Source organism: Helianthus annuus, chromosome 15 (assembly GCF_002127325.2).
Source record: "Helianthus annuus cultivar XRQ/B chromosome 15, HanXRQr2.0-SUNRISE, whole genome shotgun sequence".
Lineage (NCBI taxonomy): Eukaryota > Viridiplantae > Streptophyta > Magnoliopsida > Asterales > Asteraceae > Helianthus > Helianthus annuus.
The window spans coordinates 149,496,073-149,568,161 of record NC_035447.2 but is presented as its reverse complement, the minus strand read 5'-3'; the positions used below and the strand labels follow the sequence as shown (position 1 = coordinate 149,568,161).

General features: G+C 37.7%; 1 protein-coding gene and 1 non-coding gene across 2 annotated transcripts; both read right to left on the bottom strand.

The window, feature by feature from the left end:
• Positions 1-34,891: 34,891 nt before the first annotated feature.
• Positions 34,892-35,272, bottom strand: LOC110914376 (pectinesterase inhibitor 10-like). Its single transcript, XM_022159173.1, has one exon. The coding sequence runs from the start codon at positions 35,270-35,272 to the stop codon at positions 34,892-34,894; it is 381 nt and encodes a 126-aa protein (XP_022014865.1).
• Positions 35,273-45,733: 10,461 nt separating this feature from the next.
• LOC118487927 lies at positions 45,734-45,839 on the bottom strand. The gene has a single exon (XR_004882860.1). It is a non-coding gene; the product is annotated as a small nucleolar RNA R71 (small nucleolar RNA).
• Between the last annotated feature and the right edge of the window lie 26,250 nt (positions 45,840-72,089).

The following is a 72,089-nucleotide window of genomic DNA, read 5'->3' as shown; positions in this document are numbered from 1 at the left end:
TATGCTTTTAGATGAAAACAATCTTTTGTTAGATGATTCTTCTTCTCACAGAATTCACAAAACAAGTTTTTAACCTTTTCTCTTTTCTTCCTTTTCTCAGATTCCTTTGCAACAGAGTTTTGTGTAACATTTGTGCTCGAAATCATTATGAACAGTTCAATTATCAATAAAACAATGTTATTTGATCCCAATGTTTGTTTGGTTATGTTTTACATTTTTCATGTTTTGACTTTTGTTCAATTTTAAACTCTACATCGCTTTCTGGAGAATTATACGCAAACTGGTGCATAAACGTACTCAGTTTAATCCGAAAAATACTCCGGAACATCAACATATACTTAACATACCTTAAATAACCTTTACATAACTTAGAAATAAGTTTTGAAGGCTTTGGTATGGCAAAAACAAGTTAATTCGCTTACAGGAACTAAACCTGACAAACTGCGAAAGTATGATGATTCGTACTAAAACAGACATTCCGGAACATGTCCATAAGTTAAACATACCATAAATATCCTTTACAAAGCTTAGAAATAGGCTTTGAGGTGTTCGGCGTGCCAAAATAAACTTTTGGATCATTCAGGGACTAAAAGTGTCAAAAAGTGCTTAAGTTTGCACTTTCGCGCATAACTTACGTTCTGAATACATCCGGACATTCAAAAATTTATGTAAGCATCCTTATATTATGCCTTAGTGTTTGGCATGAGAAAAATCCATTCGTGCGCATTCCGTCGTAATTAGCGAACATCGCAACCGTACGGCCAAACGAACCGACATCCGGGATATTTCCAAGCATATTTCATGTTCCCTATGTCTTAACATCATTGTGGAGCTTGAAATTAGGTTTGACGGGTGTTAGAAGTGCCGTTACGCAACGAAACATGTGCAGGGACCATTTCTGCAAATTATGCAGAAATAAGGGCTAGGCGTGACGCGACGGGTCTAGGCGTCACGCGAGGCCCCTTCTGGACCAGATTCAATGTTTAAACATCTTGTAAGAGCCCTTCAACTCTCCAAAGGCCAATGCCACTTGTCAAAACCCTATGGTGGGGGCAAAATAAGCCACCACAACTTTGCGACAAGTGTACGGATTAGATCGTGGCACGATATTCAAGAAACGATCCTAACGGTCTTGCTTTTCCTATAAATACCCCCCCCCCTCATTTTGGTTAAAACCCACAAAAATCTGATCTAAAGCTCTAAGTTGAGGCCTTTGCTTCATACCTGAACTCCTGGATCGAGATTAGCTTTCGGGGACCCTTCGTAAGTGTTCTTTCGTTCTTTTATCGCTTTATAGTCCTAAAAGTCAAACTATGTTTGACTTTCTGCTTTGACCAGCCTATGGTCAACACGAAGTTCGTTCGAACTTCATAACGTGAGCGTAATCACGATGGTTATGGTCCGTAGTGACTATACCTACTGATTACTACGTTATCTAGGCTCAGTGACGAGTCGTAGTTTCGGCCAAAATGCGCATTCTTGCGTATTTTGTAACCAAACTACTCGTGAGTATCAAAACCGTTTGTTTTGATACCAAACCTGTTTTCTAAACTTAGTTAAGCATGTTCTAACATGCTTAGCTCGTCACTTTTAGTTTAGTGCTTATTTAGGGTCGTAAGGTAAGCGATCTAAACAATCGCTTATACTTTCGGACCCGACTTATATGGTCGATCATTAGGATCCGACCAAACACATTAGGTGACCATAGTTGTATAGGGAATAACCTTCCGAGGTTATACCTTATGGTCACGACGTTAGGCGTTCCAAACGCGTTTTACGCGAACGACGCGTTAAGGTAGCATAAGCTACCTAAACGGGTCGTAATGGGTCGTAAGCACTTAGGTTAGGTTTCATTTTAGTATGAAGGCCTTGTTAAACCATATTACACGAGTCTCCATACTCGTTTGGTTTACAAACCCTCATTCTATCCAAATCCTCCTATTTAGGTCCGGTATATTAACATAGTTACCTATATTAGGTGCCGTTTGATATCCGTGATCTCTAGCATTATTTGGTTGTTATACAAGAACTTCAAAGCAATCTCAGGTGAGTACATAGAACCCCATCTTTCAAATGCTTTCAAGGTGTCTATGTGAGTACATAGACCCCTCTTTTACTGTTTTCCAAACATTTTGGGGTGAAACACATGTGCCTACTTGTTACTTTCATGCTTTCCATGTTTTCACATCATATACCTGCTATGTTCGTTAGTACATTATAGTACATGATTTCATTACATTTCATGCTATGTATGCCCATTGTGTGCGTACTTAGTACATTGATTTCATTACATTTCATGCTATATATGCCCATTGTGTGCATACTTAGTACATTGCTTTGCATTACATTTCATGCTATGTATGCTCATTGTGTGCGTACTTAGTACATTGTTTCACATTACATTTCATGCTATTTATGCCCATTGTGTGCATACTTAGTACAATTGTTTACATCACATGCCTTCATTTTGGTATGACATTTGGTTTGTTTAACATGGAACAATACATTCATTAACATTAGCTACGCCGTTTGTTAGTAGGTAGTGGTACCATAGGAATTGACAACTCCCGTTCCGGACATCCTAGGTTGGTTTGGATGAAAGGAATGACCGAATTCGATACACATAACTTAGATAAACCTTTAATTTGTTTAAGGGTTTATCGCCACAGTCTCAAGGCTTGGATGTATGCATTTTCACAATACCGCATAAATGTTTGTATCAGTATAGCATGCATTTGTTCCACAAAACATAACTTTGATTTAAACCATGTTTTACTTCAATACCTTGTTTTTGTGCATTTTACATATGGTTTAATTGATATATTTCACTTACCCTATGTGATATATTTTGGGTACACATTACATGATCTACAGTAAACATAAACATTTTGACATTGATATACACATTTGGTGGTTTACATTGAACATAGACATTTCGATATGGTTTACACAATAACACTTGACAATTGATTTATACATGAACAATTTACATGGTGGTTGGTTTGGGTAAATGGTTTGAGTAACGTGGCGTATGTAATATGATACAAACATGGTGGATACGCCGCTGGTACTTCCTATATATAAATGTTTGTATAATATTACCTATCGTAGCATTATTTAAGCCATTTCAGTATAGACATGTTACCTTTTTCACAAATAACATATTCTTCACAAGACATTGTTTTACAAACAAACTTATCTTATACAAACTCATTTTTACTCTCATTTAACCTTACATTTTATCTATACATATCATCTGATCTTATCATTTCTCATATGATTTACAAGACTAAACAATTTACAAGGTTCATGACTGACTGTTATTAAACGTTTTCTTTAAACTCAAGTCATGAATCCCATTTTCACAAAACCTATGTATCTCACAGGCATTTTTATGCTGACGTACCTACTTTCACATGTGTTTTCAGGAGCTATCGCTTAGGATGACAATTGTGACACTAGGGCGGACATGTGCCTTAGAGACATAAAACGAAGATAGGCTTAGTTTGAATATGTTCTGAACACTTTATTTCCTGTTTTGAAACAATGTAACACTCGTGTTTAATAAATAAAATATAATTTTGTATGCCATAGTTGTGAAACAATTAATTCTGTCCCAACACTCCCCGGCGTTTCCGCCGCGGTTGCATGTTATACGCGGCCGGGGTGTGACAGAAGAGTTGGTATCAGAGCCAATGGTTATAGGGAATTAGGTTATTAGTAATGCTTTGACCTAGACTATAACTTTCTAGGACCCTAACACAAGTTATCTTGTGTTTAGATTTTAAAACATGCACTTCACCTATCCTTAGGTGATAACCACAACGGGAACTTCGATTCCGAATCCGCTTTGAAAATTAATCGTCTGTTCGAGGATGCTTGATTACTAGGTTTTGAACCCTCTGTTACAAGGTTTTGAACCCCTTTGAATTTTCAAAAGTCTCGTCAAGGTTTTCGGGTTTCAATAATGTGAACACGTGCGAACTGGAAGAGTGAATGCCTATACCCTGGGTTTTCTGTCTAAGGCTAGAGTGTTCGTACAAATCCACATAATCGGACCAGTCAGTCTTACCTGGGAACTCTTGGGGTGAGTGTTCACTTATAGGCGAACATGTCTCCGCGATACATTATTTTTGACCCATTTACTTTGACTAGACATTGCGTGTCGCTTGTTTGCCTTGCGATGCGTAACCACCATCTTTGCTTTTGTTGATTTTGTTTCATTTCATCCTCTTCACCCAATCATCTCACTCGTTTCCTTTCATGTTTTCCTCTTTTAGAATGCCTCCTTGACACGACAATCAGGTAGCAAATGCCGAACTGGCAGAAATTATTGCACAGCAGATGGCTGCTGCACTCCCAAATCTCTTTGCTCAATGGAACCAAGCCAACAGCAACAACAATGCTCCATGCAATTTCAAGAATTTTAACTCGGCTAAACCACTCAAGTTTAGTGGTTCTGAGGGAGCAACTGGGCTTCTTCAATGGTTCGAGAGCATTGAGAATACTTTTCGCCACGTTCAGTGTCCGGATAATCGCAAGGTCGAGTTTTCTTTGAGCGTGTTTCAGAAGAGGGCTCTTACATGGTGGAATGGGGTAATGAGAGACCGTGGTGCAGAAGTTGCTCTAGCACAGACATGGGCTGAACTAAGAGCTCTTATGATGAGGGAGTTTTGTCCTCGTCATGAACAACGAGCGTTGGAGAAAGAGTTTGATGATTTGAAACAAGATAGTGGCGAGCACAGGGCATATACTGATAGGTTTGAGGAGTTGAGTCTGCTTTGCCCGACTATGGTTGCCCCACTCGACAAGGCTATCGAAAGGTACATCGACGGCCTGCCTGACTCGGTACAAGACATCATTACTGGTAGTAACCCTACCACACTCCGTCAGGCGATCGAGTTATCGGCGACATTGACTGAGTTGCAGATTCGGAAGAATAAATTACACAGGAATGGTGACAAGGGCAAGAAACAGTCGTCTGACAAGGAAGATAGCAAGAAAGGTCAAAACAAAAATGGAAAGGATTCTGGTTCATCGAAAAGAGCAAGGAAGCGTAAGGCTTCCCAAAACTATGTTGTCACTGCCCAGGCTAACCAGGCAGCTCCCAACCAACCCGCACAGCCTCCCGCGAAGAAGCCCTATTCAGGGAATGCACCTTTGTGCAATAGATGCAACAGTCACCATCAGCCGCAACATCAGTGCCGTTTCTGTACTAACTGTGGGAAGTCAGGTCATCTTGCCGATGTTTTTCGGTTTGCTCAAAATCACGCAGTTCAGAACCCGGCTCAACAAATTGCTCAGCCTCCTGCTCAGCAACAGGGTCAAGCTGCACGACCACACTACCTACCAGGTGCTTGTTATAACTGTGGGGATCTGACCCACTACAGAAATCGGTGCCCAAGGCTAGCCAACCAGAATCAGAATGCCAACCAGAATCAGGCTCAGGCTCGAGGTCGAGTCTTCAACATGAATGCACAAGAGGCACAAGCAGATGATAATGTGGTGAACGGTACGTTCTTTATTAATAATCAGCCAGCATCTATTCTTTTTGATTCTGGTGCCGATAAGAGTTTTATGTCGTTATCTTTTGAACCATTGCTTCGAGTGTCTAGAACGAAACTCGGTAAACCATTGACAGTAGAAGTGGCGAGCGGTGAACCCATTGTTCTTGATTCTGTTCTCCGCAACTGCCAGTTGAACCTTAACAACCATCTTTTTCCTATTGACCTCACGCCTATGCAACTTGGAAGCTTCGACGTTATTGTGGGTATGGATTGGTTAGCCAAGTATCGCGCAGAGATAGTTTATTTTGAGAAGATCATTCGCATGCCGCTTTCATCAGGTGAGATCCTACAGGTTTGTGGTGAGAAACCTGCTGTGGTCTCAAACTCATGTCTTGTTTTAAAGCTCGGAAGTATCTGCGAAAGAACTATGTGGCCTTTTTGGCACATGTGGTAGCAGATAAGGGCAAAGGTAAGCCTATTCAAGATATTCCTGTTGTACGGGATTATCCTGAAGTATTTCCTGAAGAGTTACCTGGTCTACCCCCAGCACGCCAAGTCGAGTTCCGTATTGATCTCGTACCTGGTGCAAATCCCATTGCCAGAGCTCCATATCGTCTTGCACCGTCTGAGATGCAAGAGTTGTCTAAGCAGCTACAGGAACTCTCTAACAAAGGTTTTATCCGTCCTAGCTTTTCACCTTGGGGTGCTCCCGTTCTCCTTGTCAAGAAGAAGGATGGATCTTTTAGGATGTGTATCGATTATCGTGAGCTTAACAAGCTTACCATCAAGAATCGATATCCCCTACCTCGCATTGATGATCTCTTTGATCAATTGCAAGGCGCTTCTTATTTTTCAAAGATTGATCTGCGATCTGGATATCATCAACTCCGTGTGCATGAAGAAGATATTCCTAAGACAGCGTTCCGTACTCGTTATGGGCATTATGAGTTCACAATCATGCCATTCGGTTTAACTAATGCTCCTGCTGTTTTCATGGACTTAATGAATAGGGTCTGTAAACCTTATTTGGATAAGTTCATCATCGTTTTCATTGATGACATTTTGATATATTCTAAGACGCGAGCTGATCATGAGCAACACCTTCGTCTTACTTTGGAACTCCTAAAGAAAGAGCAACTTTTCGCCAAATTCTCCAAGTGTGAATTCTGGCTTAAAGAAGTTCAATTCTTAGGACATATTGTCAACGAACAAGGTATTCATGTAGATCCCTCCAAGATCAGTGCGATTAAGGATTGGGATACACCTACTACTCCTACTGAAGTTCGTTCTTTTCTTGGTCTAGCGGGTTATTATCGCCGCTTCATTGAAAATTTCTCGAAGATTGCAGTTCCTCTAACTGCTCTAACTCAGAAGAACAAGCCATTTGATTGGGGATTCAAGCAAGAGGAAGCGTTTCTGACTTTGAAACAAAAACTTTGCGACGCGCCTGTTCTAACTTTTCCTGAGGGCAATGATGATTTCATCGTTTATTGCGATGCATCTAAAGTGGGTCTTGGCTGCGTCCTGATGCAAAGGAACAAAGTCATAGCATACGCATCGAGACAGTTGAAGATACATGAGAAGAACTACACCACTCATGATCTTGAGTTGGGTGCAGTTGTCTTCGCTCTTAAGATTTGGAGACACTATTTGTACGGTACAAAATGTGTGGTTTTCACAGACCACAAAAGTCTTCAATATATCTTCAATCAGAAGGAACTCAACATGAGGCAACGACGCTGGGTGGAGCTTCTAAACGACTATGACTGCGAGATTCGCTACCATCCTGGTAAGGCGAATGTCGTAGCCGATGCTTTGAGTCGCAAGGAACGTACTAAGCTTCATTGTGTTCGTATCCAATCTGTTATCCAAGCTCAATCCGATATCCAAGCCCGTATTTCTCAGGCTCAACAATCTTGTGTTTCACAAGGTTTGATGGATAAGGAATTTCCTAGTCACATAACGCCTGCTCTAGAATTGAAGGACAATTGATCATATTACTTCATGGACCGCTTGTGGGTCCCAAGCCAAGATAATCTTCGTACCTTGCTTATGGATGAAGCCCATAAGTCTCGTTATTCTATTCATCCTGGCTCAGATAAGATGTATAAGGATCTTCGTATTCAGTATTGGTGGCCTGGTATGAAGAAAGACATTGCCTTATATGTATCAAAATGCCTTACTTGTCTTAAGGTGAAGGCTGAACATCAGCGTCCTTCCGGTTTATTGGAGCAACCAGAGATCCCAGTTTGGAAATGGGAAAACATTACTATGGATCTCATTACTAAACTCCCACGCACAAAGAAAGGTCACGATGCCATCTGGGTAGTTGTTGATCGTCTTACTAAGTCAGCGCATTTCTTGCCAATCCGTGAGGATTTTTCGGCTGACAAACTTGCTCAAATCTACGTGGATGAAATTGTAGCTCGACATGGTGTTCCTTTGAACATCATTTCTGACAGAGATGCTCGTTTCACTTCTCATTTTTGGAGAACCATGCAATCCGCTATGGGGTCCCAACTTAATCTGAGCACAGCTTATCATCCGCAAACGGATGGTCAATCTGAAAGAACAATCCAGACACTGGAGGATATGCTTAGAGCTTGTGTGATCGATTTTGGTGGTAGTTGGGATTCACATCTTCCGTTGATCGAATTCTCCTACAACAACAGTTATCACTCCAGCATCAACATGGCTCCTTTCGAGGCTCTCTATGGTCGAAAATGTCGTTCACCAGTCTGCTGGAATGAGATCGGCGAGGCTCAACTTACTGGACCTGCCCTCATTTTGGAGACAACAAATAAGGTAAAGAAAGTTCGTGATAACCTTCAGACAGCTAGAAGCCGTCAAAAGAGTTACGTGGACCTAAAACGCAAGCCCTTGGATTTTCAAGCCGTCAAAAGAGTTATGCCTTAGTGTTTGGCATGAGAAAAATCCATTCGTCGCGCAATTTGGATCATTCTTCGCGCTTATGTGCATTCCGTCGTAATTAAGCGAACATCGCAACCGTACGGCCAAACGAACCGACATCCGGGATATTTCCAAGCATATTTCATGTTCCCTATGTCTTAGCATCATTGTGGAGCTTGAAATTGGGTTTGACGGGTGTTAGAAGTGCCGTTACGCAACGAAACATGTGAAGGGACCATTTCTGCAAATTCTGCAGAAATAAGGGCTAGGCATGACGCGACGGGTCTAGGCGTCATGCGAGGCCCTTTCTGGACCAGATTCAATGTCTAAACAGCTTGTAACAACCCTTCAACTCTCCAAAGGCCAATGCCACTTGTCAAAACCCTATGGTGGGGGCAAAATAAGCCACCACAACTTTGCGACAAGTGTACGGATTAGATCGTGGCACGATATTCAAGAAACGATCCTAACGGTCTTGCTTTTCCTATAAATACCCCCCCCCCCATTTTGGTTAAAACCCACAAAAATCTGATCTAAAGCTCTAAGTTGAGGCCTTTGCTTCATACCTGAGCTCCTGGATCGAGATTAGCTTTCGGGGACCCTTCGTAAGTGTTCTTTCGTTCTTTTATCGCTTTATAGTCTAAAAGTCAAACTATGTTTGACTTTCTGCTTTGACCAGCCTATGGTCAACACGAAGTTCGTTGGAACTTCATAACGTGAGCGTAATCACAATGGTTATAGTCCGTAGTGACTATACCTACTGATTACCACGTTATCTAGGCTCAGTGACGAGTCGTAGTTTCGGCCAAAATGCGCATTCTTGCGTATTTTGTAACCAAACTACTCGTGAGTATCAAAACCGTTTGTTTTGATACCAAACCTGTTTTCTAAACTTAGTTAAGCATGTTCTAACATGCTTAGCTCGTCACTTTTAGTTTAGTGCTTATTTAGGGTCGTAAGGTAAGCGATCTAAACAATCGCTTATACTTTCGGACCCGACCCATATGGTCGATCATTAGGATCCGACCAAACACATTAGGTGACCATAGTTGTATAGGGAATAACCTTCCGAGGTTATACCTTATGGTCACGACGTTAGGCGTTCCAAACGCGTTTTACGTGAACGACGCGTTAAGGTAGCATAAGCTACCTAAACGGGTCGTAATGGGTCGTAAGCACTTAGGTTAGGTTTCATTTTAGTATGAAGGCCTTGTTAAACCATATTACACGAGTCTCCATACTCGTTTGGTTTACAAACCCTCTTTCTATCCAAATCCTCCTATTTAGGTCCGGTATATTAACATAGTTACCTATATTAGGTGCCGTTTGATATCCGTGATCTCTAGCATTATTTGGTTGTTATACAAGAACTTCAAAGCAATCTCAGGTGAGTACATAGAACCCCATCTTTCAAATGCTTTCAAGGTGTCTATGTGAGTACATAGACCCCTCTTTTACTGTTTTCCAAATATTTTGGGGTGAAACACATGTGCCTACATGCTACTTTCATGCTTTCCATGTTTTCACATCATATACCTGCTATGTTCGTTAGTACATTATAGTACATGATTTCATTACATTTCATGCTATGTATGCTCATTGTGTGCGTACTTAGTACATTGATTTCATTACATTTCATGCTATATATGCCCATTGTGTGCATACTTAGTACATTGCTTTACATTACATTTCATGATATGTATGCCCATTGTGTGCATACTTAGTACATTGTTTCACATTACATTTCATGCTATTTATGCCCATTGTGTGCATACTTAGTACAATTGTTTACATCACATGCCTTCATTTTGGTATGACATTTGGTTTGTTTAACATGGAACAATACATTCATTAACATTAGCTACGCCGTTCGTTAGTAGGTAGTGGTACCATAGGAATTGACAACTCCCGTTCCGGACATCCTAGGTTGGTTTGGATGAAAGGAATGACCGAATTCGATACACATAACTTAGATAAACCTTTAATTTGTTTAAGGGTTTATCGCCACAGTCTCAAGGCTTGGATGTATGCATTTTCACAATACCGCATAAATGTTTGTATCAGTATAGCATGCATTTGTTCCACAAAACATAACTTTGATTTAAACCATGTTTTACTTCAATACCTTGTTTTTGTGCATTTTACATATGGTTTAATTGATATATTTCACTTACCCTACGTGATATATTTTGGGTACACATTACATGATCTACAGTAAACATAAACATTTTGACATTGATATACACATTTGGTGGTTCACATTGAACAAAGACATTTCGATATGGTTTACACAATAACACTTGACAATTGATTTATACATGAACAATTTACATGGTGGTTGGTTTGGGTAAATGGTTTGAGTAACGTGGCGTATGTAATATGATACAAACATGGTGGATACGCCGTTGGTACTTCCTATATATAAATGTTTGTATAATATTACCTATTGTAGCATTATTTAAACCATTTCAGTGTAGACATGTTGCCTTTTTCACAAATAACATATTCTTCACAAGACATTGTTTTACAAACAAACTTATTGTCACACCCCCAAAATCCACCCGCGGAGTACCACCGCTTGGAGGCGTGACATGACCAGGATCAAGCCACCAATCATATTGAACATAGCATTTAAATATTAAAAGTAATCATTACAACCCATCACAATATAACTGGTGTTCAATAAAAACATAATTTAAGTAGCGGATGTAATCCCAATGTAAATCATAAGTTCAAATGTTTAAACGTTTAACAAGGCATCCTCGATCCATGTCCCACAATGACCTGCTCCTCCTTGTGCAAGCTCCATATGTACCTAAGGTCCTGCAAGGCATGCAGCAGAGAGTCAACAACTAGTTGAGTGAGTTCACAGTTAATAGTTCAGTAATTGTAATAGTATAATAAGCCTTGTGTTCGTTCATTAAGTCATGTGTCGTATTAGTTCGTATCGCGGCCCTCTAGGCATGTATGCGAAGATTAGGGAAAGTTCCCAAGTATTCTAGACTAGGTATATTTGTATCGCGGCCACCCGGCATGTGTGCGAAGTTTAGTGTATAGTTCGCAGCCTTCCTAGGCATGTGTGCGAAGATTAGTCATATTATCGCGGCCGACCCCGGCGTGTGTGCGAAGATCAGTTCTATTAGTATCACTAGTCTAGTCGTATCTTATCAATCACCCTTCCTCACCCGAGGACCATATAACTAAGTTCCATAAGCTAGGTAAGTACAAGTAAATAATCCAAACCCATTCCCACCCTGGGAACCCCATGCCTTGGCTGTGTGAACTCACGATCTATGGTACATTGCACATAACTCGATGTAAGTGTTTGTATTCAATTAGGGTTTACAAGTCCCTAGTATCCAATCAACTGTGTTCCGTGTGATAATTGTTTACCGAATGACATGCCAAAGATTGCACAGTAACACATAGTAACGTACAGCAACATACAGTAAGTAACATTCAGTAACATACATACAGTGGTGACATGATAATTGTTTTTCATTAAATATTTACTTGGTTCTGTCAACAACTCAACAAATTCGGACTGTATGAACATCGACAAAACTCAGACTATACAAGTATTATGAAATTCGGACAAGTACATCAAGCATAAAACTCGGACAAGCAATCCCCTAGTGAAACTCGGACCATATTACCCTTGACAAAAGTGGGACATGTATAAGCATAAAAGGTCGGACCAATATCTAATACATCATAAAGTCGGACCAATTAACACCACCAAAAGTCGGACAAGTATATCACAAGGTCGGACAAGAATCATCAAGAACAAAGAATTCGGATCATGTATAACACATAAAAGTCGGACCATTTCCTCCATTACAAAACTCGGACCCCTTTCTCTCCTTACAAAAGTTCGGACTCCCCTTTGTTCTCTTTAAAAGTCAGACTCTTGCCCCTCAACATATAAAAGTCGGACCAAGGGGGCTTCCCCTTCACAAAAGTCGGACAAGGGGCTTGCCCCTTTAAAACTCGGACCCCTTGTCCCTTGTATAAAAACTTCGGACCTTATGTAACAAGCAAGAACTCGGACTCTAGGGTCCCTTAATAAAAGTCGGACCATCTTCAAGTCTTTAAAGCTCTGACTAGTTCATCAAGTAACAAGGTCGGACTAGATTTTAAGTATGAAAACTCGGACCTAGTGTGATTATATACAAAATTCGGACATCACAACATCAAAAGTTCGGACCTTTTACAAACATCATTATGCGAACATTCAACTACAATGCAACAGTTACGTTTTTGTTTTCATACGATCAGGAAACCCTAATTCATTCATATGCACTGCAGAATCCATAATCAATCAATCGATGATTAACAACAAACAATCATTACATGAACAATCTATCGAGCATACAACTAATCATATTCATTTCTCAATAATCAGAATCAATAAACACAGAAACATTACATGTAGAACTAGGGTTTTTCATGAATCATATAATCAAAGCTTAACAACAAGAAATCATTGAACAATTACCTTGGATTGATTCTAAATGGATTGAAAGATCAAGATTGATGCAGAAGACTTGTGCCAATAATGAAGAGAATGGTTGTAGAGAGGATTAGAGAATGTGAAAGTACGTGTGTTGATTCTTGTGTGATGATTAGTGAAGGAGATTAGGGTTAAGAATGATTAAAGTTTCACTATTAGCACTAAACACCCTTAAGTATTATCTATTACATATTACATGCACAAGATATACAATTTACAGTTTCATCACCACATTCAAGTATTTGCCAAATCATTCATAAACTTTATCAAATCCAAAACGTATACAGTTACAAAGCAAACCAATTGTGCAAGTAAACACTAAACAAACAGTTAATCGTGTAATGAATGCGAAAATGGAATCTCGGAAACTCGAGTTGTCACACTTATCTTATACAAACTCATTTTTACTCTCATTTAACCTTACATTTTATCTATACATATCATCTGATCTTATCGTTTCTCATATGATTTACAAGACTAAACAATTTACAAGGTTCATGACTGACTGTTATTAAACGTTTTCTTTAAACTCAAGTCATGAATCCCATTTTCACAAAACCTATGTATCTTACAGGCATTTTTATGCTGACGTACCTACTTTCACATGTGTTTTCAGGAGCTATCGCTTAGGATGACAATTGTGACACTAGGGCGGACCTGTGCCTTAGAGACATAAAACGAAGATAGGCTTAGTTTGAATATGTTCTGAACACTTTATTTCCTATTTTGAAACAATGTAACACTCGTGTTTAATAAATAAAATATAATTTTGTATGCCATAGTTGTGAAACAATTAATTCTGTCCCAACACTCCCCGGCGATTCCGCCGCGGTTGCATGTTATACGCGGCCGGGGTGTGACATTTTGAACCTCTGTTGGGATATCTTTGATAGGAATGACCTTTGCTTTTGGAGCTTTTACACCATCAGTGGTTGTGAAATCCATTGGTTTGAAATTTTCAAGGATATCATACTCATCAGACCATGTGGGTTTAAATTGGTATTTCTCAATTTCTTCAAAAGTTGAAGATCCCACAGATCTTTCCAGAGTTATTTTGTTACCAAGTTTGTCAGTTATTTTAACTTCTTGGCCACTTTTGTTGGTTGGTATGGTTTCAGAAGAAACAGCTTGCACTGCAGCAGTGTTTACAAGATCATCATATTTTCTATGTCCTATACCAAACTTGACATTGCTTTTAAGCTGTTTCTCAAGCATAACCTCATACCCTTTACAAGATTCTACCCATCTTTCACAGGTGATCTGTGTAGACTCTAACTCCTTTTTGCAAACTTGGTATGTTTCTACCATAGTTTGGAGTTGAGTTTTGGTTATGCTTTGTTCTTCTTTTAAGCTGCTGATTTCTTTATCCTTTTCAGCCAATTTGTTTCTAAGTTCTTCTAATGACTTTTCAAATTTGACCTCATCAGACAAGATTTTATCCCTAATATTTTCATTCACCTCTTTGATGTTTGCAAATGCAATAATACAATTGTCTGAACACAGTTTTTCAAGAACTTGAGGTGATACCTTAGCAGCAGCCATCATGGCACAATCACATTGATGATCTTCTTCTTCATCAGCTCTCTCTTCTTCCTCACCAGCTTTCTTCAAATCTTCTTTCTCTTTGCCATCTTTGGACCAAGGGTCGGTCAATGATTCAATCAGGGTTTCTGAATTTTCTTCCAGCAGTAGTTCACCAGCAACTGCAGTAACCACTGCTTGAGCAACTTCATCCACTATTTCAGCACTTAGCTGTTCATCTTCAGTTTCAACCCCTTCTGGTATTGACTCTAATTCCATCAAACAAAATTCACCATCAAAAGCATCATTAGAAGCATAGAGAGCAAAATTTTCATCACCAAGTTCATCAGGCATGCTGCTCCAATCAACAAAGCCTTGTGTGAAAAAGCTTTGCTGATCTGGTTGTGCCACTGTTGGAGCAGCTGGTTGAGGTGCAACAGGTTGCACTTATGCCTGAGGGACAGGGGTTTGAACATACTGAATTTGTGGAACAGTGGTTTGAACATAATGCACAGGCACAGGGGTTGCAGCATAATGAGCAGTGTTAACATGTGCTGCAGGGGCATACTGGGTATAGTGCACAGTGTTTTGTTGTTGTGGTCTAGGGTTTGAGCCAGGGTGAGTAATTATGGGACCAGTGGTTTGACTCCTACATTCCCTAGCAAAGTGACCCAGCCTATCCAACCCCACACTTAAATTCCCATGAAGCCGTGGGAATTTTCTCCCTGTTCTTTTGTAGAATTTGCTTGTTCTAACACTAAGCAAAGCCAATGGATGCAAGATGTCCATCTCTTCTAGGTCAGTGTGATCAAAATGTTGCAAATCATTCAGCTCAAAACACAGATTATCTGACATCTGGTTTTCAGTATTTGCAGTGAAAGCATAATTTGCAGAGTGAGAATCAGAGTTGTTAAAATTACCCCCAGCAGTTATATCAATAAAGTGATCATAACTCTAATCCTTACTTCTGCTACCAGATTCTTCCTGACCAAACAGAGCTGTGCTGCCAAATGAATAGTCATCAGCAACTTTACCAGACTCTTGCAACTTCCTTTTCTGATTTAACTCCCTTTCATAGGTCAGGAGTCTACCATGGAGTTGGGTCAGGGTCAGATCTTTGAATTCAGCTGAATTTCTAGTGACAAAAGCAATTGTGTCCCATTTTTCTGGCAGTGATCTAAGGAACCTGCTATTTTGGGCTGCATTCGGAGATGTAACCTTAACAAGCCTTAGTTCACTGATGAGACAACTGAAACGTTCAAATTGTTGGGTTAGTGACTCCCCTTTGATATGACAAAATGTTTCATACTGCTGATTCAGAATTTCCCTGTTGTTTTCAATAACCTCTTCCGTTCCTCCGAATTGTTCCTTCAATGCATCCCACAATTCTTTAGCACTGTTACAATGTAACAGCCCAGCATAGATTTCGTTGGGTAGTGCAGAGGCTATGATGCTAAACGCTTTGGCATCAAGTTCGAACTTCTGAAAATCCAATTCAGTGTAATTTTCAGTTGGTTTAGGAACGAACTTTTTAGTGTCCTCTGCGCTTGGCACCATAGGAACATGAGGACCGAAAACGACAGACCTCCAACATCTAGTGTTTTGTTGAGCGAGGATGTGACTCATCCTTCGCTCCCAGATGTTGTACTCATTTCTTTTAAGCATAGGTGGTTTAAACAAAGAGCCAATGTTATTTTTATCATCTTGTGATTGCGACATCTTTCTGGTTGTTTTACAGGCACTGATTAATCAACTTTATCGGTGATTAAACCTTGCTTTGTTTTTCAACAAACTGAACAAACGATCAGTATCAACAATTTTGAGCTGAACTATTTACGTCAAAATGATTGTTAAATCCAATTTGACTGTCCAAGCTCTGATACCAATTGTTAGGATCTGAGTTTGGATTGATTGTGATTTGTGTTTGAATTTAGATGAACAAATGAAAGAGTACTGCAGCGGAATTTAAATGGATGCAAACTTTTCACAATCAAACAGAAGAAATGCTTTCAATCATACATTTTCACCACTGAATCAAATGAATAAATTTAGTTTTAAACTCCGATTACAATGTATGTATGATATGCAAACTCCCCCTCAGCCCGAGCTCAGTGTTTGTTCGTGCAGAAAGAAGATGGTGAAAGAGCTAACAGAACAGTACAGAGTACTGTTCTATTTATAGGCACTTGCAAACCACTAAGCATCTAAGCTGACGTCACCATGAAAGTGACATCTAACCTCCTAACAAACTCTAACCTCTGATCTATACAAACACTGCTATGCTAACTACTAATATTACATTTATAAAGCAAATATAAACTTCTACTGCATCCTTCCACTGTTGTGAACCCAGCAGTACTTGTCATGATCAGCAGTGCTTGAACCATGGCAGTAGATTGAGCAGCAGAGCTTTAGTTCTTCAATCAGTCGTTAACATGATCAGCAGTTGTAGGTCAGCAGTTTGCATGATCAGCAGATAGGAGGTCATCAGATGTTGAAACCACTTTCAAGGGGAGAGACTTGCACTCAAACATCTGTTTATTCTGGATCCACTACCCTGATCCAGTTTTGGCTTTCATTATCTGTTCCTTAGGTAGGATTTAATCCTAACAACAACGACACCTTTCAACCTCTTAACCGATTCAACCTGTTCAGTCCCAAGTCATACCCATCCCATAGACTGACACAATCGAGATTGACAGTGTGACAAGTAAATGATGCAATTTTAAAAACTTAAGACTTGTCTATCTAAAACTAACATGTTTACAATTAGACACATGTTACATACCCCTCACAATATACTATCCTCTCAGGTTAATATCTGGACTAGCGTGTAATGTGCTAGTATATAAACACTCAAAAAGCATACATGAAATCCTGCAATCATAGGCTTGTATGATAATCACACCTCCACTGTATCATCTAACATGGCACATATCAAAAGGACTTTCGGGTTTTGGGCTTAGGGTAAAGGTAGGAATATATTTTTAGGTTCTTTTTCTTTTCTAATTGGCTCACGAACAATAACCAAAACGTGATAAATTTATTCAAACACAGCTTATACTTTTGGGTTGGTTTCTACCCAAGAACATAGACGATAATCACAATACTTCTATTTTTGTTGTTTCCTTTTTCATTTTCCTTCACATATTTTTCTATTCTTCTTTTTTTCTTTTCTTTTTTTTTTCTCTTTTTCTCTTTTTTTTCATAACAATATCATCACGGTCGGTTTTTTACAATAGACAATGGGCGAACAAACGAAAGGTAGTTAGGCTCAACAGGGCTACTAAGAGAAATTGGTGAATAACACGAAAGAAACACAAAAGGGTGTAACAAGAACATCCTAATGCCTTTATCATCTATGTGGACATGTCAAACCCACAGTCTCAGCGTGCATCGAATCACACAAGTTCTAACACAGAATAACAGGTAGCCTGCACTCAGCAAATGAATTCATCATATTATGTATCCTCTCCGACTACAGGCTTAAAACGTCACCAAGAAAAGGTAAAAAAGGTTGACGACATGTAGCATATGTAATTAAAACATGTTACCCCTAGATAGACATCTCTTTTCAACTCATTTCCTATAAAACACTTGTCAAACCTACTCTCATGAAACTTAAAGGGACAACCATGACAAGGGACTAATCTAATCTACTACCGGTAAGAAGCCTATTAGTGATTGAAACTTTAGGTTTTCGTATCCAATTAGCTTGTTTAAGACGATGAAAAATTTTCAAAATTTTCAATTTTTACCAAATTTCATCGATTTCAATCACATTTCAATCTCTTCAAGCTTTATCCCCAAATCCCTTCCCGGGCTCCCCCATCCCCACACTTGGAATATATTGTCCCCAATGTATGGTGCTTTTAAAATATAGCCCGGGAAAACAAAGCAACAATCCTAAATGAGCGGCTAACTCATCACAAAACAAAACAACGACACATCCCATAACACGACAAATAGAGTTTAAACACCACCAAGCACAAAACATGAAACAAAATAAAAAAACGCAGTTAATTGTTTATCAAGGAAAGAGCACACGGACCTGAACGAGTCAGAGAGTGCTCACTGATATGATGGACCCGGTGGTCCACCATAGTATCCACCCAAATGCTCGTAAAACGAGCTCATATCGAAAATGTCCGCTAAACCTCCTTGCGAACCTTGCTGCGACTGGGATGAAGACGATTGAGCTGCATGTTGTTGACTTTGGCGAGCTGAGTAATCATAAGGTGGTGGTCGATATGGGCAGGAGCTTTGAAAATGCGGCTCCGAATATTCTCTTGGCAACCACATCGATCCATGAAGTTGGGGCATCGGGAGACGAGGCATACCTGGCTCATATGGCGGCAACTGACTAAAATCCACATGAGGTGGATTCTCGCAATATGGAACTCCATTATAATAATCGAAATAGTGACACGTCTGGTTTTCATCATACGCCCTAATGTTCAGTTCCATTTCACCACTGATGTGACGTGCACGGTCAGCACGTCGTAGAAATCCCATCATCTCCTCATGCTGTCGCTCTCTGCTGATCTCTAATCTTGAATTCTGATCATACAAAGATTGTTGCCATGTCTCCCAGCCAGCATATTCTGGTGGCTGGCTACTATGCACCCTCGCCTGCATATCATCGTCGAACACTCCCCAGGAGTAATCCGACTGCCTTGGCCCCTCATGCTGCCTACTTCCACCTTCTCTTACTTGAAAACCCGTTTCTCGCTTCAACCTCAACACCTCCTCATCACTAGAATCCAAGTCATCCATTTCGCCTTGACTTGGCAGTTGTTTCCCCCACTGCAACACCTTCAACTTAGCACCATCTCCAAACTTGATTTTGTGCCATAATTTGGTCTTCACATGTGTTATTCTATCACGATTGCACATTTCAGCAATTGACCAAGTAGCATGTGGCTTTTCAAAGGCCTTTTCAGAAACCGGCACCACCCCCAGTTTACGAAGAAAGACACTGATCAAACGGGCTGCGGAATTAATTTCTTTTGTCTTTTGTTTCGGCTTTGCCATATATGAAGCATCACCAAATGCCGAAACGACAAATGAATTTGCCCAGTCATGAGAGCATAAAGCACCACCAATTCCCACTTCCGTATACCCATCATATCCCCCAACCGGGGAGCCACATTCGACACCACCAAACTTAATAAAACCCTCACCATCGGCTTGAGGTTGTCTCGCTTCAGTGCCACCCCTTTGTCCAACAAAAACAATTCCGAGTACATCACATTTTCAGCCACAATCTTCTTCAGATCACTGAAGTAATCATCTTCTTTGATATAAGTGTAGAAGTTATCCGCCTTAGAATCAAATTTTGCAATCTGACTCAATGAAGCCAGCGACATGGTTGTCGGCTTCCCGTTAACCTTCCCCGTCAGTGTGACGGTTCTCGGCGGATCATTCTCGGCATTCTTCGTCAATGTACTCAACCATTCCGTAACACTTCGAAGATAAACTTCTCCACTCTCATTACCCCGAAACTCAATCACTTCTTCCTAACCAAGTTCAGTAAAATTTTCATACAATCCCAACGCCCTAAGATCGGGTCTATGGATGCGGTTCTCGAAGCAAGTATCTGATCTAATGGAGTGCGTATCACCCATCTTTTCATAGAAGAGATCAGCCTGGTATGCTGCTTCTTGCTTATACAAAGGACCATCTCTCCACGTAGGACGGTAGGGAACATCACCGTCTCCCCGTGGAGCTTGAACAAAATCATCTATAGCGGTTTCCAGAATCTCAACTCCGGTACCTCTTCTCGCCCTTTTCGACCCAACCGCTACATCCTCCTGTGGTGTGGTTTCTTTTTCTTTGCCCCTGCGTGATTTAACCATCTACAATCACACAAAAACAACCAAAATATCTCAAGTTAGTTTGAATCAGCTGATACTAATATGCTAGAACAAGTGTATAATCCGTGAGACCTCCCCACACTTGTTCTAAACCATGGCTCAATTTGTTAACTAGTTAAATCCTTACCCAATACAATTCCGATTCACAATTTCAATCCAAAAATCATAATGTGGTTCATTAACTAGTATCATAACAGATTCAACAACATCCCTTTAAGCCATAACGCTAATCCAACCCCTCATGTAACACTTTTGCCCAGTTTCAATTCATTAACCAAGATAAAATCAGAATTTCATGACTCATTACATGTTCATTTAACCATTAAATGACTAAGCAAACAAAAACAAAGCATGAATATAACAAAAATACATTGACTTCATCAAATCGGAACAAAATTGTAGGAAGAACCATACCTTTTTAGTTTAGAAGGGCTAGAGAACACTTAGATAGCTTGTGTATGAAGTTTGAGCAAAAAGCCCCAAATTTGAATTTTAGGGTTCTTCGAGCTCGATCTGATTCGTGTAAATCTGGGCGTTTTCGGTGAAAACCGAGGGTAGGGTTTTGTTCCTCTTTAACAAATAGCCAAGTTAGGATCTTGAATCACTTGATTTGGTTAAGAAACGAAGAAGTTAGAGATGATGGATGGTTATGGAGGTTTGAAGATTCTTGAAGAAGATTATGATAAAAGATGGTCGACTAGGAGCTTTGGTGAAAAAGAATGATAAGATCTAACTTATTATGATGGATATGGATAGTAATTACTTAGATTTTCGGGTTTTAACTGATAATATGGGTCGCCCCATATTAACCCGGTCCTTGCGCTGCCATTACACCCCAACCATAGGCCACGGGGTGATGACCGTAGCTTACGGTTTGTTTTTTCTGTTCACATATAAGGTATAGGCCGTAGCCTACCGTTCTGACCTGTAGGTTACGGTTCAATTTCGCTATTGACCAGAGATCCCCAACCGTAGGCTACGGTTTGGGGACCGTAGCTTACGGTTCATGTTTAATATTTTTTTGATAAAGAATTGTGTTTGTAGTATATGCTTATAAACTTGTTTATTTACTTATTTGTCTTATCAAACTCATTCTCGAATACGTGCCCGCTCCACCCCCTTAAAAATTTTGTGTCGTCCTCGACACGCAACCTAGTTCAGAAACATACCTGGGCATTCTCAACGTCCCCACACATGCTTGAAGCTGTGGGTATACTCACAAACAAATTCTTTAACCATTTAAAAACAACGAAAAAACAATTAAACTAAAATAAAAGAAATATGTACCGTACATCCGGGTTGCCTCCCGGTAGAGCTAAGTTTTAGTCTTCAGCGGGACTTCTCATGACCCTCAGTCGGTCGTATATTCTGGTGAACCTTCAAGAAAGCTCACCTCTTCTGGTAACAGATTCAAATCATCACCGTCTAGATACGGTTTCAACCGATGACCATTCACTACTTGTCTTCGTTGGTCCCTTTGATCCTCGATCTCCACATCTCCGTATTGTCCGACTCGTGTAATAACAAACGGTCCGGTCCATTTGCTCCTTAATTTTCCTGGAAATAATTTAAGACGGGAGTTAAATAACCAAACTCTTTGACCTACCACAAACACCAAATGCCTCAGTTTCGCGTCATGCACAGCTTTCATCTTATCTTTGTATGCGGTCGCGGTGTCATACGCCTCATTACATAATTCCTCCAATTCACTCAATTTCAACAACCTGTTGGCACCTGCATCAGAATAATCAGTATTCACTACACCAAACGATAGGGTGTAGTGCCGATAGGAGTTTTATAAGCGGTGCGATATGCCCATAAGGCGTCATCCAATTTAGATGACCAATCCTTATGATCAGTTCGCACCGTCTTTTGCAAAATTTCTTTAATTTTCCTATTCGACACTTCAACCTGTCCACTCGTTTGTGGATGATGTGGTGTAGCAATTCGATGGTCAATGCCATACCGTTTTAAGAGTTTGCCAAAATTAAAGTTTTTAAAGTGGGATCCTCCATCACTAATTATCACCCGAGGAATCCCGAACCTGGAAAAAATGTTTGGATGGACAAACTTGCAAACAACGGTATGGTCGTTCGTCTTAGTAGCAATTGCTTCAATCCACTTTGAAACATAATCAACCGCCACGAAGATGTATAAATTACCATTCGAATTGGGAAACGGCCCCATAAAATCAATTCCCCAAACATCAAAAATATCAACAACCAAAATTGGTTGCATTGGCATTTCATCCCTTTTTGAAATCCACCCATCTTTTGACAATTAGGACAATGTTTAACAAACTCAAAAGCGTCTTTGAACATGGTTGGCCAATAAAGACCAGCTTCAAGAACTTTATGGCCTGTCTTTTGTCCGCTAAAGTGACCGCCACATGCAGATGAGTGAGCATGCTGTAATACTTCCAAGAATTCTGTCTCGGGCACACATCTTCGAATAATCTGATTAGCACCAATCCGGAACAAATCCGGCTCATCCCAAATATAATTCTTCACCTGCGACATGAATTGCTGCTTCCTACGCTTATTCCACGCATCCGGTATTGTACCTGAAACAAGATAATTTGCAAAGTTAGCATACCAGGGTCCGGAACTTGCAACCATTATAAACTCATTCGGAAAATGCTCATTGATCTCGGGTGTGAACTCCTCCACTTCAACCGGTAGTCGTGACAGATGGTCAGCAACTACATTTTCACACCCTTTCTTGTCTCGGATTTCGAGATCAAACTCTTGCAACAGTAGGACCCATCGAATCAGTCTCGGTTTGGCGTCCTTTTTCTCCATTAGATACCTGACTGCACTATGATCAGAGTAAACGATTACTTTGCTTCCACAGATACAAGACCAGAATTTATCCAAAGCATAAACAACGGCAAGCAACTCCTTCTCCGTTGTGGTATAATTCAACTGAGCATCGGAGAGGGTTTTGCTTGCGTAGTAGAAAACTACCGGCTTCTTATCTACTCGTTGGCCAAGTACAGCCCCAATAGCAAAATCGCTTGCATCACACATTATTTCAAATGGTTTTGTCCAATCAAGTGATTACAAGATTGGGGCTTGTACTAGTTGTTTCTTTAATATATTAAAAGCATTTAAACATTTATCATCAAATTCAAATGGAACATCTTTTAACAATAGATTGCATAAAGGTTTCGTTATAACACTAAAGCCCTTAATAAATCTACGGTAAAATCCGGCGTGTCCTAAAAAGGAACGAACGCCCTTCACATTAGTAGGGGGAGGTAAAGTAGAAATGACTCTCACTTTTGCTCTATCAACTTCTATCCCCTTACTTGACACGACATGTCCTAACACTATACCCTCTTGAACCATAAAATGGATCTTCTCCCAACTGAACACTAGATTCGTTTGGACACATCTCTCTAATACCCTAGATAATTCATCTAAACATGTATCAAATGATGACCCAAACACTGAAAAGTCATCCATAAATATCTCTAGGGGCGTCCCCGACCATATCCGAGAATATGCTCATCATACACCTTTGAAAGGTGGTCGGGGCGTTGCACAACCCAAATGGCATTCGCCTAAATGCGAATGTGCCATAGGGGCATGTGAAGGTGGTCGTTTCTTGGTCATCAGGGTGGATGGCAATCTGATTGTACCCTGAATAACCATCAAGAAAGCAGTAAAATTTCTGACCTGATAATTTCTCAATAATCTGGTCAATAAAGGGCAAAGGAAAGTGATCCTTTGATGTGGCAGCATTCAGCTTCCGGTAGTCAATACATACCCGCCACCCGGTTACCGGCTGGCTGGCTATCTGCTCCCCATTATTGCCCTTGACAATCTGAATTCCTGCTTTCTTCGGCACCGTTTGGGTTGGACTCACCCACGCACTATCTGAAATGGGATATATGATCCTATGGTCCAACCACTTGATTACCTCTTTCTTTACAACTTCTCGCATGTTAGGATTAGGCCTCCTTTGTGTATCCCGTACAGGCTTCGCATCTGCATCAGTAATAATTTTATGCATACAAACATGGTTGCAAAAGTCGCTAGGCGCTCCCTAGTCGGATTCGGGAGTACTCGGGAAGTACTCGGCTTAGGCGGAGATTACTCGGGGAGTAATTGGCCTGGGAGAAGAGTACTCGTGCCTCGGCAGCCTACCTTGTAGCGAGTACTCGGGGAGTATGTAGAAGGACTTATACCTTTTAAATCAGCGAGAGTCCACCCGATCGCAGCTCGATGGGTCTTCAACACCTTCAGTAGTGCTTCTTCTTGTTCTTTCTCCAAATTAGCTGCGATAATAACCGGGAGAGTCTAATCCTCTCCTAAGAACGCATATTAAATGCGCGGGCAGCTCTTTCAACTCTACCTTTGTTGGGCTGATTAGTGACGGTTTCAACCCTGATGAAATCTCATCTGGAAGGCTTTCCACTTGATGGGAGGATGGAGGCCTTCTCTCCTGCACCGCTTACACCTCCAACTTCTGAACTTCTTCTTCTAAATCACACATGTGATTTTCTTCTACCCTGTCACAAAACAAACAAAACTCGGGCACCTCACCCTCAACATGAGGATAGCATCCATCTATGATATCCGCCATGAAACATTCATCACTTTGAAACATGTCAGAAACGTTAGAAAACACATTCAGTCGGGCCTTTCTATTGCCAAATGTCATGTCGACAGTGTCGGTGCGACAGTCGATTTGAGCAAGTGCAGTGGCTAAGAAAGGTCGGCCCAAGATAACATTTGGTTGATTGACTTGATCAGCAGAGACATAGTCAAGCACCAAGAAGTCAACAGGAAAGTATAATTCTTCCACCTTAACTATCACATCGCGAACTATCCCTCGAGGACGCTTAGGGGTCAAATCTGCCAACACAACAGTTGTGTCGGCACGACTAAGTGGACCAAAATCATATTGGTCGTACAAGCTTCCCGAAAGGATACTCACGCTAGCTCCGAGATCCAACAACGCCCTACTCATTTTAAAATCACCAACTTATATTAAAACTAAAGGCGTCCCGGGATCTCGCAGCTTAGGTGGAAGGACCCCATTCAATACGGCACTAACTGTATCAGCTAGATCAACTTTTTTAGGGACTTTGTGCTGCCGTTTTTTAGTGCACAAATCCTTAAGATACTTAGCATAAGCTGGAACCTGTTTAATGGCGTCAATTAAGGGTAAGTTGATTTTCACTTGTTAAATACCTCTAAAATTTCCTCCGGTTGAGGTTCCCTTTTATTGATTATCTTTGTATTACCCGGATCCTTCAAGGCTTCGGGAAAGGGAGGTAGAATCGGTTCCCCTTCCTTAGCCTTGATTGGCTCAGAAGTTGTAGCATGAGTGTTTTTACCATTACTTTTAACGATGTTAGGTTCCGACTCATCGTCACTCTCACCATTTTCACCTAAATCCTCCACCACACCATCAACGGGCTGTGGTGAGGTGTCGACCTTTTGATAATTCCTATCACTACGTAAAGTACTTACCTGGCCGACTGGACTGTCTTTGTTTTGATGAGCGGGATTTGGTGTTGTATCACTTGGTAATTTCCCACTATTCTGCTTCAGCTCCTTCATCTCGGTTGCAAGTTAGGCCATTTATGTAGTTAATGATTGAACGGTCTTATCTCGCACCTCATCCTTTTGAGCACGATTTTGCAATTCAAGCCTTTGATTTTGTAAGTAAAGCTGAATTGCTTTCAACATCTCCATCATATCATTATTCCCCGAAGTGTTAGAAGACCCAGTAGTCCTCTTTGATCGTTTTGGTAGCCACCCTGAAAGTTACCTTGAAATCGGTTTTGATTGAAATTTCTTTGACCACCAGATTGATTGTTGGCTTGAAATCCCGGATTGAGCTGATTATTCGTATTCCCATAGCTAAAATTCGGGTGATTTCTGAGGTTCGGGTGATTTGTATTGGACTGCATGTTGAAATTTCTTCCACCACCCCCGCCTTGCACAAAGTTCACATCCTCACTTTCACCATGAATGGTTGTGCATTGATCTGCTATATGCCCTAGATCTCCACAATGTCCACAAAACGGAAACTGACCACTTACCTCCGGTGGATTCTCTATTGCTCTCACTGTCGAATGTCTTGCACTTCTAGAAGATTGAGCTTTTTGTTTTGATGCCCTTGCGGTTCTTTCTAAATATTCCCAATCATCCTCTTCGTAATTCGTTCCAAAAGTACCATTGGATATTGAATTTCCATCCCTTGCATCTTCATCTGTTAGGCCTTCGTGTAATGTATTCATAAGCTCCCACAAATACATACCATGATGTGGACAGTTCTTGAGCATCATTTTGAAGCGATTGAACGCTTCGTGAAATAACTCACCGGGTTGTTGTCGAAACCCCCGAATATCCTTCCTGGCGTTGTTAGTACGCAAATGAATATAGATTTCATCTAAAAATTGTTTGTTGGTGCATATGTCTGTTGACTTCGTCTTGTATCGAGTCATGTAATAGATTAGATAGACCAGGACACGTAGTACGAGAAAAACGGGAAACAGGTCCGAACATCAGTTCGTGCGAACTGACCAGTTCGTGCGACCTGGCCAGGTCGTGCGACCTGGACCAGGTCGTGTGAGACTGTTTGGTGCGACCTGGTGTTCTCTATAAATAGGAGGTCTTGGGTTGTCATTTGTTACTTTTTGATTCCGGTAGCGAAGCTCTGCCAAAGTGTCTAAAGCTCGTGTAACCTTGTTATATCAATACAATCGACATTTAATCTACTTCTAAGTGCATATCAAGCTGAATGAAGATCATCTCAATGAATTCCGCCTCTGATTTGGTCCAGAACTCTTCTGATCGACTCGTTTAGATCGATTCCCCGATCCTACAAGGGGTATCAGAGCACAGGAGGAAGAGTTCTTACCATTTCAGCTTGATTTCTTCAAAAACAACTTCTTTCTACTCATTTTCTACACTTTTTCTTCAAAATTTCAACGAATCTACGGTCAAAATGACTTGATTTTCACATATAACACGTAAAACTGAGTTTTAAACAATCCTTCAACAAATCAGAGTTAAAATCAACCTAAAACTTGATAAACTTGACCAAACCGCGTGAAAATCATATCAGATCGTTCGAGAAGTTTTCAGATCGTGTGAAATTGGTCTCCAGATCGCACGAAGAGCTCCATGTCATTTGAAATCACACCAGGTCGTGTGAAATTTTGCCAGGTCGTACAATTTGGACAATTCAGGTCGCATGAGTTGTTCAGTTCGTTTGAAACAGTGATTCAGATAGTTTGGAAATCAGTTCAGGTCGTGTGAGATTAATCAGTTTGCACGAAGTGGTCCAAACCATTTGAAAGTTTACCAGTTCGTTTGAAAGTTAACCAGGTCGTACAAGTTGAAAGTCCAGGTCGTACGAGGAGGGTTAAGTTCAGATTGTTTGAGTTTGTTGTTTCAGTTCGCACGAGTTGAATTCTCAGGTCGTTTGAGCAATCTGTTATTGTGAACTTTCGATACCGAAACATGGATTCTGAATTTTACAACGCATTTGCTACCCCGATCACTATGGCTCAGAATGTGAACTTAGAGAATGAAATGGGCACCATGCAAAAACCGCCTAAGCTCATGAATATCAAGGAGTATAGTGGATGGGTGGAACGATTCGAAAATTGGGTTCAAGCGAATCACTTAGAGGCATGGGAATGTGTTGAAGAAAGATATGTTAGACCGATTGATGAATACGGAGAGATTGTTGCTATTAAAGATTTAGATAATGAAGAGAAAAAGAAATACAAAAATGAAAAAATGATGATTAGTATTTTGCAACAAGCTATTAAAGAAGACATCTTGATCTTATTGCAACACAACAGAAGTGCACACTCAATGTGGAAATCACTAAAACGAAGTTTGTTGGAAGTTTAGACATGATCAAGAATAAAAAATCGCTTTTGAAGAAAGAATTTGATCTATTTCGTGGATTGAAAACTGAAAACACCAAAATGATTATAGAAAGATATTGCAATTTGGTGGTGAACATGAAGCGTTTGGTTATCAAGAAAGATAGAGAAGAATGGGTTGAAAAGTTGGCTGATGCGTTACCACAAGATGTTTGGGGCACGTATCTTATGATTTTGAAGAATAATGGTGAATTTTCAAATCTATCGCTAAGCAAGTTTATTGAAAAACTCGAAGTTCAAGAGATGGAACAACGGAAGATGGAGAAAATGAAGAATTCTAATGGTGAACAGGACATTGGTCTGTATTACAAAGGAAGCTCGATTGATAAGACCAACATTGCACCAAAGATCGAAACTGCATTTAACGCAAACAGTTCTTCTGGAGGTTCATCTCAAGGATAAAACAACAATAATAGATTCTCTTCATATCCATCATTTGATCCAAAATTTTCAGCAACCAATAATGGCCAAGTACTACAATGCAACATTGCATTACATCTTCAGAATGGTCAGAATTTCTCGGAAGATGTTGCCAAAGGTCATATGTCTTTGTTGGTGACCGTATTAGAGTCTTATGAAAGTTTGGTTGCAGGACGAATCGGAAATCCTATGTTAACTAAAGAGGATTATGATCGGATTGATGCTGAAGAGATGGAACTAATGGATATAAAGTGGTGTATGGCTAGTGTGTTGAGAAGAGTTGAGAAGTTTAAACAGATCACTGGAAGAGATGATTTCCATGATGCTGGAACTTCACCTTTAGGTTTTGATAAATCTAAAGTTACTTGTTTTCGTTGCAGGGAAAAGGGGCACTTTAAGTGAGAATGTACAAATCGCGAAGCAAGTGGAGCTTAAAATCTATTCGGCAACAACGATTATCATCGAAAAGCGATTTATCATCAAGTTGCTCCTCATCAACAACAATCGCCACAAACTTCACATGCTAGGAAGGATCTGATCGAAGAGCCATCAAAGAAAGCTTATCTAGTTCATCAAGGCGATGAAAGAATCCCAGAAGGCTTTAATTGGGATAATTATGATCCTAACAGAACTTCAGGATCTAAAGCATTTGTTGCTCAAATTTTTGAAGATTCAACTGCTGAAGATGAAATGGCGTATGTTTATTACGAATCTCAGCAATACAGTCCTAAAAAGAAAGAAGAAGAACCAGTTTCAACAGAAGAGGCTTCAGAAAAAGCACCATTTTTTTATCACTCATCAGATGAAGAGAGTGATAATGACAGTGAAGAAATTCGAAAACTTGAATATTATAAAAGAGAATTTTCACTTGATAGGTATAATTTGTATTTTGCAGGTAAAATGGAAGAGATCAAAGAAAGACAGGCTGCGAAAAAGAAGAATCTTAAGGCAGCAACTGTTGAAGAGAAGGTCAAACCTGAAAAGAATGTACGAGGAGTAAAGAAGGCAGCTATCAAGATTGAGAAGGAAGCAGATACTGAAAAGATGCCTGAGAAGTGTGAAAATTGTGATACTGTGAAAAGGCACAACAACAAATTGATTCATAACATGAACAGACTGAAAGAATCTTATGATGTTTTAAACATAGCTATGAATCAATATAACAAGGCAAGCAATGAACAAGAGATAGCCATGAAAACATTCAATGGAGCGTTCATGACAAAGCAGAAAATCATCAATCAGTACATTGAGAAATGTGCTGAACTTGAACAAAAATTGGAAACTCAGAGGAGAGAAACTGAGAGGGTAAACAGGTTATTGAAAAGTTATTCATGTGCTTCTTACGTGATTGACAGGATTTACCCTACAGTAGAAGGCATGAAAGCGTTTGAAGAAAAGAAGTCGGAAGATACGGATACTGGTAAGAAACAAAGTGTAAATTATAACAAGTGTCCACCTTCGCTTGAAGAAGGATATTCTCCATGAAATCCTAATTCAGAAAGAGTCAAAAAGGCAACCAATTTAAAGTGGGAATCTGAACCTTCAGATGGTTTGCCAGACAACATCGATGTCACTTTCACAACATCTGATACTGATCATGAGTCTGAGTTAATAAAGAAGGTGGTCGATCAGGTGTTGGATAAGGATGAGGAGTCAGAGTCAAAGTCTGAATCTGAGACTTCAAGTCCAACAGTTAAAAAGAGCAAAAGGCTTTACAATAAAGATTTTTCTAATGTCACAAAATAATTTGAATGATGAAACATTCAAAGTAGCATATACTTTGAATGATTCTGACAAATTATATTCTGATGAAGAATTTCCAATAAGAGGTGTTAAAACTGAAATGATTAACAAGGTTTTCAAATTAACAGAAATTAATATTTCTGAAATAAAAGATGTAAATCTTACTGAAAAACCTAAAAACTACACTTCAAGAGTTCAACAAAGCTTAAACAAGAAAAAAGGTTACAGTTCTGGTTATGGTTATCAAAAGAAACCAAATCATAACAGTAATTTCAAAAAGAATGGATTAGGTTTTATTCCACCAGAAAATCTTAAAAATGAGAAAATTTATAAACCAAAAACTAAATTTGTTTCAGGAACATCTTCTAAAGAAGAAAAGGAGAATTTGTTCAGAAAGCAGACGAACAAAGAATTCCTTGCTAAGAAGCAAGAGGGAATGAAGAATGATGTTGCTCAGAAGAAGGAAATGAGAACCTGTTATCAATGTAAAAAAGTTAGGCACATTGCATGGAACTGTCCAAAGGCGACCCAAACAAAACAGGGAGTCTCTGAAAACTTGAAAGAAAATATGGTTGATAATGAACCACCAACCAAACAATTTAAAGTGTTCAAAAATTCAAAATTTGAGGTTGGTGAGAGTTCAACATGTTTCTACAAAAGAAGAGCAAATCTTAACAACCACAAGTGGATTGTTAAGAAAACAGATGGTAAATCTGGCGATGAGTTTGTTTCTTCGGAAGCAAAGGAGCCACTCTCTGGCGATGAATGTGACTCGTCAAAGTCAGAAGAGCCACAAGTTGAGCTAAAAAGTGATAATTCCGTTCCGACAATGGATGATGCAAATTTTCCACCATTGTCAAACGGAAACTTAAAGCAAAAAATTGGCAAAGTTGAGATTTCAAATCAATTCTTTTCTGAAAAGAAAGAATTTGATGTTGAAAAAGCCTTTAACCCTAATGTTCTAAATATTTTTGGAAAAATGGTTGACGGGAAGGTCAAAGGGGTAAAGGATTTCTATGAAAAGAACAAGAAAGGAAAGAAATCGAGTGATGATGACTCGGAATCACCCAAGGACCGTCAGGCTTGGGTGAATCTCTTTAACTGAAAATCCTGACTTGCCGGAACTCCCAGGTTGGTAATTGGGGAGTAGGAATCGGCATCTTTCTTAAGAAATATCACAGTTGTGGTGGTTGTTGGACGTGTGGTGAAATTTTTGGTGGTTGTTCAGTGATATTTCGATTCACAAGTGGTATTGTTGATAAGAACTTACAAGTGGTTAATCAAGGTCATTAAGTTGAACTTGATTTAGCTGTCTTACAAGTGGTATAATTCTTGAAAAATGTTAAATAATAGTTTTTGCAAGTGGTAATTTGAAAACAATGTGATGAAACCCCATGTTTGTGAAATGACAAACAAAACTTATTTTCCGGAAAAACCATTTTGAATAAAACAAACTTAAGTGTTTTGAAATCATAATGGGAAAATAGTTTGTTGACAGGGGGAGTTCTGATTGTTTTAAGCCAAGTGGATGGCGAATTAAAGCAATTCACGTCAATTTGTCATCTTAGTTGTACAGTTTATTACGTTCATTTTCAAATTTTCCTAGAAAATCAAAAATTGAAACATATTTTTGATTTTAGGAGGAGTAAAAAATTTAGAAATTTTTGAAAATTTGAAAAATCCAAAAACATGATAACATTTGAAAAAAACCAAAAAATATTGAAAACTCATTTTGATTTTTAAACTAGTATGAGTTTTGTTGTGAAAAAGAGGAAATGATAGTACATCAGTGGACTATCACAATATGCTAAAGAAATGGAAAGTCAAAATGTTTTTAAACAAGTATCACTGATGATGTGCCAGTCGGCTTCGCACGACTAGTAGATTGAATTTTAGATATAAACCTAAATATCAATACTTGCTTATCTCGTGGGGAACATCTCTCGGATATATGGGTAACCCCCGAATTCTTGTTTGAGAGATTACCTGATTCTGAGACACTAGGTCTTTATACTGTTTGATATCTAGGGTATTATACCTGGTCTTCTGATATTGTGGAAGCAATGGCCTAGACCTCGTATAATACTTTATGCGCTTTTTAAAGCTCACCCTCAACAAAAAAAAATGATGAAACATTGAAAAATGTTAATCATGTGATGTTGAAGAAAAGATCCCAAAACGGGACACACCTAAAAGTCGAGCCATCATCTCTTTGACTGAACGGAAGTTCTAACCTGAGCTCTCATGGTTTTGCATTACCCATTTACAGATATCATTAGTGTACATTCACCTGTAAGACTGAATATAGAAGTCTGGATACGGGAGTATATTCTGAGGTGGGACACTCGAATAAGGTAAGTGCTTAAAACACTAAATTCGTATCTCGAAACAGTTGAACTTTGTGTGAAAATTTAAGTGGATCAGTATACTGACAATCTAGATGAATCGTTTAAAACTTAAAGTCTAAAAAGGTCAACAGTGTTAGTGATTTGTCACAAAAACTGGTATAATCCTCTTACATAAACTCACAAAAATATGTCTGTAAATATTTCTTTAATGCTTTTCATTAAAGAAAAACCAAAAAGAATGTGTTTTAGCATAAAATTTTGAAAATTCAAAAAGATTTTATTTCATCTTATTTTCGGCAACTAATGTTTGAAAAGCTGATTTTCAAAATTCCAAGTGCTAAACATGATGAACTACAACAGAGTTGGGAGAGTTTGTTTGAAATGAGAAAAGATTTTGAAATGATTAAATGGTTCATTAATTTGAAACCAAGTTTGTGTGTTATGAATACGAGTGGGTAAGCAGAGATTAAAATTGTTATAAATAAAAAACTTACTTTTAGGTAGAGTATGTGCAGGTAAAAAGCTTTGAAAAAGCTAGGTTTCAACTCCTGAGGATTTTTCGTATAAGCATATGCAGATTAGAGCCAGATTTCTGATCCTGTTGCTACGGAAAGCTAGGAGACGTTCCTGAACCTGTGAAAGATGCAGATAGTGAATTCGAGACTGCGATCCCAGCTTATCGAAAGGGGGAGTCTGAAGACGTAAAAGCCAGGTTCAGATCTTGGAACAAAGCTCGAAATAAAAGCTGCTGATGCTGATAAAAAGAATCAAGAGATCTGATCAAGAGAATTAGAGAGAGGATAGATCCAGGTTGAGATTCTAGAAGAGAAGATAGAGATTGATGAGGATGCTTATAGAGAAATATACTTTGGAAAGAGCGCGAAGACTGATCAAGACTGAAGACTCGACACACTGAAGACTCGTCATCATCTAAGGGGGAGTTTGTTGGTGCATATGTTTGTTAACTTTGTCTTGTATCGAGTCATGTAATAGATTAGATAGACTAGGACACGTAGTACGAGAAAAACGGGAAACAGGTCTGAACTGATCAGTTCGTGCGAACTGACCAGTTCGTGCGACCTGGCCAGGTAGTGTGACCTGGACCAGGTCGTGTGAAACTGTTTGGTGTGACCTGGTGTTCTCTATAAATAGGAGGTCTTGGGTTGTCATTTGTAACTTTCTGATTCCGGTAGCGAAGCTCTGCCGAAGTGTCTCCAGCTCGTGTAACCTTGTTATATCAATACAATCGACATTTAATCTACTTTTAAGTGCATATCAAGCTGAATGAAGATCATATCAATGAATTCCGCCTCTGATTTGGTCCAGAACTCTTATGATCGACTCGTTTAGATCGATTCCCCGATCCTACATTGTTGCTGCATTTCGCCCCATGTGAAGATTGAAGCTGACGGTAGCGAATCGAACCATTGCTGCGCTTTGTCTTCGAGTGTGAATTGGAAGAGTACCAACTTCACATCATCAGCTGAGAAGCCTTGACTGCTGATTGTGTTACAACATGCATCATATGCAGCAATGTGTAGATATGGTTCTTCATGTGCGTGACCATGAAACTTAGGCAGACTGGATATTGATTGTGTTCGTACTTCGAATGACCGCCCTCCTTGTAATTGTGGGATCACAACCGGTGATGGTTTGTTAGCTATAGTAGGCCTGAAGTGGCTCTTGATACCCCGAACTGGACCCTGATTATTTCGCCGTGGAATACCTTCCGGTAAATTCACCGATCGGTGTAAATTTCGCGGCAGTGGTCTTACCTGACCCGGCATCTGAGGTGCCGGTGGTGGTAATGGAATATCCACCATCGGCCTTCTCGGAACAGGTTGCTAATTGATTGGGTCAGGTTGATTATATTGCTGCTGCATCGGTATCGGTTGCACCTGCGGTTGTTGATATGGAACTTGTTGTTGCTGCACAAACGTTTGATAACCCAAATTCCCTTGATTAACTCCTTCGAATCCACCTGCCCCAATTGTTTGCCTCTCGTAGATACCCGTATTAACCACTTATCTCTCGTTTTGACCCACGTAGTTATCATATTCCTTAAAGCCATCGTCAAAATCCCCTGAATTATTTCCTTGATCATAAATGGTCGATCTGTAAAGATGTGGCATTGGCTAACTTTGCTGTGAAATAACCGGTCGGGTTACTTGTGGAATTGATGTTGCATTAGGTACTTGAGTCTGACTCGGTGATGCAGTATCATCGGGAATGATTCTAACGTAAGGAGACGAATGATGTAAATTGACAGTCTGGGTTGTGGTTGGGTATTGAAGGGATGTTGCTTGGGTGGAAGTTGGTTGATTGTTATCAAAGTTTGGGAAAAAGGTTGAGAATGATGGTACTGGAGATGTAGAGGTAGGTTGTGTAGAATGCAGTGGTGGTGATAGTGGAACCGGTATGGTGGTGTTTGGTGAAAGGTGGGTAGGTGTTGGTGAGAATTGTTGCTGTGGAAGTGGGTCTTGCGGTTGTTTCTCTGGGGTTGCTGAGTTCTCCATTGTCTTAGATGTTGGTATAGGTGATTGTAGAATCTTGTTCTCACGATGTAGTACTCGCTTTGTATGCTTTACTGTTCTCTCGATCTCTGGGTCGAACACTAATGGTGATGACTTCCCGGAATTCCGAGTATGACGCATACACTTCCTAGATCACCTGCACAAACAAAAACAAGAATACCTCGCGTAAATCCGAACAAAACAGAACAAAATAAAAAGACACTATTTTTGGATTTTTGTATATTTAACTAAAACTAGAACTTAACACTAAGCACTTTGCGCACGCCTCCCCGGCAACGACGCCATTTTGATGTCTGTCGTTATGGACATGCAAAAACCAACTAAACTATGTAGATAGGATAAGTCGGATATCGAACCAAGGGAGGATTGTGGAAAGTGTCGTAATGAAAAGTATTGATTAACCATTACTGAATTGGAAAATCGGTTTGTTTGATTATGATAAATAGCTAAATTAACGAATACATATTGTGATTTAAGTCAATAGGAGAAAAGATGGTTCCTCCAGATTTCAGGTTTTGCAGTTAATTTCAACTATGTGTTTAATCGTACCTACATAGACATAGGTGTTAATTTTGACTAATTAATTGTGATAACCAACGACTAAGTACTCTGGTCACTACATAACGGGAGGTTATCGAATGATTATCAATTACTATTTACAAACCCTAATCCCATGTCAAATATATCCCAATCACTAGAACTCTCGGGAACTGAATGCTTAAAAATTAAGGTTTAAATAAACGTAACTGTTTACAATCAAGAAATCAAATCAATGGTGAAAAGCATCAAATGCTTAGATCACCAAGTTAAAACGATTGTGTCAACACATAATATCAATCAACTTACAAAAACCCTCCATCCGGAGGAAACCACAAAAAACTTAGCCGCTCATCTCGCACAAAGAATCTTCAAAAGCTTGAATTGACGAAGAGTTCATGGTTGATTCGATAATTGGATGAAGAATCTTGAGGGATTGGGATGAAAGAAGCCTTGAATCTTGAGTCTTGGAGTGCCTTGATCAATGATAAGAGATAGATGATGATATCCCAACATTAAAACCCTAATATATACTTTGGAGGGCTTTTTTCACGTTTTTGGACTTTCCCAGGTCGTAAGCTACGAGTTCAGAACCGTAGCTTACGCTTTAAAAATTCTGGTTGCACCTTTAACCCAAACCGTAACCTACGGTACAAGAACCGTAGGCTACGATCGTGTTCCCTTGACTCCTTTTTGCTGAACATAAGCAACTCGTAAGCTACGAGTTGTAACTCGTAGCCTACGAAACAAAAGTTCTGTCCACATTTCAAACAACACAAGGAACTCGTAAGCTACGGGTTGTAACTCGTAAGCTACGATCGCGTACACCTTCCTTGTTCCTTCTTTACTACCAACTTTCAATAAATGACAAATCAACCCCTGTAATTTGTTTCTTCCAACTCCTTTCATATTTGAGCACGTATTAACTTTCCACTTCATACCAAACGGCCCCTCAACTTTCCTTCTTCCAATTTCTTGCATAATTAAGTACAACATAACTTTCAATCAATTGCCAAATGACCCCTGAACTTTATTATTCCTTGATTTTTTGCATATATAAGCTCCACACAACCTTCATAAATTACCGAATTAGTCCCCGAACTTCGCTTTTTCACACTCCTTTCACTCGTGAGCCTTTGTATCCCCCGAACAAGCTTCGACATTCATCCTCGAGCTGCAATATCCCATCTTATGCTTGCAACTTCATCTTTAATCATCGTAAATGCACCGGTTAACGTGTTTTACCTACAAATCAACAAATTCTCGTAGTCACTTCATTCTAAGCAAGTAAACACAACAAATACACCTAAAACATCATATTCAAACACTCTAAAGCTCGGGTTTCACCCTCTCCATCATGTCTTTACAATCTATATAAAGCACGTTAACTGTCTGGAAAGTGGTTAGAAGGGTGGTTTGGGTAAAGTTCTTGTCTCGTTCAATGTATAGATCCTGTGAGTACTTGATTCAAGCTTATTAGGACTTCCTTTGAGGCGGATAGCATCAAATCATGGGAAGTAAGAACAGCTTGAAGCCCTTATAAATAAACTACTATTAAAACTTTAAACCGGCCTTGCGGGAATGTATCCCTGCTGACTCAGACCAATATGGTCGAGGGTAGCGTCGCCTCCAAAAGAGGAACATGCCACATTTTGCATTAATAACTTACTTAATTATCTTTCAACATTCCGGCCTTGCGGGACTGTATCCTTGATGACTCAGACCAATATGGCCGAGAGTAGTGTTGCCTTCAAAAGAGTGACATGCCACTATAACTAAGATAATTTCTTAAAAAACCCAAAGTACGGAAATGTAGGATCGGAATCTGACCCGAACGAGTTAATCAGAGGAGTCTGATCAGATACAGGTGCGGAAAACAAGTACTTGATGAAGAAACAGCTAGATCTTCACTTAATTCTCTTTACTGATTGATTTAACACTTTTTACACGCAATTCTCACACCGGCAGCACCTCGGTATGGAAATCTCAAAGTTACAAATGTGGACCTCTCTTGTGGTATTTATAGGAGATGTGGACCTCTTTTATGGACGTGACGAATAAGAGGTCCAGGTATGTCCGTATAAGGGGTCCAGGAATGTGTGAGGTGGACCTCTTATTCGGCATGTCCGAATAAGCGGTCCAAGACTCTAAAACGCCTAAACTCTCCAGTTTTCTCGTAAAACTCGCCCTAATCTATACAATACTATGAAAGACTCGATCTAAGACGAAATCAACAGATGTAGTGCACCAACAGACTCCCCCTCAGATGTCGATGGAGTCGACTATCGAGTCACAACAATGCTGTGTCTTCACATCTTCAGTCTTGATCAGCCTCTGGGCTTTCCTTTCTCTCTGTCTTCAGACTCCCCCTCTCGATTTACTGGCATTCCTTTGTTCTTCAGTAACATCTTCAGGATCGTTGTCTGTCTTTTCATCATCTTCTTATCTTATCCTGCACATTCTCTACCCAAAACATAAGTTTTACAATTTTAGAATAAAGATGTATGCACTAAAACAAACTCTTCTTCAAATCAAACTGCAACTTTATCAGTGACAATCTTGATGAACCACTTGAAAGGTTAAATTGTGAAAACATGTAATTCCACACACACACTCCCCCTCAAATATTGCTCATCATGTTTAGCACTCGGAATTTTTAAAATCTGCTTTTCAATACCAGTTGTCGAAAATCTTTTTGATTTTTTCAAAATTTTATGCTAAAACACACTGAAAATCTTTTTGGATTTTGAAATAAAGAAATATGTAATGCAGTAAAGAAATATTTACAAATAATATTTTTGTGAGTTCGTGTAAGAGGATCATATCAGTTTATCAGACATGTCACCAACACCGTTAAGCTTCATTTCATTTTAAGTTCTAAACAATTCACCTAGATTGTCAGTATGTTTGTCCACTTAAATTTTCACACAAAGTTCAACTGATCCGAGATACGATATTAATGTCTTAAGAACTTAAACTTATCCGTGTGTCCCACTACTTGAATATACTCCCGTATCCAGATCCCAATATTCAGTCTTACAGGTGAGTATACCACAGATGATATCTGTTCAGGGGTTAAATGCGAGGGCCGTGAGAGCTCAGGTCGATACTTCCGTATACGCAGAGAGATGACGGCTTCGACTTTTCGGTGTGTCCCCTTTAGAGGATCTTTTGATTTCAACAGCAGCGACTATCAATTTTATTGTTTCATCAGCTTGCTGAGGGCGACGCTTATGTTTCAAAGCGTTTGCGGAAAGCATTATCCGGGGACTAGGTCAGTACTTCCATACAGCAGAAGTCCCGGGATAATACCCCAGATATCACTGAGCATAAAGACCTAGTATCTCAGAATAAGGGACCTTTCAAACAAGATTTCAGGGGTTACCTATATATCCAAGTTTGTGTTAACCCACAGAACAAGCAAGTTTGAAATTTAGGTTTATATCTCGTCACAATCTACTAAATGTGTAAAAACCTACTGGCACATCCTCAGTGAGATTGTTTATCACATTTTATCTTTACATTTCTTTAGCATGTTGTGACAGTCCACTGATGTACTATCATTTCCTCTTTTCACAACGAAACTCATTTTTCATTTTATCATGTTTTTGACTTTTTTCAAATTTTCTAATGTTTTTGGATTTTCTGAAATTTCCCTACTCCCCCTAAAATGCAAACACATTTCAAAGGAAATTTGAAAATAACTAGATTCTTGACCCACTTGAAAACATAGAAAACAACACAAACTGTACAGAAACATGACAACTAATATCAAATCGCCTCAATTCTCCATTCACTAAGCATAAACAATCTGAACTCCCCCTTTCACAAACCATTTTCTCATTTAGATTTCAAAACACTTAAGTTTGTTTTAATCAAAATGATTTTTCTGGAAAATGAGTTTGTTAAGATAAAAACCACTTGTAGATTTACCACTTGTTTAAAATCGGGGATATGGTTCATCATCTTGTTCTTTGTAATATCATGAGTTAGTAAATCAAGTACAACTTAATGTCCTTGATTCACTATTTTGCAATTAAGCAACTTGTATCACTTGTAAAATAACCATACAATACCACTTGTATGTATATACAAAATGTCGATTCCTGCTTCGCACTTACCAACCTGGAAGCTCCGGCGTAGTCATTCAACCTGTAAAGTTTTAACAATTTTAAGACTTTTCCATACAAATTCATAATACAAGAATGATGCCGATTCCTGATCCACGATTACAAACTTGGGATCTCCGGCAAGTCAGGTTTTTCAAACGAAGAAAATGTCCACCCAAGCCTGACCAGCCTTGGGTGTTTTCAATTCAGATTTTGTTGGGGTGTAAGTTGCTTTCTTTGTAGCGTAGAAGTCTTTTACCCCTTTCACCTTCCTATCAACCATTTTTCCGAAAATTTTCTTTACCTTCCCATTAAAAGCTTTCTCAACATCAAAATTATCCTTTTCAGAATAATCCTGATTTGCGACTTCAGTCTTTCCAACTTTTCTTTTAAAATTCTCAGTCCTCAATAGTGGAAAGTTCTCGTCATCCATTGAAGGAACTGAGTTTTCATCACTCTCATCAAACTGTGGCTCCTCTGATTTTGTGGAATCAGATTCATCGCCAGATTTTACCTCAGATTTCTTAACAACCCATTTTTGGTTGTCAAGTTTTACACTTCGCTTGTAAAATATCTTCGAGCATTCACCAACTTCAAATGTTGAATTTTTTAAAACTTTAAATTGTTCAGTTGGTGGTTCGGTTTTATCAACAAAAACTTCTTTCATTTTTCCAGAAACTCCCTGTTTAGTGTTTGTCGCTTTCGGACAGTTCCATGCAATGTGACCAACTTCATTGCATCGGAAATAGGTTCTGGTTTCTCTCTTCACGTAAGCTCCATTCTTTCTCTTCTCTGCTAGAAATTCTTGGTTAGATTGTTTCCAGAATGAGCACTTCTTCTCCTCTTCCGAGCTTGTACCTGAAACAAATTTTGTATTTGTTTTAGAAAATTTTCTGTTTTTATAGTTTTCTGGTGGAGTGAAACCAAGTCCTTTCTTTTTGTAGCTACGATTTTGGTTTGGTTTCTTTTGAAAACCCAAACCAGAATTGTAACCTTTTTTCTTGTTTAGTCGTTGTTGAACTCTTGAGGTGTAAAATTTAGGTTTTACAATAAGATTTTCATCTTTTATTTCAGAAATATTAATTTCTGTTAGTTTGAAAACCTTTTTAATCATTTCTGGTTTAACACCTCTTATTGGAAACTCTTTATCAAAATATAATTTGTCAGAACCATTCAAAGTATATGCAGCTTCAAACGTTTCGTCATTCAAATTAGATTTTGATAGCAAAAATTCTTTACTATAAACCCGTTTTTCTAACGATTTCGAACTCTTTTCAGACGAACTCGAACTCCTGACTGACTGACACGAACTTTCGGACTCGGACTTTGACTCTGACTCCTTATCCTTATCCAACACTTGATCGACCACTCGTTTTATCAGTTCGGACTCATGATCTGTGTCGGACGCTGTGAACGTGACGTCAATATTGTCTGGTAAAACATCGGTTATCTCGGATTCTAGCCTAATATTGATCGCCTGTTTTAGTTCTTCCTCATTAGGTTTTCTAGGCGAGTACCCTTCCCAAATCGGAGGCGGACACTTATTATAACAGACACCCTGTTTCTTACCAGTATCCGTTTTCTTCTTTGGCTGTTCATCTTTAAATGCCTCGAAACCTTCCACTGTTGGATAAATTCTATCCATTACGTAGTCACAACCTTTGTAACTTTGCAGCAATCTTCTGATTCTTTCATTCTCGGCTGCTTCATTTTCCAACTCTTTCTTCAACTGTGCACATTCTTCTATGTACATGTTGATCTCTTTTTGCTTTGTCATCATTGTAGCATTCAACATCTTCAAAGCTTTTTCTCTTTCCGAGTTAGTCTTTTCCAGACCATTCACATGCCTGTTCAATACATCATATGATTTTTTCAAATTCTTTACATCAAATAACAATTGTTCTTTCAACTTTTCTAACTCACTAAACCTCTCATCTTTTTCTATACATTGTTTACAAGACTCTAAACATGTAAGACAAGGTTTTGTGACTTCAACAATCTTTTCGATCTCTATGATTTTTTCAACTTCAACAACTTTCTCAGCTTCAGTCTCTGCTTCAATAATCTTCTCATTAACATTACTATTATCAGTTGGTGATTGATCAAACTCTACTAATTTGTCAGAACTATCATCCAAAGAACCAGAGTTAGATGATGTTTGATCAAAAACGAATGCTCTTTCGGAACTTTCATCTGAAGAACCAGAATCAGTTGATGTTTGATCAACAACAATTGATTCTTCTGAACTTTCATCGGATGAAACAGATTTTTCTTCTTGATTCTTCTTATTCACGTCATTGTTCTCCATTTGTTCTTCAAGCTTCTGAATGAATTGACAAATTGACAATCTAGAGTATTCTCCATTTCTTTTTAAATCCAATAGATATGTACCCCATTCTTGTTGAGGTATGGAATTGGCTAATCTCTTAACCCATTCATTTGGATTTTTCTGAATACCCTTCTCAGACATTGAGCGAACAAGATGACTATACCTCTCAATGATACTCTTTGTACTTTCTCCTGGACAACCTGAAAACAAATCAAATTCTTTCTTTAATACATTTATTCTATTAATTGTTTCACTAGTCATATTAAAGAATTTTAAGTCCATGATTCGGAAACACGTTTATCGAGACAGTCACTTAAAATGAAATCTCAAATTCAAACTAGATCCCCTTTCGAATGAAATGATTCACCTCGTGAAACACCTGAAACAAACAAACAAAACACAATCAGTTTAAAACACTTATCAAAGCAACTGAATCAAACTGATACTCTGTCCGAACTGAATCACTCGAACTGATGAATAAACTGTGCGGACTGAAGTTTGACAATCTGTGCAGACTGAAATTGATGCGAACTGAGATTTATCTTGTTAAAACACGCGAACTACTGTGACCCGAATCAAATTCAATCGACTTGATCCTTTGAAACCTTTGAACTCCAAACCATACGAACTTTCAAGTGAATTGATGACTTTCGAACGATTTTACGCGACCTGAAGACACTTCAAACTGTTTTGACGATTTTCACAATATTCTAAAAACACATACTAAAACATCATATTCTAAAAACAATATTCACTACACAAAACAATTTAAAAGGGCCGATTACTTTACAATTATGGTATCTCTTCAATGGGTGGCACCTCACATGGGGCAATCAAAAACACACTGACAATCATTCACATGTTGATTTAAATGTGGACAAACATAATACACGACTTAAATTCTCATTGGGCCAACACTTGCACCTCAAATCTCAATTTCAACCTGCCGACAACACTTAATACTGATCATGTAAACTTTGAGTTATTCAATTAATGTATTATCTTTGATTGGGTCGATTATTTAAATGTGGTCAACAAAGTGACGTTAACAATCAATCACATCAAACAAATAGTAAAGGATATTAAAAATGTGATTGGGTTAACAAACGGTAATGAGCGGCAAATGTGTTTGGATGATTTGGGCCTTCACTAAAGACAAAAGGGGCGGTGGAACAAAACTTAGGATTGGGCCACACTTTGTAAGTGAACGGTGATAAAACGTGATTGGATTTTCAAACTTAGTGGGGCGGTGATTTTGAGCTTCAAAGTTTAGTGGTGGGTCACATGCTCTTCACTTGCAACAGCAACCAACTATCAACAAATTATAATTGGACCGATAAGAGTATTTGGCGGTGACTTTATAAAGATGGCCGACAACCTTTCAGTAATCAGAACTACCACGAAGATGACTAATGAGCGACCCCCAAACCTTTTGAGCGGACCACAATTGAAATGTTTAAGCGGACCACAAACTGACTGAAAAGCAACCCACACTTTATACTTTTGGAGCGGTCCACACGTGTCACAATGAGCGGTTCATAATATTGTCTTAAGAGCGAGTCACACACTTGTTCGTATAAGCGACCTAAGCAACTAATTTGGAGCGGTTCACATCTTTCCAAATAAGCGACCCAGACTTTTTGACGAAAAACCGAATCGAAAATCCTAGATTTCTCCTAAACGGCTAGGAGTTTCGATCTGAAACTTGGTAGGGTTTTAGATCAGGTATATGCGCACAACATATCCAAAAATCAGCCAAAACGGACCGTGAAATATTGGTCTGACGTAAGAAAGAAGGTGTAGAAGAAGAAAAAGTGATGAAATCCAGCAAATCTCAATAGAACTCCTCCTCCTGAAGCTCTGATACCACTTGTAGGATCGGAATCTGACCCGAACGAGTCAATCAGAGGAGTCTGATCAGATACAGGTGCGGAAAACAAGTACTTGACGAAGAAACAGCTAGATCTTCACTTAATTCTCTTTACTGATTGATTTAACACTTTTTACACGCAATTCTCACACCGGCAGCACCTCGGTATGGAAATCTCAAAGTTACAAATGTGGACCTCTCTTGTGGTATTTATAGGAGATGTGGACCTCTTTTATGGACGTGACGAATAAGAGGTCCAGGTATGTCCGTATAAGGGGTCTAGGAATGTGTGAGGTGGACCTCTTATTCGGCATGTCCGAATAAGCGGTCCAAGACTCTAAAACGCCTAAACTCTCTAGTTTTCTCGTAAAACTCGCCCTAATCTATACTATACAATGAAAGACTCGATCTAAGACGAAATCAACAGATGTAGTGCACCAACAGGAAATCATCAAAGGATACGTAAAAGATAAGTCGGAACCAAGTGATTCTATCTTGTCTATTTGTTTCTTTTATTACTTTAGTTTCTTTATTTATTTTACTTTTTATAAATCATTTTCTCAAAATTTGGTTAGATTAGACGTTGACGATATTCCGGTACTAAAAGCTCTTATGTCCTTGGACGACCTCGGTATCTTACCATCACTATACTACGCTAATGATGGGTGTACTTGCCCTAGTGTATTGTAGAGAGAGACTATAAATTTATAGCTTGATAAATGAGTGAAAAGTACTTAAAAATATATTAAAAATCATACACCCTCACCTCACATCAGTTACTTTATATTCCACCAAAATGGATCAATATAGGGCGGTTGTAGTAAACCTTAGTCCAGAATTTAGAATTTATGACGAAAAGTCTAAAAGTGCATGTACAGAAAAGAATATGTTTCCGGGGTTACTGGAATAAAAGCACGGGCCCGTGTTACAGGAGCACGGGGCCGTGTCAAACCTCCAGTTTCTGGGAACCTGAAAACAGAAACTTTTTCTTGACAACACAGGGTCATGTCTATATAGACACGGGGCCGTGCAACTCTTCTGATCAACAATTTTTGTGTTTTTGTTCTAAGAACTTACGCTATTCAGTATAATTCGTAGAAAATACGACCTGGTGCATGACCTCCACCTCCGACAAAGACATAAAAGTGGTACTAGAAGAACCCGAGCGCTTTTTAAGAAAAAGACTTCAAGCTAGAAACCGACAAAAAACCTCGACCCAAAACCTCCCCATGGCAGATCAACGAACTCTCATGGACTACCTACGGCCTACGGTCGGTAATCTTGCAGTCGCTATTAGCCCACCTAATTTCGGTGCTAACAACTTTGAGCTTTGACCTCACCTAATCCAAATGCTCCAAAATTTCGCCACCTTACCCAACGAAGAGCCCTATTTACATATTACCAACTTTTTGGAAATATCTCACACCTTTCGGATCAACAAAGCCTCCAACGACGCTATTCCGACTCCGTATGTTCCCTTTTCCCTCAAAGACCGGGCCAAAGCTTGGCTAAACACCCTCTTAAGTGGGTCCGTGCACACTTGGGATGAACTTGCCCAAAAATTTCTCTACAACTATTTCCCTCCTCCTAAAACTGCCAAACTCATGACTGAAATTAATTCATACTCTCAAGACGACGGGGAATCTTTGTACGAGACATGGGAAAGTTCAAGGAGTTATTAAGGAAATGCCCGCATCATGGTCTTAAACATTGGCAACAAGTGTCCATTTTCTATAATGGGCTCTTACCACACATAAGGCAAGTCCTTGATTCTAACTTCGGGGCACTCCTTAGGAATCGGTGACCCGATGAAATTTATAACCAAATTGAGTAAATTGCTGAAAACAATTTTCAATGGCATACTCCTATGGTTTCAAAATCAATAGCCCTGGGTGCCCATAAAGTGGACGAAGCCACCTCTTTACAAGCCCAAATCGAAGCTTTAACCACAAAAATAAAGAAACTTAAATTAAATAAAACGGTTTCGGTTATGGCTTGTGAAGGATGTGGCGGACCACACAAAAACTGGAGTTGTATAAAAGATACGGAAAAACAAACGGAAGTGGTAAACTACCTCAATAACCGTCCACGACCATCGGAGCCCCAAGCAACTCCTACACCCCCAAGTGGCGAAATCATCCCAAATTTGGTTGGAGGGAATCGAGAGGTAGCAACCAACAAAATCAAAATCAACGACCCAACTTTCAACAATAACCCCGAAATGAGCAACAGGGTTTCCAACCACAACAACAAGGAGGAAGAGAAAGACTTGAGGATCTCATCACTCGTCTTTTCTCTGAGTCTGACAAACGGTATTCTGAGAGGTTCCTACAAACTGAACCCGAAATTAGGAACCACCAGACCAGTATTCAAAACATAACTTGCCCAAAATTTCTCCGAAAGACCACAAGAAGCCTTGCCTAGTAACACTGAACCAAACCCAAAAGCCCAAGTAAACGTCATCAATATAAGAAACCGAAAAGTAGGGCCTGATAATGAACCAACTTTACCCTAAATCACTACACAACCCATAAGCACACCCATAACTAATAACCAAGAAAATACTCAACCCCAAAACACCGAAACAACCAAACCACCACTGGTCCCGTACCCTGGTCATTTACTTCTCTAAAAGACTGACGAGCAAATCACGAAGTTTGTAAGATTACTTAAACAGCTTCATATCAACCTTCCTTTCGTTGAAGTCCTCACAAAAAATGCCAAAATACTCCAAATTCATGAGAGACTTCGTCACTCACAAAAGGAAGAGTGAGTCGATTCAACAAGTTAACTTAAGTGAAGAATGCTCGGCAGCACTCCTCGATAAACTCCCCCAAAAGAAGATTGATCCCGAAAGCTTCATCATTCCTTGCTCCATTGGAGGATCACCAATAAGCAATGTGCTTGCTGACCTAGTGTTAGCATCAACCTAATGCCTGCCTCTATGTTCAAATGACTCGGACTAGGGAAGCCACATCCTACAAGGATGAGCATTCAACTTGAGGATAAGTAGGTAAAATACCCTCAAGGTGTCGTAGAAAATCTCTTGGTCAAGGTTGGGGAATATGTTTTTCCAGCCGACTTTGTAATCCTTGACATGGAAGAAGACATTGAGATTCCACTCATATTAGGAAGACCATTCCTTGCCACCGCACGGGCCAAGGTGGATATGAGTGACGGAAAACTAACATTGAGGGTGGGCGACAAGGAAATAAAGTTTGAAGTGGGACAACGCGTGGAGGTTGATCCAGTCAACTACATCAAAGCAATAGACTCGAGCTTGGACTAAGCCGTCAGCCGGTGCAACTTGGGGTGCGGATCATCCCACTCGGGTAACATTTGACTGGCTTTGGGTCTAGCCAATGACCCTCATAAACGTGGTTCACCATGGAGAAATTCCATGGACTAGCCAATAATAAAGTTCTCTATTTAAACATGGGTTGTTCAAATTCAAAAGTATGGCTTCCTTTTTAAAAAGGAACAAACATGTTTAAATTTTAGGGTAGCACTTAGTTAATGCTTTTATTTTTAAGTTTTCTCTTTGTAGTAATAAGATACACTCAAAAGAAGGATGGAGCTAACCATGGGACGTTGAAACAGAACCCCATGCACGTAAACAGATGTCTCTCGACGCAAAATCTTTAAAACAACAAGTGCAGGACGGGGCTGAGTAAGGTAAGCACGACCCCGTGCCTCAAGTCTATAGAAAATAATTTTGGTTCTGGAATGATTACACGGGGTCGTGTCTCTCAAACACGCCCTCGAGCCTGTCTTCTGGAATATTTTCCGTTACTGGCACATTTTACGCAGGGTCGTGCCTACCTGGCATGCCCACGTGTCCGCCTTCTGGAAATTTTCACATAAGTCATGATACTGGCACTTTTTACACGGGGTCGTGTCCCCCAAACATGTCACCATGTCCAGTATCTGATTTTCAAAAAAATGTTGTTTTTAATCCACATTTAATCAATTCTAACCTATTTGGGAAACATTGAGGACAATGTGTAATTTAAGTGTGCGGGGGGGGGGGGGACTTGAATTTGTTTGTCCTAAAACAAGCCTTACACAAAACTCTACTTGGAAGCGCTAAAACACCCCAAATCTTTTTCAAAATATTTTAGTTTGTTTTGTCTTGTTTTTAGTTTAAGTGAGAAAACCAAGTTCTAAAAATTTTGTTTTTACAAGTTTACAACTGATAGCGCCATGATAAAAAGAACCGTATAAGAAAAATTTATAAAAAGGCATGACAATCTTTTTAAAATTTGATTGTATATATGTATATATTCACACTTTTTACCTTTTCCATAAATTGTGAGTTTTAAGCTTTAACCAAGAATTCAATATGATATCTTTACTAAATACTCACTTTTCATTTCTTGTGTGAATAGCCCGTACGGTTCTTACGAATCTAGAACTTGACAAGACAATACATTCCTGGTCCTTACCAACTAATCCAAGTAAGTAAATGATTGAGGCATTAGGACTATAAACCCTTCTTCTTTTTCAACTTTATTTTCTTTTTATCTCCCCACCAAAAACAAAATTTCCCTTAGTTAACCCCTTTGAACCTAAAACCTTTTGGTTTCAAAACCCGCAAAATACAATTTTGCATAAATCACCCATCACCCAAAACCTTTTTTTATCTTTACGCCATTTGTTTTAATAAAAGTCGGTTCTTTTCAAAAAATTAAAACTTGTGACTTACTCTATCTTGTGAATATTCTATCAAAAAAATTGATGTTGCTTGAAATAAATAAGCAAACTTATTGCTTATAAACCTTTAATTTGTACCTAGGTCACAAGTGAATAAATTTTCAAAAGAAAACTGATATTTTACGCCTTTAGCCAATTTTCAAATAAAACAACCCTACCCCTAGCCAAAACTTACCCTTTTTAAAGTTCTCTTAATATTTACAAAGATTATATTAAAAAGGAGGAGGTTTGATTACTTGTCAAGCGTATGGTAGGAGTAAGTTCCTTACCGGGACCAAGCATTTCACTTATACATCTTCGGACGAGTGTTGAGTGATCACTTGTGAGGTGTGTGAATTTGTATATAGCTTAATGAAATTTTAAAAGGCATGTTATACCCAAAAATATTTATTTTTCCTAAAAAAGAGTTCTAGAAAAATCATGTAAAATAGGATTGTAAATAAATAAAGTAAAAACAAGAATAAATAAAACTTGGATTCCCGACACTCTAAAGCAAGACCCAAAAACTTCTTCTCTGCCTATTCCATTTGGGTGTGTAAGCAATATTAAAGAGTTTTGCTTGAGGAAAAGAAAAGATTCAAGTGTATGGGTATTTTATATGCACCAAATGCAACATATAAATTATATAAAATAAGGTATAAAATCAACCCTTTTTAGTATTAATGTTGGTAAAAATGTGTTTCTTTGTATACTTTTGATTTTCAGGATTAAAAGAGCTTAAATGTACAAAAGGAACAAATTAACGGCAAAAACCTACATGAATACAGAAGAAGAGAAGTTGATACATTTCATACCAACCCTCCAAGCTTCAACCCAAGACCAAAAACAACAAATTAGAAGACACGCACGGGGTCGTGATGTCACACCCCAAAAACGTCGCAGCGGAATATAAAACGTAATGGTGATGGAAGTTGGTGCCCATTAATATCTTGTTGATCGATGCATTGAATTGTTGGACATATTAACTTAGTTAAAACATAGATTTTAAACATAAAGTTTCAAAACACGGCACAACCACAACATAGTTTAGTTGTCTTGATCCTTTTAGATCTTATTACATTTGTCCCAAATAGTTTTAAAAGTTCATCCAACACATTTTCAAACCACACATGCATCAACAACCACAAGATACGCCATAATTCCCGGAGCCGAACTCAAGTACCTGAAGAACACGTTAAAATCAAGTGTCAACACAAAGGAAGGTGAGTTCACATATTCAAATTTAAAATAATTTGATCCCAAGGAAAAACTTTCTAATTATGTATTTATTATAAAACATCCATATAATTTTAAAGAAAGTTAATTCATTTCCTTGTAAAAATAACTCAAGGGTCAGCCGTCGTAAGCATTTCCGTAGAACCTTCCGCCCATAAACATCTTCCCAAGTTTACATATTAAATTATAGCATCAAATGTTCGGACTCGTAAGTTAGCTAGACATTACGAACTATAAATTTACAATGAAGGTATAATCAATGCTAGACTATGAACAGAATATCAATTCGTCGTTTGACTTGACACGGAGCGACCGGTCACGACGGGGTTGTCAACCGGATAGATCTACCAACAATTCCTCGCTTGCAATACTTAAATGATTAAATGACATCACTTGCGCATGGCCCATATCGAGGCCATCTATGATGCCTGCCTCACGTACAATATATATATCCTACTAATGTGACAAATTTAATATAAAACGTTGTACGAATTTACTGAAATCCCTCGGACCAAGTAAATTCGTCCCAACTACACGGTCGTTTTCTCTTAAACACCGTACAGATCCCGTTTCATCCCAAAACATATATATTCACCAAAACCGTTTCATCCCGAAACATATATATTCACCAAAACCATTTCATCCCGAAACATATATTCACCAAAACTCGTTTCATCCCGATACATATATTTTACAAAACCCGTTTCTTCCCGAAACATATACATTTAACAAAACCATATATTTTCAATGAAAATATACATTTTATATATCAAAAGGTAAGTTTTATTCAAAAACATTACTAAACCCTTTTAGGCGTGTTCTTCCCCCGAAACATATACAAAACAGTAAAAAGAGGGGGTTTAGTGACACTCACCTTTGGGTGCGTATTTTAAATAGCGCAATCCCACAAATTGATTTCTACACTTCCTATTATACGTAGGAATGATTTATCAATCAATATATCACAAAAATTCCCAAGTTTCTCTGTATCTTAGAATTTTCACATAACTTTGAGATTTTCTCGAAAAGTTATCGTTTTAGATTATGTTGGCATGTTAATATATATATATATATATATATATATATATATATATATATATATATATATATATATATATATATATATATATATATATATATATATATATATATATATATATATATATATATATACGAGTTCATATATATATTTTTAAGACTTTGCGACTTGGACGATTTTATTGGTGACCATTATCATGTAAATCCATTAACACACCCGTTTATACGTAATATATCTACGATTTACGCGTCGTAATATATATACATAAACGTACATCGTAACACGCGAAATCTCGTTAACCTATTTATTTTGTCATTTTTAAGGCATGCATACATAAAATAACTCATATGTATCAATTTTCATGCTCGACAAACAAGTCAAACATTTAACGCGATTTTATCGATTCTACCGCTTTAAATGCACAAGTGTACATGCATAGTCTAAATTTCCCGCTATCATGTCAACACTTAACATATTATCATATACACATGTCTAAATCACATAACACATTCTAACACATAAAGTTCACCCATAAATAACCAATGCTAGTGTCCATTGTAAAATGCGTATTTTAGTGATTCGGTCACGTTTTCGGGCGTCGGAAGTCACGTATGACTAACCAAACACCAAGTAAACTTAATATTAGATAAAATACTTATATTTAAACTAAAAAAATCAGTTTACTTACTGATCTAAAACAGTTTTATAAAAATCGTTCAAAAAGCCGATTTTTGACCGTTTTACCGCATAGTTTTGCATTAAACGTTACTATAACCATCCCAACTCAGAATGACTTGATATTTTAACACAATACATGTTATTTACTGATTAAAATGATGATTATAATCAGATTAGTGCAGTTTTTGTGTAAGGCACATAAATCATGCGATTTCACGTATTTTACAACTCATAAAGAACTAAGTACAACATGCAAAGCTAGTAAACTTTATGACAAAGTTTTATACCATTTTTACACTTCAAATATTCATATTTTAGTGTTTAGAAACTGATCAAAACTTATTTTTATCAAATCATGCTCAAATCATCCTTTCATGATTACATATCAACATGCATGTCCATGTATGTGCATCTAATGAACTCATATAACATCATCATCATTACACATAATCTTAAATGCACACAAGAACATATTAACTTCATGTTCTTATAAATCACAACATATTTCACCCATTATCATCTAATCATACATACATAAATGCAAACATTCTTACATTTATGAATATGTGACAAAAATTACATGCATGCATACACACACACACACACATATATATACATACGACATATATACATACACACATGAACTTCCAAAAGTTCACTTTTTAACAAATCCTTTTCAAATCACAAGACCCTTTTTAGAACATTCTCTTATGACAACTTTTGATTCATGCATGTAATCAATCATTCAAGAATCATGTTATTCAAGAATCATTCAACAAAAATCAAAACACAATCATATATACACCCACACATACCTACGGCCATATATACATATACATACACACCCATTTTCATTTTGTTTAAAATCTCATCCTTTATTAGTTTCAAGTTCATGTTTAATTCCAAGTTCAAGAGAAACTTTCCAACATCCCTATCATCACTAAAAATCAAGAATGTGATTTTGAAAATAAGTTTATACCTTTCAAGATTTTAGTGGGTTTTGACAAGATTTTGATGTTTGGAGGCTTGTTTCACTTTGAAAACACCTTTGGATCCTCAAACCTCCTTGAACCCTTCTTGGAATAGACTTTAATCTTCAAGAACAAGTTTGAAAAATGGAAATGGTGAAGTGAAAGATGGTGTTCGGCCGTGTATATTAAAGAGAAAGAGAGAGAGAGAGAGTGAATTTGAAATGGGGTTTCTTGGTTATTGAGAGATTTTAGAAGATCTTCAAAAAAGGCACAATCATTATTTGAAGTTTCCAAGACCAATACTTGGCACAAGAAAGGGAGAGGTGGGCTTTCTAGCCGCCACCTATGTCCACAACACACACATTGTCACATATACATATATATATATATATATATGTGTAAATTTGAGTAAAAACTTGTATTTTACTGGATACCGGGTATTTTATCTAGCGTTTTAATCCCGTTTTAGTGCGTTTTAAATTATTTTTATCATTCTATAAAAATAATCTCACTAAAATATTACTGAAATAATTACCAGTTGCCTTGACTGGCTATGTTGGCAGTATTTTGTCAAATACGCGCAGTATCACGCGGTACGCGCTCAAACTCGAAAAATAGAGTTTCTTAGCGTTTTAATTTATTTTTCCTTCCGAACATGATTAAAATTATCATTCTAATCATAACAGACTATTTTTAGGATTTTAACATTGATCGTTGGTCACCGACGTTCGTTTCGCATTTTATTCGTTACGCGATAAGCGTTTATCTTATTGTTGCCAACATAATTTTTATCAATGGTTGGATTCACCAACACATCTAATATCACATATAAACATTAATATCAATCAAATATAGCCTTTTTATTTATTCATGACACGTGTTACATTTGTACGGTACAACCCAAATAGCCGGGTGTCACAGTCTCCCCCTGTTTAGGAAATTTCGTCCCCGAAATTTTACTCTACAAGTTTCGTTTTCGCACTAGGTGGGAAGAGATGAGGATATTTCCATTGCATTTGGTCCTGTCGTTCCCAAGTGAACTCGGGTCCATGTTTAGAATCCCAGTGAACCTTGACCAACTTTATCCTACTCCTCCTGAGTTTCTGAATTTTCCAATCCAGAACCTCTACTGGTTCTTCGATTAATCTCAGTTTATCATCCTCGAACCTCACCAGGGGGTATAATCAGCATCTCATTAGACAAACACTTTTTCAAATTGGAGACATGAAACACGTGATGAACTCCACTAAACTCTTGTGGCAGCTTAAGCCTATACGCGACTGATCCAACTCGAGATGTGATTTTGAAAGGACCTATATGTCGTGGGCTTAGCTTTCCCCCTTTTCCAAACCTCACAACGCCTTTCCAAGGCGATACCTTCAACATAACCCGATCACCAACCTGAAACTCCAATAATTTCCTCCGATTATCTGCATAATTCTTCTGTCGATCTGCGACAGCTTTCAACCTTCTCTTAATCTGGACAACCTTGTCCGTGGTTTCCTGGATAAGCTCGGGTTCGGTCAATTGCTTCTCGCCGACTTCAGCCTAACAAAGTGGCGATCGACACTTCCTTCCATATAAGGCTTCGAACAGAGCGGCCTTGATACTAGCGTGGTAACTATTGTTGTAAGAAAACTCAGCCAACGGCAAGTGAGTATCCCAACTTCCACCGAAATCAATCGCACACGCTCTCAACATATCCTCTAATGTCTGAATGGTTTTCTCACTCTGACCATCCGTTTGAGGATGATACGCAGTACTCATGTCCAAACGAGAACCCAATGACTCCTAAGAGATCGCCAAAACCTGGAGTCAAACCGTCCGTCTCTATCCGAGATAATTGACACCGGTACTCCATGACGGGCTACAATCTTGTTAAGGTACAACTGCAATATCTTCTTTGTATTGTCTGTTTCCTTAAGCGCCAAGAAATGAGCAGACTTTGTTAATCGATCCACAATTACCCATATTGTATCATGTCCACGTGACGTACGGGGTAAATTGGTGATAAAGTCCATCGTAAGATGTTCCCATTTCCACTTAGGAACAATGTGAGTACATCTGCTTTTAACACCTTTTTGTAAATTACTTTTATGAGTCAAAATTCTTTACCAAAACCTCAAATGTTTTAAATAAACACTTAACAGTAATTGAGTATTTGCGATTCTACAATTACTGCCAGTATGTTGGGGTTTTGTATACATTACTTGAAACTCGTACTATTGGAATAGTAGTATGACAAACCAGTCAGGAAATACAGTACTAGGAAAAAGAGTAATTGGATAGATATAAGCAAATGTAATTGCTGATGCCCTCAATACTGTAAAAGTGATAAAACTGTTTTGATTAAACTAGGATGCACTCGCCAGTATTTCTTGCTGATAAAATGTTTTTAAAACGCATTTCAGGTAACACAATGTGAAAGCCAATAAAAGCCAGCTGGAGAGCACTGAAGGCTTAGAAAAGTGGCTATAAAAGTTACCTAAATAAAAAGGAGATTTTGTTTTCAATAAAAAGGGTTTATCCCTACAAATGTATTATCCGCAAAACTTGGGTTTTATCCCATTTATCTATTTTAAACCTTTTGGTGTTTAACTTTGATAAAAATATTTTCTAACTACGTTCCTGATGAAAGTTTTCCGCTGCCAAATTAATAAACACCGATACCATCTGACTGCTTCGCGGCTCCCGCTCCCAGGGTGGGGTCGGGGGCTATGACAAAAGGTGGTATCAGAGCTATGCCACTGGTTTAAGCCCTTTAGGCGTTCTTCCAATACCTAAACCTTAAACTTTTATGTTAGGAAATTAATATCTTATGTGTTATTCTGTGAAAATGAAATCTTGATATTATGATTTTATGTCATTTAACAAATTGTGAATCCCCAATATGTGTGACCATTATCCGTATCTTACAGTTAGGCTATTTAACATTAGATACATATCGGTGAGATATTAATAATGTTATGCCTTATTAATATTATATGGTACCTATGTATTTTTGTGAATAAAATTCAATGTAAATTTTATAACATTATAATAATATTATGATATTAAATATCTTAATATTGATATAAGATAACACAATTCAGGTATGATACTTCGAAAATATCATAACATAAATATTAAAATAATACAATTCATGTATTATACCTAAACGATTTTATGTCATCCAAATTCTCAGTATGTGTAACCCCTATTTGTACTTTATAGTTATGTTATCCTTCATATATATAAGGGGGATATATTAATAATATTATATTAATATTTATGATATATTATATATATCATACTCATATGAATATGATTCAAAGTGAATCTTATAACCTTATAATGATATTATGATATTAACATCAAAGATATGAGATAACACCCTTTAGGTATAATATCTCTGAAATATCATAATACAAAATATTATTCGATGCAAGTAGTATGTTTTATAATTTATGATACAACCTAAAATTTTATTCGACGTAAATATATAAATTTTTATCGAAATTTTGACAAAGCATATAATTATATTAATTTTAATATCCTAGCATACTTAAACACGTGGTTATTGTTTAAATACAATAATTAAAAATAGGATTTTCATAATAATCCTATGAAAATATTATTCCATATGATTATATTATATCCATATAAGCCCATGTACATTTTCATCCATATGAAAAGTATGCAAATATATATATATATATATATATATAGGTTTAGGATCCTGTACAAAGTGCTTAATTTGTAAGAAGTGTAAGAAATATTCCTGGAATGACAAGTGTCCATCCTCTTAATTAATTCAAAAGGGTAGTTTTGTAATTGTACATTTTGTCATTTAATTCAAATATCAGCGAATTATATGGTAACCAGCGAATTATATGGTAACCGTCATCAATCTCCAAAAAATCAACGAATTTCTTCATACTTTATCATAAATAGATCTATAATCAGATTCATGGCGTGGTGTTTTAAAACAACTGGATAAATTGACTATGATGTTGGTCATGGTGTTTTATATAGAAGGTTGCTGGGGATTCCAGATAAAACACCATGACTTGAATCATGGCGTGGTGTTTTATCTGGTGACATTGTTCATGGCATAGTGTTTTAAACATCTGGAGACAAAACACCACGCCATGAACAATGTCTCCAGATAAAACACCACGGCATGAATAATGTCTCCAGATAAAACACCACACCATGAACAATGTCTCCAGATAAAACACCACGATATGAACAATGTCTCCAGATAAAACACCACGCCATGAATAATGTCTCATGATAAAATACCATGACTTGAATCATAGATGTTTTAAAACACCACACTATGAACAAGGTCTCCAGATAAAACACCATGACTTGAATCCTAGTCTTGGTGTTTTAAAATCTGGGAATGTTTTGTATTTATAAAACACTACGCCACGAACAATGTCTCCAGATAAAACACCACGCCATCAACAATGTCTCCAGATAAAACACCATGACTTGAATCTGCGATTACGTTTTAAAAATCTGGGAATGTTTTAAAGTATGAAGAAATTCGCTGATTTTTTTTGGAGATTGATGGCGGTTACATATAATTCGCTGATTTTTAGGAGTTTGATGGTTGTGTTTGAAACGGTTACCATATTTGAAAGAATGGAAAAGACACTATTGCCCTTCAATTTTACAAAAGCCCCTTCTAATTAAAACACAATTTACATTTTAATACCCTTTTGATCTCAACCATTAGATCAAAGATCCAATGGTTTAAAACACTTCTTACACTTCTTACACTTTGGACACTTTTTACCATATCCCTACCTATATATATATATATATATAATATTTATATTTTATAACCTGTATCAATGAAACAAATGATATTTCATAGAAAAATAATTGGTACTATATAACTAGATGATTTTAAATATATGTACGTAATACATATATATCAACAGGAAATAGATTAAAGATTTTATCTAATAGTTCAACTTATTTCTTAAACTATATTTGAGTCATATGTATATATATTTTGATATAGGAGTAATACTTCATTACTTAATACATTCAGGATCAAAATTAGAAACGCCAAACTTTGTATTATCTATTATAATACTTCTTTGAATAAATAAATTAAGAATCGAAGTTCTAATATGATACAACCAAAATGATTCAACCTTTTAGTTAAAATTGTTCTAAAAGAATCCAGAAAATTTATATTTTGATTAATTTTATTTCTTTTAATGATTTACCCTTTTCCAAAATATTATGTTCAATAAATTTAATAGAAATTTATTACTATTATAAAAGAATGAATAAAGTTATGGGAATAAGCAGAACAATTAATACCATCAGTTATGTAATTGAAATTTCTATAAAAACAATTTAGTAATATATGACAGGAAATTTAAAATTTTATATGTATGCTGCATATACAAGACAATATTTCTTGATAGTATATACAATATAATAATCAAATACCTTCTATAGAAAATAAGCTTTTATATAACAGAAGAAACAAACCTACATGTTTACTCAGAATCTCTCCAAATGATTTTTCAAACCAATAACCGCATTTAACCCTAAGGACACCCGTATTAGCACCAAGGGAACGATGGTAGAATCAATGTAGGAGAATCTCAGAATTTTATATAAAACCCTTGCCTTTATTTTCTAAATATCTATCCAGCCATAAGCTCTGGAAACATAGGCAATATAGAGAAAAGCTATTACAACAAAGAAAGAAGTAACACATAATATATATACTTTCCTTATATTTTGATAAAATATATATAGTGAAAGTAAAATGTAAAAATATAATATGTATATATATATATATTATGTATATATTTATCAACGCATCATACTTATAGGTATCATTATATTTGTACTAATGTAATATGAGCAACAAAATGTGCCTGTATAATTGTTTACTTCTATGATAATTATATCTGAACATGTTTGCAATTCAGATGTCAAAGGAAATCGCATGTAATCAGGAAATTCAAACTAGTAATGAAAATTCTTTGGATAGAAATACTATAGAAAATATAATAGCTCAAGGAATATCGAATGCCATACCTTCGATTAGGGCTGTAAACGAACCGAACGAACACGAACAAGGCCATGTTCGTGTTCGTTCGTTAAGGAAATTAACATGTTCGCGAACTGTTCACGAACGCATACCGAACATAAGTTTATGTTCGTGTTCGTTCGTTAAGGAAATTCAATTGTTCACGAACAGTTCGTGAACACTGTTCTCGAACACAAACGAACGCAAGCAAATAAAAATGAACGCAAACGAACATTTGACTTGAAAATAAAAAAAAATGAAAACATTAGATATAAGTAGTTAACTACAACCATCAAATGATAAATCAAAATACAAGAAGTCTACCACACCATCAAACGATGAATAAAGTTTAACTAACTTAGAAATAATTATCCCTAAAATGTCTTAGAATGTCCAAATTTTAGCTAACTTAGAAAAAAATAGGGTTTCAGGTTTTCAATAAGTTTAGATAAAATGTTTATTATTTATTATTTTTTTAATATAATCAAATGAACATATTATCGAATGTTCACGAACGCAGTCGAACGAACGAGACTTGTGTTCATGTTCGTTCGCTAAGCTAACCAAACAAAATTTTGTTCGTCTTCATTCGTTAAGCTAATCGAACGAACATAAACGAACTTCCTACCGAATGGTTCACGAACGATTCGTTGAACGTTTGGTTCGTTTACAGCCCTACCTTCGATCATTGAAGCTATTAAAATTTTTGTGCCTATAAACGAAAGTTCTACTATACACTCTAGGCATACTCATCACTTTAAACCTAACCCTAGTTCCAAAGGAGGTCATGATATTCGTATGAAAACTCCATCTTCCAAACGAAAGAAAACCACAACCTACAGTTACTCTTATAAGGAATTCCGCTCTGACAAATCCTATGAGAATAAAGGAATGGAACCAACAATCGCGCAACCTACCTGTAGAAACTATAACAAGAAGCACTCAAGAAAACGCCATTCTAGGAAGACACACCACTGTAACTTCTGCAAGAAGACTGGACATACAGAGGAAGAATATAGAAGGAAAAAATAACATTTGTTACAAATGCGGAGAACCAGGTCACATCCGTCCCTACTACCCGAAACTATCTAAGGCACCCGATAACAAGGCTAGAAACCCAGATGAAGCTAAGAAGGACGCGTAAAATATCTACGACACAGGAAGCAATAGCAAATTCTAACATAAGCATCCGTACGTTTTGTCTGTACTAAAGTATTAGTTGACTTTTAATTCCAATCAAAGTCTTATAAATAAAAAGGTCTTTATTTTTCTTTCATAAAGCCAACATTCATTTGTCTCATCTCTTGACAAATTCATATGTTGCACGTGCATTGCTTGTTATGCATGTGAATTCATTTCAAAAGATCTTTTATTCACGAGTTCAGACCTTATTTCATTATACTCATTTTTGACAATCCCTATGATTGCAACAACGTTGACTTTTGATATCCAGTCAAACAGATTTCTTGGAAAACTCCTTTTCTTTTTAAAGTTACTTATCGGATTTTTCATTGTAACCATTTCTTGTCAAATACATATATCCATTGTTGGAATATGTCCAAACCAAGCTCAATTGTTTGAACTTGCTCATATACATTCAATTCAAGATCCCATATGATGAATTGAGATCATCATATTCAAGGTAATCTCCTTTGTCTGAATCATAATAGACTTGTTTGAAGTCTTCAACTCCATAAATCATTTATTAAATCACGACACCCTGTGGTGACATTCTCTTTGAAATTTGAACTCATTTCATTCTCACACCTAGGGTACAAGATTTATGTAGGATCGGTTTTGACACCGTTCGATTGCGTAACGAACGTTTCACGTGCGGAATCCGTGAACGAACGTGACCGAACACACGATAACGTACTACTAATGTGATTCCATTGCTAAATTTGACAAGAACGATACAAGAATCACAAATATACAACTTTCTCTCTCTACTTTCTCTCTCTAGAAAGTCTTCTCCAAGTCTTCTCCAACTCTTCTATCAAAATCTCCAAAAGTCTAACTAAACTAGTGACATAATCCCCTATTTATATGGTCAAGGCAACTTAATGAAAGTTCTCATTAATTACAAGTTTGCCACCTTGCCATTTCTAACTAAATATGACATTATGCGCTTGATTCCTTCTGGCTTTTCACTACGACTCGGATTGACGAAGGCGATAAACAAAATATGCATCAACAGTCTCCCCCTTGGATATTGCCGTAGTCAATCTCGTAGTGAAACTCGTAACAACTTGTCTTTCTCTCTCTCTAAGACTCGAACAAAGATGTAGTCGACAGACAACTGCACTAACAAACTCCCCCTTGGATGTTGACGGAATCTTCAGTGAGAGTCTTCAATCATTCACAGCACCTCAATCTTGTTCGATCTTCTTCAGGAACCCTGCCTGGAATCATTTCTTTTTCAGAAACTTCCTCCTGGAATCATATGCCTGGATCTTTCTCTGGCTCTAACTTTCGTCAAACTCCCCCTATCATCATGCTGGGATCTCTGTCTGGAAATCGTTATCACCATTGAAATCAACTCCTGGCTTTCTCTGTTTAAGCTCTTCTCTGGTTCTGATGAGTCTCCTGGCTATCCGTAACAACAGGATCAGAAACCTGCAAAACTCAAACACACTATCACAAACTAATATAATTTGAAGTTCAACTTAATGAATCAGCAAATCATATAAGAAAAAATTATGAAGATCAAACTGTAGGTTACCATTCAACTTAGTCATCAAGTTAATGAACCAATTTTGCATTTCAAATCTTCACAATTTCACACTCTCTCCCAAACCACAAGTTCAACATGTTTTACACTTGAAATGTCGAAAATCAGTTCTTCACACTCTGTTGTCGAAAATCTTTTTGAAGTTTTCAAATATCAAACAAAAATACAATATTTTTGGATTTTTGAATTTAATGAAATACAAAAATGAACACTATTTTTGAGAGATTGTGCAAGAGGATCATATCGGTTTTTTGAGACATATCACCAACACCGTTGATCTTGATTAATCAGCAAATGTTAAAAACAAATTTACTTCTGATTGTCAGTACTGTTGTCCACTTAAACCTCTACACAAATTTTCAATTGATTCAAGATACGTATTTAATGTTTTAGAACTTAGACTTATTTGAGTGTCCCACCTCTTGAATATACTCCCGTATCCAGATCTCAATATTCTGATTTACAGGTAAGTATACTACAAATAATATCTGTATATAAATTAGGGGAAAATGCGAAGACTGAGGGATCTCAGGTCAGAACTTCCGTTCAGCAGAGAGATATCAGTTTCGACTTAGCAGTGTGTCCCCTTTAGAGGATCTTTTCAGCTACAACAACTGATCATCAATTTTATTGTCTAATCAGCTGGGGGCTTTATGCTATGTTTCAAGCATATTGAAGCAAGTATTAGCCAGGGACTAGGTCAGAACCACCGTTCAGCAGAAGTCCCGGAATAATACCCCAGACGTCATTTGAGTATAAGAACCTAATATTTCAAAATAAGAAACCTTTCAAACGAGATTTCAGGGGTTACCTATATATCCAAGTAGTGTTCCCCACAAAATAAATAAGTTTGATTTTAGGTTTATATCTCGAATACAATTTACTAACTGTGCGAAGTCTACTGACACATCATTAGTAAGACTTGTTTAAAACATTTTTGAATTTACAAATCTCTAGCATGCTGTGAAAGTCCACCAATGTACTATCATCTCCTCTTTTTGCAACAAAACTCATTTTCATTTTTCAATTTTTTTAAATTTTTCAAAATTTTATTACTCCCCCTAAAATCAAAATATGTTTCAATTTTGATTTTCTGAGAAAAAAAAATTGAAAACAAACTATACAAGAAACTTGACAACATAATGTGAATTACCTCAATTCACCATTCTTGTGCAAAACAATCAGAACTCCCCCTCACAACAAACTATATTCCCATTGTGATTTCAAAACACTTAAGTTTGTTTCAATCAAAATGGTTTTTCCGGAAAAAAAAATTAGTTTGTGTTCAAACCATTTGTAGGTTCAGGGTTATCTCTTCATCTAGTTTTCTTCAAACATTTGAAAGATTTATCAATTCCAGTTTTATCATAAACCATCAGTAGAAAATCAAGTACAACTTAATGTCCCTGATTTACCACTTATGAAGCGAAAAATCACCAAAGTGAAATTTCTCAAGAAATGTGCTGATTCATGATCCACGATACCATCTTGGGATCTCCGGCAAGTCAGGTTTTTCTATTTAAACAATTTCACCCAAGCCTGACTGTTCTTGGGTGATTTTGAATTCTTGCTCAACAATGGTGGAAAATTTGCATCATCCATTGCTAAACCTGAATTCTCCTTTTTTACCTCAACCAAAAGCTCCTCTGGTTTTAACGAACCAGAATCATTGCCTGAAGGTGGCTTGTCCGACTTTGATCTGTCAGATTCATCGCCGACCTTCTCCTTTTTCTTCTCCTCTTTTGTCCCCAGATTTGTATCTGATGAATTCTTTTTGCTTGTTGTTGCAGCTGAGGGAGTTGATTCATCAGAACTTTTAATCTTTTTGTCCGGTGAACCCGAGGACAAAATCTTCTCGAGATACTCTCTCGCCTTCTTCCTCTTTTTCCTCAGTCTGTCTTTCTGCCCCTGTGAAAGTTTTACTTTCTTTTCTTGAGTTGACTGTTCTTGAACTTTAGGTTTCAAAACCTTCTGTTCCTGGGGCTTGACTTTGACTGGAATCTTTGCCATTTTCTGAGAATTAACCCTCAATCTTTCACTAGATTTCCTTGGGCAATCTCTGGCAATGTGACCTTTGATGTTGCAATTAAAGCACCTCCTGGTCTCATAACTCCAATACCGGCAGTTAACAGCAATGTGTCCATGATAGCCGCAGCTGTAGCACACTCTGTTATCGTACCTATCACCATTTTTTAGTCCAAACGCTCAGATCAAATCATTGTTTGGCTTGGTGATACTCCTTCCTCAACTCTGCTTGATTTGGCGCTTTAGCACTGTGGTCTTTCCTGCACCCAACAATTCTTGAATTTTCATTCTCTACCTTTTGTAATTTTTCCTTTTGATTGGATGATTGTACTGATGAGTTTCTTTCTTCGTTTTTAAATTTTTGTTTCTGTTTTACAATCTTTTTCCCAGGTTTTTGCTTAGAACATTCTCCCTTTTCAGTTGATTGCAAAACAGTTTTCTGAAATTTTCCTCTTAATTTTGAAATTATTTTCTTTTTCTTAATTTCAGCATCAGACTCAGTCTCAGACTCATCTGCTGAATAAAATTTCTCATTTTCATCATCAGTTTTCTCATCACAATCTTCAATTTTGACTTTGTCAAAATTTGTTACTTTTTCACTTATCGGAACTGAATTGATTGGTTTTGGACAGGGAAACTTCAAACTATCTGATTTAGTCACAAAACCTATCAATTTCTTCCCAAGTTCATCAATTTTGTTCCTTGAATTCTCAGCTTCACTTTCAAGCTGAGATATCCTCCCAAAATGAGACTTGATTGTTTTCTCATTTTGATTTTTCAAATTTTCAAGAACAGATTTTTCATTCATCAAAACTTTTATCTATTCCCGAAATTTTGATTCATTCGCTTTCAGGTTTTTGTTTTCAAGCTTTATCCAGAAATCCTCATCTTCTGACGATTTCTTTTTGCTTCCAAACTCCTTTTCTAGCTCTTTGATTTTCTTTCGAGCACATTCACCTTCCTTTTCAAGTTTAATGATTTTCTGAAGATGGGAATTTATCATTTTCTGTTTTTCAATGTTGTTTTGGCTAAAAACATTTCTCCCATCTTCAAGAATTTTCAGTTGATTTTGAAATTCTTTTTCACTTCTTGATTTTTCAACTTCAAAATTTTTAATTTTCTCTTCAAAAATCTTTTCTTTTTCTTTCAATTTCTTGTTTTCAAATGTCAAACTGTTCAAATTACTTAACAGTTTGTCATTTTCAGCTTTCAATTTTTCATAATTTTCCTGAACCATAAGAATCTGTTTATCATCAGCTTGCTTCACATCTTCTAACTTCTTGACTTCCGATGTCAAACTTTCCGCATCCTTCAAGAGTTTGTCATTTTCACTCTTGAAGCGGTTACATTTTGAGCATGCTGATGCAGAACTTGAAGATCCACACTCTACAAATTCTCCAATCTTTGGCGTATCCTTTGTTTCCATCTTGTCGATTCCTGCACGAAAGAGTTTAACAAAGTCAAAAGGATTCATATTATCATCAATATAACATTTCCTTTTGATATCATATTTCAGAATACTCTTTGTTGCAAAAAAACCACAAACTCTTCGATCAACTTCAATGAGTTCATCCAGCTCCAATCTATGTAAATTCTTTTCCATCTCAGACAAAAATTCCCTCTTTTTCTTTTCTTCCTTATACCATTCTGCTCTAATTTCATTAAAGAACTGATGTGAAGAAAGCTTGGGAAAGAAATCTTTCTGTTTTAGCTCAACCATAAACTCATTCCATTTAGTAGGTAATGCAGTTGTCAATTTTGATAGATATTCATCATTTGACAGCCTAATACCCCTATTCCACATATTATCCGTTAAGATTTTAAACCGATTTTCTATCTCTTTCAACGTTTCCTCCTTTTGGCATATGAATAATTTAAAACTTTTAACCCAAGTGTCCGTACTCACATTTCTATAATCGGTATCCATATTTCTCATATACCAATTGTTAAAATCCTCTAGCATATTGTTTTCTTGTTCATCAAATACCATTGCCATTTTTCGCAAAAACAAACCCGACACGTGTTTACCTTCAAATGGCGGCACCTCCAGTCCACTATACTAATCAATAATTGGGCCGATATCTAAGTGGGTCGGTGCTTGGATAACTATTGGGTCTTGGGTGGTGCAAGTGGGCGGCGGATTAAAACAAGTAATTGGGCAGTTTTGGTTCAACAACGTTACAAATTTGTCCACTAATGACAACAACAACTTCATATGCCCACTTTAATGATGGGCGGTGCACAAAGAAGAATGATTGGCCCAAATAAAAGTAGTGGGCGGTTGAATTTAATATTTGAGCGGTGGCAACAGTCAACAACGACTTTACTTTTAAATGGAGCGGTGATTTAAAAGATAGTGATTGGGTTGATTTGGACGGTGCACTTCAAACAAAAACAACTGACAACCACTTTAAGTGAGCTTCACATGGGACGGTGACTGAGACCTGCAACTTATCTTCTCCTACTGATAACGATGACACAAGCGCGGACCTCAATCAAACCTTAAAAGCGTACCACATGCTGACAAATAAGCGGACTCAGATGACACAATGAGCAGTCCAGCTAAACTGACTTAAAAGCGATCCACAGTTTGTAATTTTGGAGCGGTTCACACGTAATCACTATAAGCAGTTCATAAAAGTGTCTTACGAGCGGTTCATACACATTGATTACGAGCGATCCAACTACTTTCCAATAAGCGACCCACAATAGTGCCACAAAAGCGATCCACACCTGAATTTTGACGCGAATTCGGTTCGAAAAACTGCGATTTCTCCAAAACGGCTTGGAGTTTCGATGTGAAACTTGGTAGGGTTTTGATTCAATGATATTCGCACACTATACTTGAATTTCAGACGAATCGGACCGTGAAAACACGTTCAATTTGTCGAATTTCCGTAAAAACCGTAAGAAACGAGTAGAAAATGAAGAAATAGGTGAAATCGGATCTGATTTGGCTCTGAATACGCTGAAATCTGTACGAGAACGACGTGTTTGATCAAGCAATCGAGCTCCTAGCTCTGATACCACTTGTAGGATCGGTTTTGACACCGTTCGATTGCGTAACGAACGTTTCACGTGCGGAATCCGTGAACGAACATGACCGAACACACGATAACGTACTACTAATGTGATTCCATTGCTAAATTTGACAAGAACGATACAAGAATCACAAATATACAACTTTCTCTCTCTACTTTCTCTCTCTAGAAAGTCTTCTCCAAGTCTTCTCCAACTCTTCTATCAAAATCTCCAAAAGTCTAACTAAACTAGTGACTTAATCCCCTATTTATATGGTCAAGGCAACTTAATGAAAGTTCTCATTAATTACAAGTACCTCCAACATTTCTTCTATCTTCTGTTGATTCATTATCCTAAACCGATCTTCATACAATTTTGTGTTGAGATAAAGGTACCTAAATTCCTATTCCTATGTACCTCCAACATTTCTTTCATCTTTGATTAATCCTACGATATTCATTTGTTCCTTCATTTGAATGTCCTATCTTTGGAATATCCAGATTCACTTCATTGAAACTTTCAGTTAATTTCGAGAACGGTGAATTCGTTCGATCAACGTAATCAATGAATTCTTTCAATCATTTCAACACCTTGCGGTGTCTGTATAAAATTATAGCCTGAGCTAATCATAAACCCTAATCATATCAATCCATGTGTCTTTCGTTTGACTCATCATCCAAATAGTCTTGATGCAATTATGTATCAGGACAATGATACACTAAAATTCTATTGTATTTTCGGTGTATCCCTGCCATTCAAATAAATGTAACTGATTTCTAGTTTAATAGTTGACAAATCCTTTTTCATACTTCTATTCTCATTTGAGATTATTAATACAGAGTCTTCCTCAATTGACAATCAAAGTAAGTTCTCTTCTGGCATCAAATCCTATTGTTTCTAAAAGTCATTGCATTTCAAATTTTATGCCTACCAAATCTCTTTTGATTTATGAAACTCAGTCACCTTGATGATTGTATCAGTTCATCTCATTCAGTTAGCATTGATTCCTGAAACTAAATTTTAAGACCATCGAAATCAAATTATCCTATGATATCTTTATATTCATATTTTAATTCTATCTCAGACACCTTGATACTGTTTTTACTAACTTAAAGACGTGACATAAACCCAAGAAGATATCGTAGCCCAAATCTCGAGGACGAGATTTAAAACACGATGGGGAGGATGTAACAACCCTCGAAAACAACCCTAAACGCTCCTAGATATACACCGTATGCGATAAATGAGCCCGTATACCTTTTATATTAATAAAAATCAAATAAAACAAGCAAAATGGGTCGCTCGCGGGCCGCGACCAAGACCCTCAACTCCGTCGTGGGGTGCGACGGAGGGTAACTTGCCGGACTCCAAACGAGCCACGTGTCCTGACACGTGCCAACCCTACTCGCTGACTCAGCAGCCCTATCACCGCCTTTATGGCCCTCGTAGGCCATGACAGAGATAGAAGCAGCCCTCGCGGGGCGCGAGGAACCCCGGATCAAGCTATAAAAGGAGCAGGGATCGGCATTTCAATCCGTTCAATTTTCTAAACTCTCTCCCAATTTCTATATGCTGAAACTATAGCCTAATACCCCCTAATAAGCGAGGCTCTGCCTCGTTGTAAGTACTATAACCCTGCTATTACCCTACACGATCGATTTAGGATTCCGTAACGCATGTCGGCTTTGCCTGACTCAGTCGTTGGAATTCTGTCTCGTGTGTACACCCGATTTAGGATTGCATAATGCATGTCGGCTCTGCCCGACTCAGTCACTGGAATTCTGTCTCGAGTTGTACAGTTAAAGTGATTTGGGTTATTTTACTAACACGTGTGTATTGATTAATTTTAATAGATAATAACCAGGAGATACAACAAGAAGCTTTAGTTTTACCTAAGTAAACAATGTGAGTACATCTGCTTTTAACACCTTTTTGTAAATTACTTTTATTAGTCAAAATTCTTTACCAAAACCTCAAATGTTTTAAATAAATACGTAACAGTAATTGAGTATTTGCGATTCTACAATTATTGCCGCTATGTTGGGGTTTTGTATGCATTACTTGAAACTCGTTACTATTGGAATAGTAGCATGACTAATTAGTCAGGAAAGACAGTACCAGGAAAAAGAGTAATTGGATAGATATAAGAAAATGTAATTACGGATGCCCTCAATACTGTAAAATTGATAAAACTGCTTTGATTAAACTGGGATGCACTCGCCAGTATTTCTTGCTGATCAAATGTTTTTAAAACGCGTTTCAGGTAACACAATGTGAAAGCCAATAAAAGCCAGCTGCAGAGCACTGGAGGCTTAGAAAAGTGGCTATAAAAGTTACCTAAATAAAAAAGAGACTTTGTTTTCAATAAAAAGGGTTTATCCCTACAAATGTATTATCCGCAAAAATTGGGTTTTATCCCATTTATCTATTTTAAACCTTTTGGTGTTTAACTCCAATAAAAATATTTCCTAACTACGGTCCTGATAAAAGTTTTCCGCTGCCAAATTAATAAACACCGATACCATCTGACTGGTTCGCGGCTCCCGGTCCCAGGGTGGGGTCGGGGGCTGTGACAGCGGTAAAGGGGTTTGCCGGCACCCCTTTCCGCTTCCACCCTGTACACCCTTACACCCAAATTAGTATGTTGCAGGTAATAGAAAGGTTTAACAAAAAAACAAGGAAATAAGTGTAGGCTGGGAAAGTGAAAAAATGAAAGAGATGAAGTGAAGAGAAAAATGCTCGGATAGTCCCTGTGGTTTGCTCCATTTTCATATAGTCCTTACATTTAGAAAATTATAGCTACAGTACTGAACTTTTGCACTTTCGTTCTCGGATAGTTACTGAAGCGAATGGGAGTTAATTTTCTCAGTTAAGTGGATGTAAAATGACAAAGTTGCCCTTTATTTAAAAATATTAAAACAACTAAATAAACATTAAAGATATCTTAAAATAAGTGGGACCCACATTAAAAAAAAACATATTCAAAGCCCATCCAGTTACACCGTCGTTCATCGTCGATTCCACCATCGCACCTCCCCTTTCGCCGCCGCATCTCCACCATCTCCCATCACTCCGCCGCCCATCTGCAAGTTCTATTATTTCAGATGCAACTATCCAAACATATAACATTAAACTTTAAAACCCATTACCCAATCCTAGCTTTCAAAAGATGAATCTAAACCGATGAATTAACACAGGCAGAACTCTCATTTATGCAACACACTACCCCTCAATTCATTAACTTATTTCCATTTGTTTACACGAAAATTGTACATGATCTTTGGGTTAAGTTAATAGATTGATAAATCTATGGCAACTTGAAAAGAACAGAACTGACAGTACTACCAATTCATTTCCTATTAAGTGTAGGAACTAGGTTCACCTTTTATAAAATATAATTACAAAATATATAATAACGAGACTCTCGTTATTCGTAGGAAATATCATAGTACAATACCGGTTGCAATAACTAAATAAAAAGAATATAAAATATAATTTTATATACCAATCTTGATTCAAGCCGCATCTCTGGTGGGTCCTTCACGCGCATTTGATAGCATCCTAGACTCGAGTATTCATCATCTTGAGTCTTGAAAAATACTCATTGACTGTAACAAAGAGCACACTAAAACGTTGACGATTTTGGTTGAGGCACGTGTTCAACACGCTTCCCTTAAAACAGGTTTAGCGCCTCTTCTAAAGACGACGCGTCTGTCTCCCAGGGTACAACAGCCGAAGCAGTATGTACTGCCGAAGATGGCCACACGCCCGAGGTTACACCGGATAAATTATAGGGTTAGAACTTGTGGGAAATAATGGTACGAAAATGATGAAATAGAATAGAGAAAACATATCTCTCTAAGTACCCAACACATGGGTCTTCAAGTATCTTCAAGAACGCTTCTATTTTTTTTTTCTTCTTCAAAATTCCACTTTCAATTCTCTACTTGTAATTAGCTTCATCAAGTTAGGCACAACCTACTTTGCATACAAGAGATATGGGGTAGAGAAGAGTCTCACTTTATTAGAGATTTTATTAGAGAAATAAACTCTAATAAAAACTAATAAATTGACATAAAAACTCTACTAAAAGTCCCACTTTATTAGAGATTTTATTAGAGACATAATCTCTAATAAAAACTAATAAATTGACATAAAACTCCACTTAAGAGTATATCACCCATATGAAGAGTCTTGTAAATAATTATGATTTTACTAAATTATAATTTCACTAAATTAATATCCATTCACACCATCTAAATTTCCAACAATCCCCCACATGAATGGAGATCGTTCTAAACACATAAAATTTCCAATGGAACCTCGACAGTTGAGTTTTGCATACGATAGGTAGGTGTTACCCTTTGAACCTTCGCTCATGAAATGCACTTAGCCCACTAGCTCTGAGTAGATTTCGATGTCTTTGAACTCGTCTGCCGTTTGTGTAGATGACAATACACTTCACACAAGACTCTCCCTAGCGGGGTCATCTTCTCATAGTCGTGTCCAATAATGGTCGTGGAACACTTTCCTGGTTCTGCGAGAGCACTAGGAATTGTGCCCTCAATTCCATTCGAAGCGACCCCACTTCTCTCTAACATAGGTGATTCTCCTTAGATTATTAAAAGCATTGTGGTTATCGTGATTTATACAAATCATTTACCACATATTATGCTTAGCCTCACTCTTTGTCACTGAATATCATAGGAATAGACTAGGACGTATTTAAACACCCTTTTATACTTTGGGGGTATGTATAACCATATATACATATCATTTATGCCCCCACAATGACCACCTTTAGGCATATGAATTAGTTGTCCTATTGAACTTAGATCTTGGGATCTCCAGTCAACTAAGTTAGGTGGCCTTCACATGCCCTTTTTTCCATGGGCTTTAGTCTCATTCCACAACTTGATCTCTAATAAACCCTAAGGTTGTTGGATCCATAACATTAACAAATAACTTTGCGTATTTGAGATCAGTTGTCATGATGTGTTCTTAACTCGTAAGTTAATTTTGCCTATTGTCAACTTCTAAGACTATAACGTCAGTGGCCATCTGAATCTGGTTATAATATATGTCTTTGTAAGATACGCTTATCATTTAAGGCAAATACATCTCCATTATGCACTACGACCTTTGTGTCCTCCACATAGTCGTCTGTTTGCAATGTTAGATTGGATTTCAAAATCCTTATTGCCAAACTTTTATGATACAAATGAATGACACCCCCACATTTAAGTTTTATAGGATATCATCCAGATGGGTAATGAAAACCATTTCTACATACCCTTATAGGGTTGTTTCTAAATGGATCCTGCCCCACATTTCTTGCCATTTGATCAACATTTCCGTAACTTCACTTATGACGACATTTATACACATATGATTGAACAAGATCAACCTCATTGTATCAGTGAATTCAACTCATACTACATTAGCTTACATAAGCTTCTGAGCTAACCAAAGCAACACATGCCATTGTCTTAAGTTTGTCACCAACTTAGAA

What these genes read in the sequence shown, in the direction of transcription:
- LOC110914376 (XM_022159173.1), bottom strand. Translation starts at nt 35,272, where the DNA reads ATGGAGAACTCAGCAACCCCAGAGAAACAACCGCAAGACCCACTTCCA.